The sequence below is a fragment of the Styela clava genome, chromosome 3 (genome assembly GCF_964204865.1).
Source record: "Styela clava chromosome 3, kaStyClav1.hap1.2, whole genome shotgun sequence".
In the NCBI taxonomy this organism is placed as follows: Eukaryota; Metazoa; Chordata; class Ascidiacea; order Stolidobranchia; family Styelidae; genus Styela; species Styela clava.
This window is the reverse complement of record NC_135252.1, coordinates 1821561-1883305: the sequence shown is the minus strand read 5'-3', so window position 1 is coordinate 1883305 and position 61745 is coordinate 1821561. Positions and strand designations below refer to the sequence as shown.

Below are 61745 nucleotides of genomic sequence, written 5' to 3'. Positions count from 1 at the left end.
TGGATAACTTCGACAGCGAAGTAAGTGGCTGTTCCTAGCTGGCATTGTTAGGAGCAAAAGGCACGAGTAAGCGTCGTAGCCTATTACGTCATTATACAAAATAAAATTTGGCTTGCCCTCAAAATTTTGGTCTGGGTTTGCTCTCTAGACGAAATCCACAGGTTTTATCAATTCAGAGAACAATTCGAATATCAATTCTATACCATCCATTAATATATACTTTGACGTATTGGGGGTGGTTTTGAAGTAAAGTTCACTTGTCGATTTACCAGCATGAATCAATACCAATATAGTGGGAACTGAATTGGGTCTTTAGCAGTTGTAATCAATATTGTAAATTCACTCAGCAGAAGCCATCTCCTGGGGCTATATAGAAATTTTCTTTGTTTGATTCAGGTAACACCTCATTTTTAAAGATTTTGCTATTCCAGAAGGGCCACCTCTGCAAAAAAAACTTCGTAAAAACAAATGTAGGCAATTTAGCTTGCATGATATCTGGCAGAAATGTTCCTTACTTCACACGTCAACAATGTCAGCAATAATTTAAATAAAAATACCCTTTTTCCCGTTCCCATTTTCATGCGCTTTGGATTGATTCAAGCAGTTTACCTGTGTTTTTTTTTATCAAGTCTGTGCTATGTTCGTTTCACTCGTTCATAATGTCCAACTGGCCCGAATAAATTCTTTGAAAATGATCATATTTAAACCAATACTCGTATATATATAAATACATATATTATTTCAGCAGGAAATATAAATTGATACCTTTTAAAGGTTTTCAAAGTTTAAAAGTTGGCGAGATTCTACACGACATATGCGGCACGATATATTCAACATTAATTTAACTTGATAGATTTCTTGTTTCGTGGGAGATCGATTATGGGTATTGATCGTAGACTACTAACGTAAATTGCCCATAATGTACGAAAATGTCGCTTAATATGCATTAATGTATTAAAAATTCATAACAGAGACACTTCAATTCACTCCTTCCGCAAATATTGTTATTTTATATTTCATTTTATAAGTTTCTTTCGCCTAGCCAGAAGCGTTTGCTCTCTGAAGTCAGAGTAAACGACGATATGGAGCACTTGCACAAAACATTGTGTGCTGTGATAAATGATTGAAAAGTTTTGTTGGGGTTTGCGCTATTTGTATTTTAAAATTAGAATATTAAATAAATTGTCTTAGCGAAGTCGTAAAACATGAGCAAAATTGCAGTAATTCATTTCCCGGAGATGGAATGTTGATTAGGATTATGTTTGTCTCGAGAAGGAATGTTGCCGCAGGCCGAAAATTGTGGTGTTATTAATTTAAGAACTGCCACTAAGTTGTAAAGTATTTTTGGCCATAGATGTATCGTGCAAGAAATCCACGCCCAGCTGAAAACTGGAACAAAGATCATGCTTGAATAAACTTTGAATGTTTAAAAAAAATGATATCGTAGTTGTGGTTTTACTTAGCACTTTGGGAAGTACAAAGTGAATGATATCTTACTTAGGCGGTAAAAATTAAGGTCATACACGGAACGGAACCATACTTTTCTCTTCACTTTTCATGTAAAATATTATTACGCAGCCACACAAACTATATTCAAACGTATCGTCGTCTGTCACACGGGACGGCGTCGATTTTCAAGTAATTTGTTATCTGCGGAATGCGTCCGCAAAAGTAGGCCTGTATTACTTGATTGTAACCGTTGGCGTTGTGGCACGAGTAGTTGTATGTTTTCACACGAAGCATTTGCTATCCAATTGTATGTAGTAGGCTCACGAAGTATTGATTAATAAAACTCTCGGGATTACGCGTCTTAAGACCGGACCAGAATTTTAACTGGCATTTTCCCGATAATGTCACCGCGCTTTAACCTTACGCAAAGTGTTTTAATTGAAACCTTTTAATGACATTGCTCTCAACGATCTTGTTGTCGTTTATTAGACAGTTGGCACCGTAAAGCGAATCGGCAAGTTTGGTGCGGACATTAGGTTAATACAAAAATAGTACGAGTCATATTTATTAGTGCTGTAGTGGGATAGCGAGAAGGGATAGCAACGTAGTACGTAGTTAAACAGGCAAGCCATTCCTGTATTTGTGAGATGGTTGACTTATACTACCGTACTGGTACTAGGCTACGGTACCCGCAGTATGGCAGTATAGTGAGTATGGAATGTCAGAATGTTTAATCGGTAATTTTCACAGGCCAACTGCCAGACTGCTGAAATGCCCAAGCAGTTCTTCTCGTCAGCAAGTGCTGAAGAGCACATTGCAGTATTGAACTGTTAAATGCCTGAGATCTGGATATTGTCGACTTGTGCAGTTGTATTTTGGAACATATTCTAGATTTAATGTAACTAACTGATATATCCAGATATCTGAGGTGGTTGGGATAAACGTAATATTCACCCTTCTCATTTTCTTATTCAAGTAGGCTACGGTATAGCAATATATACGCTTACTTCTGTCTCTATATTTATTTTTTAGATATTTCCATTGGATTTATTGCATGTATTCATATGGTGGATTTCATTTGTAAATATTTTATCATACTGTCACACTGCAGCACTGCATCAACTTTGGAATTTTGTACAGATCTAAAGTTATCCAATCTTTATAACTGGTATGTTAACTTATTATAATGTAGTAATGCAAGAATGTTCGATAGATAATGGCCTTCCTGTAGCTGTAGATTGGATGACTCAATACAGAAATGATTTAAATATGAACCTGCCTCTACCTGGCAGTGTGATATTTTTATACAATCCAGACTAAGTCAATTTATAAATGACATGAATCATATTTGCCCCAATTTGAAAAATGATCCATGCCTCTGTACATGGTGGAATAATCAAAGAGTATAGCTAGACATAAAATGAATGGAATTTGACAGGCGTGTTCCTACAGTAATAGCCTACAGTCTGACATCTGTTTGCATACCATTTTTTACAGAGGATCTATATCTGTAAATTGTGCTTTGAAATTTATTTCATTTCTACTGTTTCAGTGTACAATGTCAGATTCGGAAGAATCCAGTATTCTTGACAATTTGCAAAAGTAAGCATATTTTCAAGTAACGTTCTTAGTCTTTTCAATGTACATATATGAAGTTATTTTTCAATTTCATGATTTCTGTCAGTAACAAACAAGTTGTTAATAAGAGCTATAACGTCTCTTATTCCCCAACTCAGAATTTGTTCGAACATTTTCCAAAATTTGTGATCAATTCTAGAACTAGAGAGCTGTGGAGCAATAAAGCTGAGGGTGGATCTCTCGAGTTCCTCAAGCCAAAGTCAACGACTAATAAATCAATGAAAGCATCTTCACAATCTGTGGAAAATCATGTGAATGGACATGAACCCTCTGAGGAAGACATAGTTCGTTTCGAAGATAAGGTGATTGCGTTTGTATTGTACTACTTGAGTGTATCGATTTGCAAAAATACTTTCAGGAAAGAATAATGTCATTCACTTTACCGTGTTTCGTATTCTACTTATGTGGTTACTATGATAATTTTTCATACGTTTTTGCAACATAGGTCTAATGATGTTCATTCATCATTAGCATCAGTCCTAAATAATTAGTTTTCAATTGGATTATTGATTTAAGATACTGGTATTTTGGAGGTATTTATCTTTTATCACTGTAAATTAATATATATATATATATTTAATACAGAAATTTCAAGTTTTAGCTAAATATTAAATATTATTGTTGATATGTGATAGCTGAGGGAGGGATACTTCATAACCAAATTTCACAATCTTGCAATATTTCAGGTTGAAGATGACTTTGATTTACCAGACGTGAAATCAATGAAATCACAGTGGGAAAAAGCTGGTCCTGTTCCTACTCCAAAGAAAAATTCGAATCCTGTTAAACGTTCACAATCTTACAATCAGAATCATGACCCATCTCCTGACCTAGGTTAGTAGTATATATGAATATAGGTAGCATTTTTAAATAGCTTTTTTAATCATGAAAGTTTGTAAACTTCACTTAACATAAGAGACTTTAATTTCAATTTATCAGTATATTCAAACTGAATTGCTGATTTTACTTCCAAATTATCAGACATCAATAGTATTTCGTCTGATATGGCTGGGTTCCATTGAAATGTTCATAATCTCTGTAAACTAAGAATTGACTGTGTTAATTTAGTCCCAGTCAACCGAGAACCAGAAGAACCTGAAGAAGAATATGAAGTTAAGTTAGGTGCATTACGGGAAAAATTTGAAAGTGAAGCAAAGGTTAGTTGAACGAATAAATTATTAAAAAATTTGATTGTGTTGCCAGGGAAATAATTTTTTTTTCATTATTATATACTTATCTGCTTTGCCATTTTAGATTTTTGGAAGGATGATGTTCATTGTCATAAACAATCATCAATTATATACGCTCAGTGTCCTACCAGTTAAAGAAAAAATCATTGTTATTCATAGAATATTTCCTCCTATAATTTTCATTGCCTGTGTGTGTGAAAAATAAGTTAGAATTATATTTTATTTGTTGTTCTGCCTTTGTTTTGGAGCAGCGTCACTCAAACTTCAAAAGGCTTCGTCGTTGTCGTTCTTATAAAATGCAGAAAATTTGCTCAAAGTTCGAAGGCGGTCCTATGTTTACATCTAGTTTAACGTTTAAATTGGTGAGGTTGTTTAGGTGTATGTCCGTATCGATGTCCAAATCGAATAGATTTTGTTAATACTTGCCTGCTCTGTGAACACAAGTTTAAATTGCCAATTTATCCCTGGCCTATGTTTGATGTCGTGATTGTGAATAGAAGTGCCTCGGAAAAACTTTCCAGAAGCTAATCAATATTGTATGCGCTACAGTGTTTTGCAGTTTGATGCTGTATAATAATGAACAATATGCAGCATTCCATGTTATGTCGTTCCTGCATGCCTTGTTGCATAATTGTTGTTTTACATTGTGCAAAAATGGTGTGTGCTTGGATATAAAAACTGAACTTTGTTGTTTTATAATGTGTCTGAATTGTGTTGTACAGTATTTCATGATGTCATAGCAGAATAGTATTGAATATTATCTGTCTATTTTATGTCATCAGCACAAATTTTAAAACAATTGTTTATTGCTTGTTTGGATACTGTAAATGTTGATATAATGCTTTGATGATAAATGTTATCAAGAATATTGAAGTATGTCAATTTTTGGAAGGAATTATTTGTATTGATATTCTAGTAGGTTGGTTGGAGTTCTAGTTGGTATCTGTTAATCATATGTTTTGATGAATCCAATTTATTTTTCTTTCATTTATATTTGTAAATATTGCAAGCACATCAATAATAAACTGTTGAACTTAATTAAATATCCAACTTGTTGTTTAGGCTGCATCAGCAAAAATAGTTTTTCCAGATGGACCTCGAACCCATGTTTCAAAAGCTGCTGTGGATCAAAAAAAAAATATGTGAGGGTGCCATGCTATTTTCATTCTTATTTTTTATTAATGTTGCAGTTTCTGAATAATCGAATATTTGCCCTCATGATATTTATATTACTAAAAATGATACTCCTGTAGTATGTGTAACAGGTTAGGGTTGGGCCATAATTTTATTCCGATTTTCTTTATTTTAGTTCTATTACGAGTTCGGGGACTGTTTGTGTTAGCCAAGTGAATATATATACCCCATGCCCACAGGTTTCAGTCCCTATACACAACTTGATGCAAAATAGGTGAACAAAATTAGTTACTTCCATATTGTTGCACATACTTCTGGAGCGCCCTAAAAGAACATTATAAGACAAGTTAACTTGCACAAATTTTCCACATTTTTTGTGTTCTTTTTTGCAGTTGTCAGGCTTTATTTTACATGACATTACCATAATTTTATATGAATGCATGACTTATTTAAGGTTCTCTATGTTTATATTAGGCATTTGCTATTGGGAAATTATAATAATACATTAATATTTATATAAAATAATGGTGATCTTTTGCTCATATTGAAATTGCATGTAGTTTATTTTAATTAAGTTTATTCCAGCAGTTCCATATGCTGTATCCTGTTTTCCTAAAATTTCTCTTGCAGTGGCCCGCCATATCATTTGTATTCCCGCAATGCAGAATATACTTGGCAACCATATGGCCAACTCAGAAACAATTATCTCTGCTCCCTACTTGAGGATTGATTCTGGTATTTAATTTAAGTTGATGTGTTGGACTTGTAGGTTTGACCTTTGCACTGAGATGTAAATAATTCAGTTCTTTCACCCAATAAAATGATAGTATATGCTGTACTTCCCTCTGCACTGGTATCTTATTGATCATGAATTTTGCATGAGGATATATATTAGAGTATTATGTTTACCTTTTGAATATAATAATAAATTTCTCCCAGAGCAGGATTACAACCTTCTGAATTCACTCAAAGCAAACCCACTGTTGATGTGGGACAGGTCTAACGTTTTCCAAGTCCAATTGTGATTTTATTAATATATGATGACTTATAAACATGTTTGTTTTATCATGTTCCATCTCTAACTATTCATCTATCTTGTAAAATTATCATCGTTACTATTTTTGAAGTGAGAGTTTCAACTTAACAAAATCACTCTACTGTGTTCAGTTACAAGACTCGTACTTAAAATCACCTTTCACTTATTTTTCTATCAAATTCAGGAGCAAGAAGCATGTTTCCACTAAGGCTAAGACAGTTACTATCACTACCACCACTTCTAAAGCACGATCTTCTACTAAAACTACCAACAAAAGGTGCATGAAGCTTCTGTGTTCTTATCATCTTTCCATATTTTTTCACGTTTTAACACATTATGCATGCTTGCTTGATCTTTGGATGTGATGCGGTTTTCATTGTAATGCAACCAATAATAATAACATTTAATAATGTCTCTTGTCACCTTTGTTCAACAATAATATCTTTTTTTTATGATACTTTTTTATTTCTTACCTACCGTAAATGCTCGGCATTATTTGCTTGCTTCATGTAATTTATTCTTGATTTTGGTGTAAATTTTGGTGTTGTGGGATCTGTGGCTAAGTTTGTGAATCATCTGTGGTATTTTACAGTAAACTATTATGTATGTTATAAAAATCCAGGATGGAAAGAATCCATTGTTACTGCGGAAACATGTACACCAGTATTCAATTTATGATTTGGTAATGGATATTCAAACGTATGCATTTATGCATGAATCATAAGCTAAGGCTTGGTAACGTGTAGGCTTAATATTAATGATTTACATGTGTATATTCCGATACATTTGTTCAGTGATGTGTACACTTTGATGTTCGAAATGCCTAATGTTTACTAAAATCATGAAGTGGAAAATTTCATATAGCAAAATGGAAATACCTATTGCTAAAAGCATTTCTAATGCCTTCAATGATATTTTAAGCTTACCCTAATAAATACTAAGTTACCATTGCTGGCTATTGAATGTCGAATAAGTTTAATACCTTCTATTATGATTTCTTAATTTCACAGTAGGAGTATTTTCATTTAATTTTTAGTTTGTATGGTAGTATTTTCACTGGTAGTATAGGATCTGCAACTTGATACGTAATCAGCGATACGTAATCAGCTTTGTTGATTGTATACTTCTTGTAATTATAACAATATAATTGGTAATTGATACAAATAACACAATACAACAATGATATCATTGCCAATTTGATACATTTCCAGATGAAGTGGTTGATCCCCTAGTAAAATCATATTAAAAACTATTGTTAATTATCAAATTACATAGTTATTGAAAGAACACTGCTGAAACTAACTTTGAGTTGACTTTGATTAATATTCAACAAGGTTATCTGGTTTACCACGCATTGTCATGGCAAACGACTGAAGTGTGTTTATCACTTGCACCTTCAATTCGAACACTGCTATAGATAAGCATCCACTTAAGGTGCTTATGTGAGATGAAAATATTGATTACCAAAAACAAATATAATCATTTTTTAATCATTCACATGTGAAATCCTGATAATAGTGATAAATTTTGATAAAAGGATGATGAAAATGTGTTCGTATGAGGTTAGTCAGCTTTTGCTGAGCGACTTCATTGGATTTGATTTGTTTGTATTATAAGTTCTTTTATTCTAGATTCTTGCTTATGTTTGGTAAATCTCCAATGTATATGTTATATGTCTGATTTTCAGGTCATTAGTTCATCCTATTTGAATTCCATGCTTGCTTTGCTGATTTGAATAAAATTTATTGTCTGTAAAGCTCAACTAAGCAGACAATACTCTTAAGATTGGTTGTGATTGATAAGGCTGTCACATTGCATGACCACAATAATATGCTCTATTACTTTATTGATCACAATATTGCTGATTTTGTTTGAATAGCAGAGTGTTAAAACTTACTGTCGTAGCGTCCTGCAAGTATGTTTTGTGCAGTGTTGTGCAGTATAAGGATAATTTACCGTCAAAAATTAATTACAGAAGCAGATATTCATAATATAAAATCGAGTAATTTATAATTGTGCAAGCCAGCAAAGTTTGATGTTGTCTCACTTCATAGTTATTTGGAAAAGAAAGAGCTTTGGTTGGGAATATTTCATGTTTAAATTTATATTGATTGCACACAATTGTAAATTAAATTCCATAAATAAAAAGTTAGATTATATGTTTGAACTTTTTCCAAATGAATTTTAAGTTTAAGTTAAAATCTATCTCTCAGATTCGAAACTGAAATTGAAGCTCAGAGACATTATCAAACTACTAAAGAAGGACCTGTAGAAATGCCGGCTGTTGAATTATCTTCAATTAAAAATAAGTTCGAACAAAAGAAAGATGAAAGTTTGGTGATTCCAAAACGTTCACCGAGCACTAAAAAAACAAGGTAGGGGATTTCAATTGGAATATACCAAGTAAAAAAATTTTAATTATTACTATATAATTTAATATGGATTTATGGGGTTGTTTTCTGACATTCTGACATACATTGGATAATTTTTTATTCGATTCGTCTATGTTTCTGATATGTATGTATTTCTAAGACTAAGTACTTTTCAACAGGCAAACATCAGTTTCATCTGACCACTCTACAACCCCGACAGATATTGTTCGACATGATGATCCAGTAGAAGACGAATTGAATATAGAAGTCGATACTAAATCAATACGGAATATATTTGAACAGGGTGCCTCACAACAGTCCAAATCTCAATATCGAAGTCATAATGCTGTTCAAAAAAAGGTACAAATTTAATTAACACTGGTGGATGCTTAATATGCTCGCATAGATATATAAGGTGTTTCACCTTATTGTCCTTTGAACAAGGTACATTGTGTTAATTGGTTGTGGTCTTCACATATGTAACATTTAAGTACTTACTCTGTGTGAATGATATTTATTGTATGAGTACACCTGGGACCCATTTGATAAATCATACTCTGCTTGTCACATCTTCAATATGCAAGAATTAATATTCTGTTCTGCTACCATTCAAGGTTATCATTATTTGGTTTTCTAACTCTACGTTGAAACCTCTATTTTACATGGGAAAATCAAACAATGAATGAATGAATAAAGTTTTGTTTTGATGAATGTGATTTACTTATTGTAAGGTGTATTTAGTTTTCATATGCTTTTGTTGTAATGAATGGTGAAGAACCTATTATACTTCTTATAAATGAAAGTTGATTTGGTATATATAATATATAATTGAAACTGCAGATATATTTTGATTTTTACAGTTTAGATATAAACATGGGAATCAAATATTGTAAATATTCCTTTTTTATTCATCAGATTATCGGGAGAATAATATGAACATTTTTAGAAGGAAGAGCATGCTATCATTCATTGGTCCAAACATATCTTTGAATCTTGTTCCAAAATATATCATAGTTCTTCATTATCATTTGACAACATTGAAATTTTTTGATTGTTTTCATATATCTTCCAACCTTTCAGGATAATTGATAAAATTTGTTAAATTTGTGTGACAGGTTTCATCAGACTCTCATGTGGAAAGAACTCGATCTGCTTCAGATTCGGAAAGTGAGTAAAAATATTTTTTGGAAATTTACATTGCACAATTGCCAATTGAACCATTATAAATATTTGCATTTCATAATTATGCTTCTAATACCTATCATGATCCAAGAATACAATGTCATGCTAATAGCCTTCACAATCATGAGTTCAATATCAAATTATTGAAGGTTTTAATCCTTGACTTAGGTTCATAAATATATTGAGGGAGTTTTACAGTAGTAATAATTTATTTGCATTATCCCCAATTATTCATGGATTATACAGGATAATCAGATTTTAGTGTATATTGAATATTGCTTATTATATGGTGTTTGAAATAATGAAATTTTTTTCATTTGTACAAGTTAATAACATTGAACATTTCCAAGTTTTAACGCATGGCATTCGACTAATTCTCAACTGATTTTTGATGTGCTGTTAATGTTAAACTTGACCTTATTAATATACACGAGGTTGTTTTGTCAATTTTACACCATTAGATGAAATCGTGTTTTGATTTTAATCCTGTATATATGCATGTTCGATGTCATATATATCGATCTTAATTATATGTACATAAGCATTATGTTAGGATTACTGAATATCCTTATTACATAATTCGCAGTATTCAATATTTTCAAATATATGGTTGCTCTATCAATATGATGCTGACCAATTTTTTTATTGTGTGGGCTTATATTTATTACAAAAGACTTATATTTATTACAAAATAATTCATAAGTTGGCACATGAAATCAAGATTAGAATAAATCATAAAACCACAGATTGCAATCTGATTACCACATTGTGATTAGTTCTTGATATCTTGTTTTACGAAAATATCTCACACTATCCCACTGCAGTCCTGAATTTTTTAAGCTTCTGCAAATGGGAGTATTAAGTTGTTTTTCACACTCATGCAAATTGTGAACAGTCGAATAAAATAAATCACAGCATTGATGGGTAGGGTTTGCATCTTTTAACATCAATTATCTCAGTAATTGTTATCAAGAAATTCATGTATTCGTTAAATGCAACACAATTTACTATGTTTCAGGAAAGTTCTAATTTTAATTGAGATTTACTAACTAATAATTACTATCAATGGCAGCAATACATGTTTCAATTATTTCCTGTATTGGTGGAATGATTGCTCTCTCAGTTATGCAGGCATTTTGCAGTGCTTGAAATCAATCCTATTTTATTGACTACATGCACATTTCAGAAAAAAGTGAAGTTTGATTTTCTGTTTTCATTTATTCCAGTTCATGCTGGTTAGGTTACTTTGTAACTGGTGTACCATTTCCATGGCGCATGTTCAACTCCTCGTTATATTCTTTGATTGGTTTGAATTTTATCTCGGATTTCATAAGTTAATATTGTTTTTAGTAATCATATATGGACCTATTCTGAAATAAACTGGCTACATAATAAAATCGTTGCCCAAATGCTCCTTATACAACCTTCCAGAAATTTTAATTCAAAGTTCGTCTTGTTTTTTAGTATTTATTTGATCTTTTTCTTCATCAATGCTTTATCTTTTTGTCATATCACTTACTACTGAATTTAAATCACCCAAGAACATAAAAATAGTTTTCGAGTGTCAAGCTGACATATTAGAGATTATTTTCAAACATGAGATCTCTCAAGTACCCACCCTATGTGTTCAGAAATCATCACAAAACTTTTAAAAAGTTTCACATTTACCCATCAATTTCTCATATCCAAAGAAATGATATGATCATTGCCATTTAATTGTTAACATTTCCCCCTAATGTAAAGTGCAGTGGTGCTCTGATGCCAAATCATTCAATTTTTTCAAGTCTTGACATAAGGGTTTGTCAATGATATATCGGATAATTAACTTCATGAACAAGGTGTGGTATTTGGTCATAAAATTTAACAATCAATTTAATAGAGAATCAGCCTTGGCATAATTCATGTTTATATTATAATCATACAGTATGATCTAGTGGCCATTGGGCTGAGTCAATATAACAAAGACATTGTTGCTTATATTTAGTAAATTGCTTTAAGTGTTTTTATTCAAACGTTTAATGCTCATACGCATACCTTTATTCTATATCTGGGCCCCTGAAATATTGATTACTATTTTGAGGAAGTAGATGGCTAGCAATATCTGGCATATTTCTTTGTAATAGTGAAGTTTATTTATTCTTGTGTACACTGAAGCGCATTTGATAAATTGGTTGTATCAGCTACCAGTTTTGCAGCAAGTACTTTTCTCCAATTCAATAATGGAGGTCATTGTTTTATGACTTCAATGATTCTAGAATTATTAATATTTGCTTGAAGATATTAATTAACTTAGCTTTTTCAATTTTAATCTTAATGCTAGTGAAGAAAGCGGACATGAATGTATGTCTTGACTGCCAATACTTTATATCCCATGGCCCAAACATGAAACATATTTTAAACAACTTTTTATGTATGAAGAGTGAAGGAATGTCAATGAGCCCCACCTTCTCGTTAAATTTTTTCTCTCTGTCAGCCCGTGCTAGATACTATCGTTGTGTGAATTATTAACTGAATGTAAATATAGTCTGAAAGTGTTGGGCCGGCATCATTATTCAACACTTATCATCGCTATTGTGAGAATTATGACGTAACATCTTTAAATGCACTAGTTGACACATTATCATGATTATGTCCATACATCTGGTATGATAGCAGCCATTCACTCGCATGTCAGCTAAATGGACTGAACAACCGGAGAATTTGATTGGATTGGGGAGCAGTGACTTTTAAAGTTGTGATGAAATGTTTTATTCTCAATGCTGGTTATTTTTATTAGTCCATAATATGAATGAGACCTTACTTCAATAATCACTTGACAGCGGTGCAATCTCAAACTGAGTTGTGGTGTTTAAAATTACCCAATGCAGCTTTATATTAAGTATTATTTTTCTAATACAGATGTTGAAATCGTCAAATCATCGGAAGCAAGATATGATGAAATGATCGGAGAAGAATCTGTCAAAGATAGATTAGCAAGGTTTGTCAAATTATGAAAATCTACTGGACATTGATTGAACACCAGTAGTGTAATGAAATGTGCCCCAGTACTACATGGTATTTTTTTTTTATCTTGCTTGATTAACAAAGATGTAGTGATACTATGATCTTAAAAGTAATTTATAGTCATCTAATGCTTTGTAAATCACTTATATAATTAGCATGATTTCATCTATATTATGCTTTCTATATGATTTTGAACCTTCCTGCTGTCCCTGTTTTCTTGCCTTTCTGAAAATAATTATATTTCATTTTATGTAATAATTTTAAATATCTTATGCAATAGAACAATTCAAAAATTGAAACAAACGAATGATTCTTGAAGTTGACTCAAATTCGAAATTGAAACAACAATACATGAATATTCAATTCAATTAATCTACTTCTCACAGCTTAATCACTTGGTATCAGACCAGGTTACCCGTTCAAGTTGGCGATGGCTCAGCTATCAAATTCATTGTACCAGATGCATGAATTTGGGTGGTAGTTATGCGAATTGCGAACCATTCTGTGACACTCGATCAGTTAAGCAATCTTCTCACATGTAATTATCCTGATGGGACCTTAATCTGCTAACCATGCATGGTAATCAGTGGAGCAATGGAAGCATAATCTTAGTGCTTAACGAAATGTACTTATCAGCGAGTCAAAATATTTGAACTATATTTACAAGAATCTCTCATTCAAATCTGATCTTCGGATACATTTGAAATGAGCTATATTTACTAGTTAAAATTGATATATATAATTATATTTAACGGAATTTTCTAAACTTTCTCCCACATCTATACCTTATGCAAACTGCATGGTTGTACCATATATAATAAATACTTAATCATTTGCTTGAAGATATTGCTTTAATCATTTGCTTGAACACAGCAAAGAAGATTTTAGCTTCACCGTAGAAAATTTAAATTCTCTGATTATGTATTTGAAATATATCACCTTGTAAAGATATATTGTGTATATTTTACTGCAATTTTATAATTACAAACTGTAATTATGAAATCTGCTTTGCATGATGTTGATTTCTATTGTGATTTGCATGTATCACCTCAATTAATCATCTACCTCTTATCTGGTATTATCGCCAGTTTCAATTCCAGATACAAAGCAATGATGGCAGAAAGTTCAACAAAAGGACAGAAACCAGCTGTAAAGCATTCTTATAAGGTGAGGGTGGCTTTAAGTCTGTTTTTCTTCAGAACCGTATACCACCTTGTGTATAATGGAAAATAGGTTGATGTGACCTCTAATTTAGCCGATAATATGTTTTTTTTATATGTTTCATTGATTGGTTATATTCTCCTCTAAATTTAGTGGCCAATGGGAATACCAAACGCTAAATTGAGATGGTTGTGTTAATTGCAGTGCGATTGATTTCATCCGTACTAATATCACCAGATGGCGGTGTTGAGTCGCGATGTCCGGTACTTCGTCGGTACTTATATTGCTGCCACTCCTTTGTAGGTTGTGGTTAACCATTCTACTGTAATATTATATCATGAACTGCACTTGACAGACTGCTCAAGTGTAATGAGAGGTTGAATTATCGTCTAGTGGAAATTTTCAAATACAATGATATTGTTTTGTAGAAATATATCCGAAACTCCTTTGTCACTCCTTGCATTATTTTACTTGTTAGATTTCGCACAATGAACGGCGTTTGGCCGTGGTAAACTGAATGTACCATACTTTGTAACATCACCGCATTACTGTGTTTTGTCTTAGTACCTCCTCCAAATCCATGACTCTGTTTGTAGCTTTGCCGCCTTTTACGCAGTTAGTATTTGACCAAGTTCAACAGTTTCCTCAAAACACGCAAAATGGATATTGGCCAAGTATATGAAAAGTTTCTCTCGCTTGTTTCTCTCCCTTTCGGGTAAACATGCTTCGACTTTTCGCCGATTACTTGGACTATTTGACCTTCATTTACCGGCATGTTCAAATAAATAAGAATAAGCTAACTCTGAATCAATAAATAAATATGGTTTGGCAATGTCGTAAATGAAACAAAACTTAAGTCGTTAACCTAACTATGTTGAATTTGAATAACGTTTATTTATGAGCTTTCGTTAGATCGTTGAATTTGGTCCACGATTTGGTTTGTCAATTTCATTATATTGAATTTGGTCATTAACGGTTTATCACTGCTGAAGTGTGAAAAAGTTTTTCCCTAACTACGTTTGTTTGTTCAAGACATATTGTTATCAAATTAGATAAAAATGTCTACGGAATTTGTCTAAAATATCCGATGACTCAATCTTCAAATAATGTAATCTTTTAGCCCAAACATTGAATTCGATAGATTCTTGGTGTTGATATCAAGTTCTACTTAAAGCAAGCAAGTTAGAGTCTCGAGAGTTTTAAAACAAAGAAGGTACTGAAACCGCAAACTCTCAACATTTTGCAATCTATCAATATTGAGGAGTGAATAACATATAATTCAAGAAATGGAATGTTTTGGCGGCATTTGATGACTGCAGTAGATAAAAGATTACTGAATAAAAATGTGTTTAATATTAAATAACTTCAGCGTGATGTCATAAAATTTGCAATCTTCAGTTTATGCTGAAAAATGATCAGTGAGATGATAACTAATTTATGGAAATTTTGTAGGAATTGCAGGCAGTAATACAGACGAATGAAAAACTATATATTGCCTTTTTGAATTAGCAAGACATGCCTCAGTTGTTATTATAATGACGCAATTTCAGTGGTATTTGTCTTCAAAATTTTCCTATACTATTTATTTGGGTACTTTACTCTGTCAAATGGACATTGTCCGTAAAAAGTTGATTCCATAAAATTGAATTATTGAATTTATAAAATCGACCTCGTTCTGAGTCGATTTCAGCATAACCTAAAATAACAGTGAGCAGGTACTAACTATTCGTTCGTGTATAAGTTGAAATATAGAAAGTTTATGGCTCTCTTGTCTGCTGCATAAGAGACAACTACTTCTCGCGGAAGTGCGTGACCGGTATTTCATGAATTTTCATCAGTTTCTTTTTTCGTTCCAAATAGCCTTTTGCAAAAGTGTTTGGCTTTTCAAATCTGTAATTATAGTAATAAAAGCAATGTTCCCATGGCCATGGAACGTCAGTTGAATCTTATCCACGCTTGTGCGTTTTAGGTCCTTGCGATAGTGTTAAAATCATACGTTCGTTTATCAAACAATTTCTCTGCCCAACTGAACGGTGTTTTTGGATGGTCCTCACATGATATCTCCCAATATGTCAGGATCTATTTATTTGTAGGTTTAAAATTCAGCATATAACGGATAATTATATGACTGACATGTTTGATTTGCCTAAAACAACAGATGATTGGAAATTGGAGAATGAAAGCAATCATTTAAATTTCAAGCAGTAATTTTCATGTCGAAATCTCCATAATTAAATCGCCGCCTGTCCCACGGCACTTGCCGCCGGCAGGTAAGGTATAATTGGCTAGGTATGAAACGAGTGGCGCTTATGCCTTGCTGTTCCGCATTACTATATTTGGAATGAAAAAACGCACGTTTTGGCAAGACGAGAGAGAGCGCCCCTTTAAATGTTTCGAGACAATATCGTACTCGGATGACGCATTGTGTACGACTTTCTCCGACTTGATGATAATTTGTCTTTTAGCCATGTTTTGACTGGAAAATGGAGAGCTGTTTGTCGAGATAGTTTTCGATTTATTAGAAAAGGTTCAGTTTTGCAAGATAGTTAGTTATATTCGAGGTGGTTTCAGCTTTTTTTAAACTTGTTAAAAATTTTCATTGTTTTCGAATCTAATCTAATCCACTCAAAAATTTGGTGACGTACTATGTTGTTTCAATCTGGACTGGAACAATCATTTCCGTTCTTGGTGACATGCTGTACCAAGTAACTTGTATTTGCAAATGATACCAGTTTAACAATGGGCTCCTCGATCTTTTAGAATCGATTTGGACAGAAATAGTCTTATTGGTCATGTCGGCGTGGTTTAATAATCAGTTCAGTTCACAATATTTTTCATTGAGCCGACAATGTTATTTATGATGTTAAAAATTTCGTTCGCTGTGTCGGAAATTTTTATGAATCACAAGCTGAATGTATCATTGGTACCATTGAAGTTTGTACATCACATCAGTCGTGCCGTATGCTTATACAGGATTGTGTATTTGTGCTGGAACAGATACGAACTAAATTCGCGGTTACGACATGATTTCAGTTGGAAACCTTGTTAAATATGACCAGTCCTTTCGAGGTCGATTTCGGTTCGATGCGTAACCGGAAAAGGGAGAGGGAAAAGAAATAATAAACCAAACATAAAATATAATTCGGGGTTGTTGTGGTTTCTGGTCTATCGGTTGTTGCGAGTTTTGGTTTTTGGTGATTTTGTCATGTATGTTTGTTTGCCTGCTTGGCGTCGCAAGTTGGAAACCTCGGTTGATTTTTAGCTTGAAGCGTTAGGGGTAGAAATGACTGCAACAATTATGGATTATTATTTGCTTTTAAAAACCATACCATTTTAGTCTGAAAGTTAGGAAGGCGATGGTCAATTTTCTAATAGAATTATTCGGTGCTCCTGAAGTATGCGAACCAAGATGGCGGACATCGGTACGTAACATGGGTAACAGGTTAGGGTTAGGCGATAATTTTTTTCCAATTTTCCTTATTTTAGTCCTATTATCAGTTCGAAGACTAGCCAAGAGCCTCCCGTAGTATTTATACCTAAAATTATGGCCTAACCCTAACCTAGTACACATATTACATTCCGATGTCCGCCATCTTGGTTCGCATACTTCGGGAGCACCAATTATTCAATCCTCGATTCGTCTATCAATTTGAGATATGCAACGTGCTCGTTCCATCAGTAGACGTCTGTTCAAATGATTTACAACTGCTTCCAATTGCCGTCATATTTTAGTACTATTTTCTGTTTGCGAACAATATCACGCCGGATGCCGTCTTTTCGGAGCATTGATAATTCATGTGCTCTGTTGACGTCTGAAAATAGCAAATGTGCATATAAGTACATTGTCTACTTCTTTGGTTTGAGGTGAGGTTTGTATTGGGCGTGGCGCGGTGTTTTTCGACATAGACATGGTAGGTTGAGAGCATAATATGCTGGGACATGAAAATGTTTAGTGGAATTCGGACTCGTCTGATTTACCTGCTTTTAATTAGTTTACTTCAGCCTTATAATACGAAATTGGACCGTTTTTTTTATTCGGCGATCGGTATTCATTCATTTATGTGTTCTGGTTGGCCCAGCCTGCTGGAGAAATCGCCCAAATAATGTATCAGCAATTCGCATGGCTGAAATGTTAGACAGGTAATAGTTATCCAGTCTTGTATTTTCCTGTGTCACCTAGAAACAGATATTTTTTGATTTCGTTTGATATCGTCTGCATTTTGAGCTCACAGATCACAATTCCGCTGCCAGTCGTCCTATAAATACCCTTTTGACTTCTATTCCAGCCTGAATATTTTATTATGCTAACCTGTTAGCTCACAACACATGAATATTTCAACCTTCTCTATAAATATTGAACGCAATACCGGTACAAAATCGTATGAGATTGACACTTAGAAATTGCCCCAGAACGTCCGTCGCTTGTTGATGATACATACGTACGGTTTGTAATGGAAGATGCTTGTTTTAAAATAAAGCTCGACGGGTCATAGACTGAAAGAACGAACTTCAGAATGAATTCTGTCAATGAGTCGACCGTCGGGAAAATAGCATGTTATCATAAAGTAATTCACGCCTGAAATTGTAGTCACGTTGAAATGTATTGTTTTGCCGCGGCGCTATGTCATGGCGTTAATTCCAATTTGCCAGACTATTTGGCCGTTCTAGACGGTCCATTATAGACCATGGCCTGTGTATATATAATGTATTAGAGTTCCCAACAAAATAGAACAGAATAGGTTGTTTTTTGTTAAATTATGACTGTGCCTGTTAATCTGGATTTTAATCGCCTCGGATATAGTTTTATTTGGAAGGCTATTAAATTGTAAGTATGAGATATCAAATTAGTCCAGGGCCGATGTCAAAATTAAAACTTTACAACTGCAAATATATGGATTTTTAAAAGCTTAAATGTATCGTAGCGGTTTCCGTCATTTTTAGAAATTTATGCTCTTTTAAACATCAGGAATCTTGGTTAAATATGATCAATTTGAGTTACTGGTATACATGGAACAACATAATAATCATTTGAACAATGCACGACAAACATAGGTTTCCAATCCATCATGATTAGGAATTAATCTTCTCAATGCAAAAAATAAATAAAAATTTCGTTCGGTTTGGTTAGGTCTTTCTATTGTTGGTTTTTAACGTATAACCGTAATAATTTTCACTCTAAATTGTACGTCTAACATCGTTTGTATTTTTAAATAATATTAATTATCCGAACGCCGTTTTTTTTTTAATTTCTGAGATTTAGATTTATTTTTTCTTGTGATAATTCACCTAATGTCTTGCGAACTTTTTCATGATACCCCCACCAGTTCCTTTTACCTCACATTACACTCTTTAATGCTTATATTATTTTTTTTGTATGACAATACTCGAACATGTGAGATGGACCAAGCAAAAAGCAAGTGATTTTTTCTCTCATTTTCTGATTTTGTACTTTTGCTGTTCAAAATAATTCTCTTCTTACCCTACAGCAATTGTTGTAACAAAATATTTCCTTGGAACTAGGTTTTCCCAAAATCGATTGATGTAATCTAACATAGCTTAACTTTTCAGTGGTCGATAGATGACATTTTTAAAATCCAGGCTGCATATCATTCTTGCGCTTTTTGTAACCATTACTCGCGAAAGAATTGAAGTGCAGCGAGTGCAATGAACGTTTTCCCCAGACACCCGTGAAATTGGATATTTTAGAAATCAATTCCCTCCCTAATCTGTCTGTAAACTTGATATGAACCTCTTTAAAAAGCTCGTACGTTTATTAAATCGTCGTGGGGCAGCAGTTTGTTTATGCTGCATTAAAATTTAATTTTTACTTTCAATTCACCGAGGCGAAAAAAAATAACGTCGTTTACAAATTGACGAATCGGGATTTTGTGAATCGGCACATGGGAAATCAGTGACTAGAAAATATGCCAAAAATAGACTTTTCGTCTGTCAATAATCGGGTTTTTGCGTTCCATATGCGTCAGCGTCTTATTTAGGTCGGTCGAATTTCATCAATAGAACTAATCGTAGCGAGCCGATGTCCCCCGTAATCAAATTAGTAGTACCGTATTTTTTTTCGTGTGCATGATGTCGAAAGTTTATTAATTGTCGTCTGTAACCCCAGGTAATATTAACATAAACAACATCGACTTTTCCGTCTCGTAGACCAACACCCGGCATCACAGACGTGAATAATCGATACGGACTAAAAAGTCTATCAATAATTTACCGTTTAGGTGCGCTCCATCACGTGTGGTCACGTGTTAAATGCTGACTTCTAAATCAGGTCCATGCACATATGGGGTTTATAAATTTAGGAGAAAAACTGTTGCAATATTCTGCTCTTATTTATTTATGAAGTCCGGCGTCTGATTCATTTCTTTTTGAACGATTCTACATCGTTTTATTAAGTTCTTGTAAATAGCTGACATAAAGTTAGTTATTCAAGGAGTTGTTAACAGACAGAACCATAGTTGGGAGGAAAGAGTTCTTATATTTAATTGAGGGTAATTTTGTTGTATAGTGTGGGCTGTCTGCATGAAATTTCAGTTGAATTCAGATACTCTAACAATTTTATCAGGGTCTGTGAATGAATTTTCAATTGCTTTGATCTAGTATTCAATTACCAGCGTGCATATGCTACATATTCTCAAATGCAATGTGCGTTTCCAGTATTGTTATTTATTTTTTGTACCAACAATTTACTAAAATTTAATTTGTCTAAATATAAGTTGCTTGTTTTATCTAACTTTTGTAATTAATTTACCTTTCAAAATTATGTTTGGCCATTATCTTTTCAGTCAATCGGAAGGTAAACAAAATCACATCTGAATAAACATTTAGTTAAAGTACTTTTGGTACAGTTTATCAAATTTGAATCATTTAAGATTGCTTCTGGTAGTAAAAATAAAAACACGATAGATAACAGTTCAAGATATGATAAAGTTATAAATAAATTGTTTTTGACAACTATTACTGGTGCTTGGTCACCATTGGTCATATCATTCATATGATAAGTTTTTCAAGTGAATAGTGGGAAAGTTTTTAAAATTTTGGAATAATCCAAATTCTGCAATGCCCCATGCGTTTCAAGTAAAACATATCACAGAATAAGAAACTTCTATAAGATTAGAGATCGTTGTTTAAAATGGATAAATGGATTGTGCCTATCTACTATTGTTTTGATATTGTAACAGTATTAGTATGGGTTTTAAAGATTTGTGTTGGTCCAAAATAAACTTGGGTCAGCTACACTTTTCACCATACTTTAGGTTGATTAGAAACGAGATTTATTGTTATACAAGATTCTTTAATAAGTTTTGATTGTATAATTACCACATTAGTGAATGATATAGTAAACTAGAGTTCTTGTTTTAATATTTGTTCTTTTTATTTCCTTTTGTGCCCAAAGCAAGGTTACATGCAATTAAAACTATATTTTACTTAAACTGGTGACTCAATGCTTTGTAATTTGTGTGATTAGACATTTTTTCTGACTTGCTATCAGAGTATAGCCACTAATACAGACCTTAGTGAAAGTCCATGAAACGATCTCGAACTTAAGTTCATTTTTTTACTATCTGCTTTTGTCAAAGTCTTAATCAAATAAGAATAACCAGTGAGTTTGAGTATTTTAATGATAAGGAGTTTGTTTTTAACTCCTTGCGACTAGTTTCGTATGGCATTAGATGATATTTATTTACATATTTCAGACTTTTTTACCACTGATTTCATAGGCCCGAGAATTTTGTTTCTACAACACTTATTAAATGGGTTTGAACAGACGGGCAGAAGTAAAATTATATATATACCATACACCCACAACAACCTGGGTTACATACATATAAAATATAAAAATTTTGTCTTATTTTGATTTATAGTTTATCCTTTCTATAATTTACAGAGAAGATCAACAACTAATTTAGTGATAAAAGAAAAAGTGATCAAGGAAGAAGAATCAAAGCCAACCGAAGAAACAGAAATTATTCGTTCACCTCCTGCTGGTACAAAGGAGACACCTGATTACGATTCAACCTCAATTGGCCTTCAACAGACCAGAGAATTATTTGAACAAAGGTCAAGTTCTCCTTCTGGAAGAAGCCGAAGCAGCAGATGTGAGTTATGATAGAAATATAGGACAATAGAGCTTGCTCAATAATTGGCCGTTGATAAATCCTTGATATTGTCATGTTCCGTATTTGATAAGAACTGTCGCTTCAGAATTGACATTAGATTTGATGGATGTAACTAGAGCTCGACCGATATCACTTTTTGGCACCGATAACGATATATCGGCCAACTAGTGACCGATAACCGATATCGACATACCGATATCTACAACCTGAACCCGCAGTAAATACAAATAGAAAGAAACATTCAGTTTCAGTCAAAAAATAAAGCAGTCCTACACAGTGCTTGCATCATTAATAAAAGTTTCACAGCAAATAATAAGAACACACATTAATGCACAAAAGAAAAAAGGCAGTGGCTTGCACGTAATTTACGGAATTATTTCGAGTTCGGAAGGGAAGTTACAAATTACGTAAAGTCGTAATTATTGTTCGAGCGCTTTCGCATTTGAAACGTGCTCCTTCCAAGCAGTCAATTCCGTCGATTGTAAAAAATTAAAAGTTTAACACGTAGAAGAAGTTAAGAGTTCCGGTATTCGCAGCCGTTTTGAGCCGGCATGACGCGTTGCCACCCCGTTTGAGCGTTTGGTTTCACGGTCAAAACGATATTATTATAAGCGTTATCACTGTAATACAATTAACACCGACAGACTTTTTTGTGTCCACGATTTGGTATCTTTTTTATTCGGCGCTGATAATGATAAATAGGAATGTGTGATAGTTGATTGTACTTCCGGAAGGCGTATTTTTTTTCTCTCCGTGAAACAGACATGAAACGAATTTTACCGCCGCTATAAGCGCTCAAAAGGAGAGAAGGCTAGGCTACTTTCTTTTCCCGACTCAATCACTTTAATTAATACAAATCACAGCGCATTAAAAAACAAAATAAAATTTATTAGCATTAATTTACAACGAGTTACAGGTAAGAGTTTATCGCCGGCTAAATAATTAACATTTAATCTAAATTTATCGCAAATAATGTTATAACATTTAGGCCGCGAAATGATTTGATATAAAATGAAGCTTGGTAATCGGAATATCGTCAATAATTCAGCATCAATAATTATTATAAATTGCTAACTAGGTAGCAAAGTCGGATAATGTAAAAAACGGAGCAATAACAAGTCTTCGTCGCGAGGCAAGCGCAGGTATAATTAAACGAGAGAATAAGCTTGTCGTTGATTAATAACTTAAAAACCCGAAATTTTTATTCAATACGAAAGTCGATTTTAAAAAAGGCAACTATCGTTTCCTAAATATCCGTATACCAGTGTCGGTAATGATAAAATTGATCGCATAAAATTGGGACGGTTAATTTGCGAAGGTGATAAAGAAAATCAAAGCCAACACAATAAAACAAGATAAAAATCAGAATAAATTTAATTTGAATTCACTCCTTGGTATTTGTCTTTAACATCTGTCGCCGGCGTGTAGTACTGTCGGTAATATGAAAACCAAACTTCGATGTCCCATTCGGAAAAGAAGTGGATTCAAATGGTTTTTATGATAGGTTTAAACGTGTGAAAAAATATCGCAATTACGGGGTCATTACGTAATCAATTTTTCCGTAATTACGGAATTGATTTTTGTCGATTACGTGCAAGCCTAGTGGGGACGCAAGATATTCGAAGGCGAGGATTTTGCGCCGCACGAAGAGATAAAAGAGAGAGAGAAATATAGAAGAGAACTCTCTGTTCATTGAAAGGCAAAATGAGAGAAGCCAAAAAAAGAAAACGCTCGGCCGCAGATATTTCCCGGGGAAAAATACTCATTTTTTAGAACGTGGAAAAGCGACTAACGCTGATATATATCGGCCAGATATATCGGCCGGTTGGGCCGATATGATATATCGGCAAACACGCAATATCGGCCCGATATATCGGTTGGCCGATATATCGGTCGAGCTCTAGATGTAACCCTGTAATAAATCGATTTCTCACTCCCTGAACTAGATAACAGTCAATTCAATTCAGTCAATAAGCAGAAACGCCACCTTGCAATAATTTTCTAGCATTTGGTAATGCTAGTAGATATGGTAATGCGGTAGATATGTTGCAATGTTTGTAAATTACTTCCTATTTGGTCGTGTATTCCAAGTACAGATAGTCTTTGACAAAACTCACGGCCAGCTAGTTGGATTAAGTAATGTTAAGTTTAAATGGTTTTTACAGCTTCAAGCTCCAGTCCTGGTAGACGACCACCACGCAGTAAATCTACTCCATCGCCAATACTTCGGGGAAGCAGGTCTGGTAGTGCGAGCTCAAAATCACCTTCACCAGTACGTGACGGTGCCAGAAGTTCTGCGTCAAGTTCATCTGGTCGGGAATCTCCACAGTCAGCAAAAAACAAAAGCCAAAAGAAGTTTGGGGACCCTGACGTCGTAGTTTTAGAGCATAGCGAAGTTAATTATTATTACGAAGACGGGAAGCGGTTGAGTACTAAATTAAAAGGTCCTGACAATTTAGGTGAAAACAAACAAGAAGAAGAAAACATGAGCAGTGTCGATATTGTGAAGCCTCCTCCTGCAGGAACTAAAGAAGAAGTTGATTTTGTACCATCTGTTGACATTCATTCAGTACGTGACATGTTCGAGCATCCACAGGTGGGAATAATATTACTGTGACACATTACATTGCCATGAACTCTGGCTAAATTCGTAATTTTGAAATTTGCACTACGTTCATGCGATACTCCAATACATCGATGCTCATTTTGAGACCAGCTTTTATTCCATGCATTTTGAGGCAGATCACCTAAAACCTGCTTTTATGCATTTGAATCACTTTCAAAGTTTGGTGTTATTAACTCGTCTTTATTAAATTCGTCAATAAAAATTTTGTTCGTTTTGACTTTGTGCATAATGTACTATCCAACTATCCAACCTTTGTACATAATGTACTATCCAACTATCCAACCTTTCGAATGTGAATGTTTGTTGGGGAACTTCTAATAATTAGCCAGAACTGCAATCATTGACTAACAGATATTAGCTGTGGAGAACTCTAAAAAACGATAGTTGAGATTACAGCTATAAATAAAAGCAGTAAATATTTTAATAAAATAGGTAACAAGTGGGTGAAACCAAACGAGTCGACAATGCCTCTGAGTCATTGAAAGAAGTTTAATTAAAAACATAATTACATCAGTTAATGATATTCTCATTTTTTATTAAATGCAATATATATTTGGTAAAATTGGTTTTGCATGATAAAAAATGTCAGTGAGCTTCATTGTATGTTATTTTCGTGCTTTTGAAGATCATAAAATATTCACACATAGATCACCATATCTACCAATAAAATCATATTCACAGAAATTGCACACCTATACTTACTTGCTATTGATCGGATAACTAGATTTCATCTCCCGCTGAAAGACTTTTGAAGCTGCATCGGAGTTTTGAATGCAATATGAATGCTTTAATGAAATATTCATTATTTAAAACCTACAGCTGTAACACTTGAATTGGTGCATTCATTATTGTATGATTTTGAATATTACCCTTTAGTGTGTATTACAAATATAAAATTTCTATTTTTTAAGGCTGGTGGTACATAGTAGTTCTCCGAGCTTACCATACAAATTAAAAGTATAAAATCAAGGTCAAGTTTTAAATTTATTAATTTAAAAGACTAAAACTTGTAATGCCTTCCAAGTTCCAGCACCATTGTATTCACTGGCCCCAAAACAGTTTTTTAATGTTTCTCATGTATCTAGGAAAAACGTGGTAGATCACCACCAAAGAAGACAATCATAATAGAGAAAGCAGATTCAAGACCACAGTCTCAAATGAGTCTTTCACCAGAACGTAATCCCGACATTGTGAGATCGACAACAGCTGGGTCAAGAGTTAGTTAATTACTTTTTTTCTTTTATTGATTTCAATTTATAGATTTTTAACAGGGATTATTAAAGAGTGGTAAATGCTTGTTTTCAACCATAGAACTGGCATATATCATGTAATCTTCATAACTTCAGTTGATACAAGTGATTTAATTGATTACAAACTTGACTTAATAAGCAAAGATATAGCAGTAGTTTGTTTTAAAATAACTCTCATTCCTAATATTCGAACCTATAAACTCGATTGTATATGTATTGTTTCTGAATATTTTCTGTTCTGCTGATAGGAAAAACCTATCTATGAAATGTCACTCGATCTGAAGTCAGCAAGATCCAAATTTGAATCACCAAACAGAGTAGAGGAATATGTGCCAAGAAATACAGTTCGACAGAGAGAGGAAGAGGCAAGACAACGCAGAGCGGCGGCTGCTGCAGCATCTCCAAGAACCAGTGAATCTAGCGAAGCCAGCTCTGTTTCTGATGTGGTATGATTTTCCAATTCAATCGAAAAATGCTGATTGTACTTATTCTTGACCAATGAATGTAGAAAAGTTTTGTTAGTATGTTCATTGTCAGTATTGAACAATATTGTTATAAATTTATCTGGAAGCAATTAGGATTTTTCTAACAAGCCAAATAGCTCACTTCTACATTGCAGTCAGGGAACTTAGTTTGAAGGAATGAATTCAAATCTCAAATTTGTCACTAACCATCTGGTCCATTCCAGTTTCAAGTCATTATATTGAAAATTGTGGTTTATGTGTTACTTTATACATACATTTCTATAGTAATGTATGTTTGATTTCAAAGGTTAAAACTACTGAAGCTGGTTCTAGAGAAAATCCTGATTATCAAGTCGACCTAAAATCTACAAAATCATTATTTGAAGGTGGAAGAGTACCAGTGCCAGTCACTACTAAGTAAGTCATTCATTAATGCTTCTATTCTAGATTTCATTATTTATCAGTCTGACAGTGATGAAGTGTCTTCCCAATATAGATTTGTTGGCAGCAGCGGAAATGATTACCTTTAGACACCATAAGTTTATCATGTATACTTTTCTCATGCATTACATACTTGAGATAAAACTTTCTTAAACAATATGGTTTATCATGATTATTATAAAAGGCGGGAAACTCCAAAGAAACAGGAGGTTCATGGAGAAGTTGTTCGTCCAGAGCCAGCAGGAACAAAAGAGATTGTTGAGATAAATTCATCAAAAGATATCAAGTGAGAATAATACATATAAAAAGATCATCGCACTTACAATGGTTTATTGCTGTAACATATTTCTCTACGAAAGTCAGACTTTTTGTACCAATATATTAGCAGCTTTAGACTCGGAAAATAAAATATTCAGGCAAAACTTATTCTCTCTCTATATATGTATGTGATTTATTCGGAGTGTTCCTTGATTTATTTTACATTTAAAAAATAACCGGTATGTTTAATTTTCACGGACGATGAGTATGTCATTACTTTTCAACAACTGTCAGAAGTGAGAAGCTTGATTAATAAAATAATTGATTAATAAATAAAGCTTGATACTTCCTAGATTTTCATGTGACTGAATTCAATTTGAGATTGATATGACTAACTTGTTCTAACCAAATTTTCAATTTTTCAGGACATTTAAGAAAAAATTTGAAAATACTGAAACTGTGGAAACTGAAGAATACAAACGGAAAGACCCAATTGATATTAAAGAGGAATCAAGAATGGTAATTCAAAAGGAAAAGGAAGTTAAAGAAGAAGTTCAAAAGGTAAAACTTAAGCTTATACTAAGCTTAGTTCATTAGTAATAGTAAATTGAAAGTTTTTTAGAGCAATTTTTAAATATTTGTAAAATGCAATTAAAGTGTTGAAAAATTCCTCATAACACATTTTCAGAGGCGATTAAGTCAAACTTCTGGGGAAGTGCTAGTTATGCCAGTACGGCCTCCAAGAAATGTCTCAAAAACAACCAAAACTGAAATTACTACAATACATTTGTGTATTCGACCTGTTAAACAGAAAAAGGTGTGGATTATGGTATTTGGCTGCGCTTATGACTCGAACAAACTGCCTTCTTTGAAAAAATTCAATCCCAAATAAAATAACGTATTTGGACCTACATTTAATTGTATGGGATCCCAAACTTTTGATTTCTTGTCTGATTTATGTTAGCTTTGAAAAGTTTGTAATCAGTTTTCAAAGCTGAGGAAAACTTTTGTGAACTTAATATCACAAAGATTAACCTTGCTGGAAAACCTAATGCATTGTCCGCCAATACTGCTGGGAAAATGCTACTTATGCACTTTCAATTGGCCATTTGAATGCTTTTACTATAGTAGGCTATATGTTAACATTGTCCTTCAGCTATTCTCCCCAAAGTTGCAGATTGACTTAATCTGTGCTAAAAATTGATTTCTGATTTTGATTTGCATGCTTGTTGATTACCATCTCCTTGGTGATTCTATTTCTTAATTAATAAAGATCTCTGTATTCTGATTTCCAAATTTTTGATTTAAAAACAATATTACACTGGGACACTACAGTCTGATGATGAAGATGAAGCAGTTGATGAAATTGTCACAACAACAACAACAACAACAACAACCACAATGGAAAAAGCAGAAAGCAGTAGCGAATCAGAAACCGAACCAACTGACACAGAAGGAGAAGCGATATTAGAACATGATGACGATTCAGGTAATGAAGAATCTCGTGAAGTGATCAGTGAAACTATCGAAGAACGAGGTGAATCGGTTTCTTCTGAAGAGCTTGTCGAAAAAGAAGAGGAAGAAGAAAAAAGTGAAGTTGAGGTTTCGGACCAGCAAGAACTTGAAGAGACAAAGGAGGAGGTTTACCATGAAGAAAGTGAAAATGAAGAAAAGGTTTGATAATAATTCATTTCTTTATCTTTAAAAAACAATTTATTCTTGAAGGTTCCCATTATGGTGTTCTTCATTAATAATGATGTGAGCAACAATACTTCTTTAATTCTTTCTTGATTGCTTAGCAAGTGCAGAAACGGTTTCAATCAACCAGAAAGTTATTTTTCTGGAATCAATTATGTTTGATTTTGCATGTCTGCTTCAAATCTAATTTGTGCCAGAAATATCTTCAATAGTGTGAATGCATTCTCAAATGCTGATCATATGTTTGTTCTATTTAGCATGGAATCTTGAGATGATTCTACAAATCAAAATAAATCCGAATCGTATTCTATAAAGAAGTTCCCGTAGTATAATTATAAATAACAGAATTCCTATGCTAAAAAACAGTACCTGCATAGGAACATGACATATTCGCTCATACTATATTTTAAGTTCATGGTGTAGGGGCGTAGAGACAATCACATTTTATGTAAGTTTGTTCTCATTAGGTATAGATGCATTACCGTAGTTTATTTCCAATGCATGGAAGACTCATCATGTGCGTTTTTCTCTATTCACAATATTCTATTTTCAGTCCCTGGTATTAGATCTTCTATTAAAAAACTTGTATTCTAGGAAAGTATTTGTTATTCAGACTACTGATCCAGTTAGGAATAAAATATTATAAAAAGATGGTTTTTAGATATTGTAGGTTAAAGCTTAATCGCCCAGGAGAGAAAGTCTTGCGATTGTTAGTCAGTTTCTTTCAACTTTATAACTTTAGTCTTCGACATGCTTGATGAAGCTTTTGTATGATTCATTGCCTTCTTACAAATTTCCAACAATAGTTGTAAAAATTCAAACACAGTCAAGACGCTGATCCCCATCCAAAAGCCCAGCTGTCCGCCCAAGTCACCTGATAAAGCAGATGCCAAAAGTTACAATCACGGGATTAGCAGATGAAAACAATCTATATTTATGTTCTTTAGTCATACTTTGATGACATCCGACATGTGCTAGCGTTTCCTGGGCAATGCCCTACGCAGGGATAACTGGGATGGGGCATCAATATTTCTGTTTGTCTATTGATATCCAATCTACATCATCTTTTCTGAGCATACTTTATACTTACTTAGAAATGCAGTGAATGTAGTTGCTTCACTTTCGTCTTGTTTCGTAATACTCATTCGATCGAAGAAGACGTTGACTCCAACGATGTTTTTCAATATATATTCTGTGAATCCCTCTTCATTGGTCAAATCTACCCAATCCTGTTGTAAAAAAAATTTTCGTTAGGTCAATTTTTTCCCTTAGCTCGGTCAAAACTCGCTAATGCAATTGCTCGAAATCGGGCTGGAAATTAACGAAATTGTCTTCTGTTTGAATATAAACTCCAGTAGCTATATATATTCATTTCGTTTTTTTGCGTAGGGCGTTGGTAGTAACTTGAATTAAAATGTCAGATTTGAAGACGAACGGAATTGCTATTGGAGTGCGATGTTCTGACATTAGTTTAAGACTTTAAATGAATTCGGAATGCGTAACTTTCCAGGTAAAAATAGTGGTATGAAAGTGACATGCTTCATGTACAGATTTCTCGCAACAGATGATTCAAACGTTACATTATCATAACATTATCATTCTTTTCATAAAGTAACAAAATTGTCCTCACCGAAGTTTGTAGATCAGCGTATGAAATCGTTGTCATGTAGTCAGTAGTTTTGCACGCAGGCTGGCAATTGCACTTTTCGACAGTGAGCTTTCGTTGCAGAATGGCTGAAAAGGAACATATGTGAAATGTCATACCATAATTGTTTTTAAACGAGTGTGAAATGGAAATTCATACATGTTGTTCCGCAATGGCATTGGAAACTGAGGTAAATCAAATCGCCAATTTGCTTGTATTTGCGTAATGCAACGCTAATCAGTTTCGCCCTATGAATTCTGGACATTAAAGTACTAGTTTGTAAGAACGATCAGAGTTTTACCTGCTTTTGCTATGCATTCTGTTGTTTCTTGAGGGTCGCAAACAATTTTCTTATCCATGCCAACGTCATACATTCCGCATCCACAAGAACCTATAGTTGGATACGAGAGTCATTGAAAGTAAAAATTTGAGTACTCGTTGTTTCGTTATGAAAATTACGTGGTAATTTTTTCCGAATCTCACTAAACATAGGCCATTTCCCATTTAGGATTTTTTAACGATAATTGAATTCAGCAAAATAATAAATTCTATTGAAATATAAATGAAATGCCCAAAACGTCGACCCATTTTGTTCGTCTCCTCGAAATAGGGATCCACCTATTCCACCACAACCTCATGGCATCAAATATAAAGCTCTAGGCGCAAATTAACGTCTTTTGGTATTTTTCAAATTTAAATGATATAGCTTTTGTATTGCATGAAACTACAAAACGTATTGGTAACGCTGAAATAGCAGTATAAGTAATGGCAAGTCATCTAATTTAAACCAGTGCGTTTCCTCCAACATTCGTTGAAACAATTAGATACGCTGTATGTGTCAAAATAGTTCAAGTTTTCTGATTCTGGTCTGCATTCTCCCCAAGGCTTTTTCATCAGATTTATCTGAAATGGAAAGTATGAGACTGATCCCAAGGATAATGCCTCTCTTAAAACATCAATTGTACACCGCATCAATTTTTAATCCAGGTTCAAGTTTACCCAGATTTTGAAATAGTCTGAAACTAAAAGACACCAAATTTATCCATATGCAGCGATATTACTACATACGCTACAAAAATACAATTATTACATAGAAACGTGCACGTAGTTTTGGTCTTCTTCCCTTCTCGCGCGTTTAGCTTTTATTTCAAATTGGGAGATACCATTAAGTTGTGCTGGTTGCGACCTGTAAACCCACCTCGCTTTGATGTGCAGAGATAAATGCGCGCTTTCCACCCGATACAGCCAGCCCCAACTCCTTGACTTGTGGTTCCTCGTATTGTGGATGAACTTGAACTCTTATTCCTATCACATGGCTCGATTTCTCGTACGATAAGAAGTATTGGTCCTGCGAATGCATGGTCGTTTAACGAAAGTCATAAAGTCTGAAAATATCATTTGATGCTGATAAAGTACCTCTTGAATGTCAAGGCCAATAGACAACCCGCTTCTACTTCCCGGTTTCCAAGTCGGAATGGAAGTCTGAAACGTCCAACATTTTCCCATGTTTGTCAAGCGGCTTGTGAAATTTGCCTGTTGTATAAGAAATGCAATTGACCACAAAAAGTGACTTTGTGTGTTATTCATTGCTATGGATTTGTAAAAAATACCTATTTATATATACCCACAATTGTGCAGTTCCGCGGACCATATGTACACCATTTCAGAGTCTTGTCGTCTAATTGCCAGCCTTTAATATTCATATAATCAAGCACAGAATTGTTGTAATTGCCGAAGAACTGAAATATTTCATTTACTTTATTTTTCATTTGAGACTTCCCGCTTTTACTGTTTTACGTGTTAGAATAAAATGCGTTGCAATATATTATAGAATATCAGGCGGTGTAAAATTGATAATGGTTAGTAGTAGGTAGTACCTTGAATCCATCGGTGTAATAGTCCTCGCCGTTATAGTAATTGCTATTATAGTCATTGTCGTTATAGTCATCGCCGTCAAAACCATCGCCACTAGTTGTTATGGGTATGTAGCCTATTTTAGCCTTTAACAGCAGTGTGGCTGCCTGGTACTCGTAGTCTTCTGTTACGCTAAACAATCTGCGATTTGAAATAACATGGTTGTTATCACCATCACATGATCTCAGATATATTTGGAATTGAGACATAATCCAGAACTAAGGTTGGTGTCATTTGCGCTGTTGTGGCGTATACCAGGAGTTATCACCACGGTCACTTGTTTTAATCTACCACTCCGCTCTTTTGTTTCGTTTTTGCGTACTATTTTGGGTACTGCCGTAGTATGTGAACCAAGATGGCGGACACCGGAACGTAGTATGTGTACTAGGTTAGGGTTAGGCCATAATTTCAGGTACAAATACTGCGGGAATCACTTGGCTAGTCTCCGAACTCGTAATAGAACTAACATAAGGAAAATTGAAATAAAATTATGGCCTAACCGTAACCTTGTACACACACTACGTTCCGGCGTCCGCCATCTTAGTTCACATACTACGGGAGGACCCTATTTTGTACATACAAGGAATCTCCTCGGAATAGCGAATAATCAATTGCTCCAAACAGTATATGTCTAAAATTAAAAATCCAAACGTCTACTTACGAGTTGAAATTGCAGACCGTGACTGATGGAAATTGTAAGTTAGAAACATGTTTTTCTGATATAACTGTTGTTGTCTTGAACATGGCGTATTGCATCACACGTGTAACAAGCTGGTAAAATAATTTTAAAATTATAGAGAACGGCGATGCAATGCAGGCAGTTTAAAATATTACCTGACTGCTGAGCGTGGCAACCACAGCGATCACCAACAAGATCCAAATGTATCGATGTACCCTGTTCTTTCGGGAAAATATCTGCGCGATTCCATGACACGTTGTACGTTCTGAAAATTCCTTCAATTTGTGCTCGACATCCGACTTCATTTTTGCGACCCCTTATTTAGCATTAAATTCTTTGACTTGTTTGCAGCCTCTACGACAGTGCATTCACTAAGAATATATCAAGATACTCGGAAAGAAACCCTATATATAATTATGAATCACCGAAAGTTATTATTGTATTTCAATAATTCCGTGTCACGTGAACGAGTTTGCCAGAAATAGTAAGCTTTGAATTTCACGAGCACCTTTCATTGTGTATTCTTAGATTGAAAACAACCATTTTAACAGTTAAAATTAATTATTAATAACCACGCGTTTATAAAGGGCACTATGGATTAAAAAAGATTCGTTGATTTGATCGTTTATCGTGTAATAATCGGTTATTTTAAATCATCACATGATCTGCATTTTTTGAACTAGATCAAACAAGACATTACGAGTATTTTTATAAATGATTATTTTCACCTGTTGATATGCTAGCACGTAATATGCTCGATTGTCAGTTCTTCGTATAATTCTCCATAACACCGAGAAAATACTAAACGCTCAGTTTCTCACTGGATTAAATTGTCAGACGTTGTCTAATTTATGTTGGTAACAGTTGGCATATTTGTTGTCCTTAACTAATCTACCTTTTTGTAGTTCTTTACTAAATAATCCGGCCGATGTGGCCAGCCGTCTTTAATATCGTATGCCACAATATAGTCTATTATCTTCTCACCATTGTTTTGTCTCCCACTCCCCTTGGTGTTCTACATTCAAAGTACAATTTACAGTGAAAAAATTGTTGTAACAGACAAATTTGTGGTTCGGGAATGCCAAAATAATAATAGCGATAACATTTACCATGAATGAATTTACCGCGTTACTGCTAATCTCTCTAAAATTCTACATGAATATTGTAAGATAAATCATGTAGATTCCATTTCAATTGTATTCTTATCTATTTCAAATAACAGTTTCATTTTACCCAGTAATGTACATTGCCTAGACCAGGGATGCCGAACCTTTTCCGACGAATGGGTCAAAAATTATATTTTAATCACGGAACAGAAGAGTGTGGGTCACAAATATATTATCAATGTTAGTATTAATAAGAAACTTGCTGCTGCATCCTATCTTTCAAATCTTATAAGCTTCGGTTGGTGTTGTGTAGTTTTGGGCTTTATTTATGCAGCACTTCTACCAGAGACTACTGGACTGTTTATGACACTCGATTTTATGAAATTCTTGTTCAAAAACACGCATATGAATTACCCAAAAACGTTTAGAATGATGCGGCAAAGTATTTTGCGCGCCATAGAGTTTGAAGGTAATTCCACTCTGATAAGAGTTAAATTTTTCGATTGGCTTTCAACCACATTAAGGTATACTTTCACACTGCCCCATTGTTATTTCAGATTTCTAGGTCCTCATTTTGGGACTAACAAATTTTGTTTTCTCCACGACATTGTAGGCGAGAAACTAATGAACGCGGAGTAGCATCTAGTTTTTGTATACCCTGAACTAAACAGTCTGCACTCTGCAGTACCTTTTTGGTTCATGTGAACGAACGCTGTAACAAGACGTTGCGAGAAATGAACAGATCAAGTTGATTGTTTTGTCATAAACCATATCACAGCCAATAGCTGCTTATAGGTATACATGTGTGAACACGTGCGTCCAAGATTGGGTGTTCCGAAAATTACCATACCGATCCGGAAATTTGAATTTGAGCGTTCGCAGGTCTGGCTGCCCAACTGACGTTACATTATGTAGTCTACTTACTGTTAACTTTGTTTGAAGCCGGTTTTATCAATTTTTATCACTTACAAGTTAGTATGTTTTTATTTCATTCGTGCCTTCGCGGGTCACCGAAAAAACGCGGTGGGTCACTTTGTGACCCGCGAGTCAGTGGTTCGCCATCCCTGGCCTAGACTGAGTATTTTAAACATTATCTTGACTGAAGCCTAGTCTTGTGTCACTCTTATTTGTTGTACTCTGAGCTGCGTTAGATGTCTGCGATCCTTTCTTCCTTCTTAGTTTTGTTGCTATGCTTTCATAGCAATACATGAGAAGAAATTGTATGAATTCGAATAAAGTCACAATACTGATGCCGATCCACAAACCCAACTGTCCTCCGAGGTCGCCTGGATAAGTGGATAGAAATTCGAATCAAAAAGTTAAATAAATTTTGTTAATATTTTATATGTATTTGTAGATGTTTTGTAGTTGTAGATATTTTGGAATTCCAACCACGAACTCACTTAGAAGTCCTGTCCTGGTCACGGCCTTGCTTTCTTCCTGTATTGTATAACTCATTCTTTCAAAATACACGTTAATACCTGCAAGATCCGAAACTTGTCCCTCGTTTACATCATCTTCTACCGCCTGTCGAAACATATTGTTATTTGGGCATCAGATACAGAAAATCCCCTCGGAAGTGAGTTCATTTCACCTCAATTCTAGGATTTGAACATCGCGCTGCTCAATTTTACAGTATACATTCTGTTATTAATTTCCCAATTTTATCCACGCGTTCAAAAACATAATCACTTTTAATTTACCTTATTGGGAAGCTTGGCATATGATATTGATGACGAATACACCGTACTGTGGCATGGTGGCTGACATTCACAATTTGTAGGTGTAAGATAACTCCGAGCAAAATCTGTTTTGAAAATGAAAATAAAACCATAAATGGCTACTTATGTATAAGTCTGTCGGTGTTATTGGGGTATTTCGCGCCTCGCACAAAATACCTATAGTAAGATAAAAAGTGCAGTGAATGTGTGAGGTATGAATTTTTACGTGAAGTTAGCAGCTGGCACATTTCATCATCATGCGTTCACAAACACGAGGTTAGGGCCTGACTGTACGCCTTCCGAGACGTCGAAATCATTTTGAGTCAAGACCGAAAAGTAATCGCTTACCCTTAATAGTAGTAAACACTTTATTCATTAAACCTTGAGACAACTGAAGAAAACGAAACAATTGTATGTTATTATGACTTACAACTGATGTTCACGAGACAATCTACTGTTTCTCTGGGTGTGCATTCTTGCGTTAACGATGGATTCTCAGAGTAATACATTTTACATTCGCAGTATTCTGAAGAACATAAATTACGTATGACCAACCGTTTTGCTGGGAGAAAAGCAGGCATGAAAAATGAGATGCGAAAGTTGAATGATCACTACAAGTTGTTATACTCTAAGTCTAGAACAGGGGTCGGCAAACTGCGGCTCGCAAACTAATTTTTTTGCGGCCCTCGAACGTCCCGACTTCAAATGCATAATACAAAAATTGATTATAAATTTATTGTTTTCTCGACTTGGATTTGCGCCGTAACAAATGCAGCTGATGGCGCTTTTTTGTTGCGTCAGTTGTATGTCGTTTACTTATGTTGGTTGTTAAGACCAAGAATGTCAGGTAACGGAGGGAAGTTCGCGTTGGGGGTCGAACATTCCGAAGTGCTTGGTCGGAAAAGAATTTTACTTTCTAGCGCATTTCAAAACCAGTTTGCTTGATATGCCGGCATCGAAATTATTAAGGGATTCAATGTTAAGCGTCATTACAGAACGTGTCACTGCGAATACGCAATTCGTCCCCGACGCCCCACGTTGCGATAGTGAAAAACGGAGTAATGTGCACGTCCGACAGCACATTGCTGTGATCAGCTTTATCTGTAATGTATTACACGTAGAATAAGTTTCGTACTCGCTTGTCAGATTGTCATTTGGACGACGTAATGCGGGGCAACAATGTTGTCATTTGATTTCAACGCTTTGACCATGACACAGAGAAAAACATCAAGTAAATAAAAATAACGTATTGTTTGATAATATATTGAAAAAGGCAACATAAACGTCTCACTGTAGCACAGGAGGTGCGATTGCGCCATAATTTGAAGTTTAATGTGGTGATTGTTCGCAGGCAGAAATTAATGCGGCCCGCACGCTACCGGAAATGTGTATATTCGTCCCGCGAGTACATTTAGATTGCCGACCATTGCTCTAGTCTAGAAGTATCATAGGCCCAAGTGCTGAGCTCAGTTAAAAGCAAATACCTTCGAGTTCATTTTGGAAACATTCTTTGAAGCAGTTTGGTCTGCTGTAGGTGTCATAAAAATGCAACTCTTCGTTGTCTGGTTGGCATCCACCCCACGGTTCATACATTATCTTTTCCTATAAATACGAATACATTGGGTTAACCCGACGTATTGATACAGACTGAACAGGATGACAGGTTCACCCAGCTATACCATTTGTTTCTTACCTCCTTTTTAGTTACAGAAATGAATCCCATGTAACCGACAGGCACTGCTAACCCGAGTTCATCCACTTCCGGTACGTCGTGAGGCGAATGTATTTGAACTTTGACACCGGCTTCCCAATTTCCCCACCCCACATTTTCTGAATATTCATCCTGTAATGAGCGTTGTTAAGAATTGGTACGTTGGGTTATATTGTTTGACGTCAATCTCAGCCAAAGAGGGTCAACACAAGTGAACAACTCGTGTTTGTAATACAACAACTCAAACCATCTTACTTGATGTATATTGAAAACCATTGATATTCCATGATGAGTGCCAGCTCGCCTTGTTGCTGGAGGATTTTTATATGTCCAACATTTTCCTATTTCTGTTATACTGTATGTGAAATTATGCTGCAAATACGAAAAATATGCTAAACAGAATTTTAGAAATATATGTTGTTAGCCGGTCCTTAACAGGTATTTCGACACTTTATGAATTGTTTTCATCTTGGACATTATCATGTTTGTAGCAAAGCTTGGCATCGATCTCATACATTCTTTTAGCATCGAACAACGATTTCTTCAGAATAATTTTCTAGTATAATTCGAAACTTTGAAGGACCAATACACTGGTTGTCGAATGACAACCTTTTGTCTTGTTCATATTGCTTCTACATATATTGGAAAGTAGGAAGTTTATGTCATCGTAGATATACCAAATGTATATATACTGACCGGTAAACATTCATCATCTTCGGTAAAACAGTAAACTAGAGTATCTTCGTCCATTTGCCATCCTTTTTCAATGGCAAACTCTCTTATTGAACCGTTGTAGACCGTGTCGAAGTACTACGTGAGGTAACAAACTTGTTATATGTTTAATAGAAAGTGTAACCAAAGTATACAATGCGGCAATCCAGGAAAAGGTAGATTTTTGGCAAGTTTTGTATTCTGGATTTAATACTACCTTTTGCAAGATGTCCATAAATTAATGACAGAGACTCTATACGTACTATGTATATATTAGTTCCGAAGTAGAGATGTACCGATATACCGGGTATCGGGAATATCAGCCATTTTGTTATATCGGCGATTGTATCGGTCTCGACTTTAATTAGACCGATCTTGACTGTTTTAAAAATTAAGTTTGTATACGGATGGTGATGACTGTAATTTGTTTTTGCAGTGGAGAGATCATGTTCGCGGTATTCGCTGCCTTAATGTTAACTCTTCACAATTACAGAATATACTATAACCGCAGTTAATAGGTTATGCAGATCGAACGCGGCTTTTTTTGCACCTGTGTATTATCTGCATATGAATCACTATTATCAATTTCCCATGTTTTGGAATACCTGTTCTTAATGCTTAACATTAACATTATTATTAACATTATCATTATTTCATAATGTTAACTGTAAATATTGAAATATTGGCGGTATCGGTGCATCTCTATTCCGAATGTGGGTTATACATGTATTTTATCTTTACGTTTACTCATCATCTCAACCCTTGTTTAACGAGGTGTTAATGATGATATGAAGGAGAGCAAAGTTGAAAGAATGTACACTTGAGATTTGCGACCTTAATTTTCTCGAAATCAATAGGAGTGCCACTCGCTTTTGCTTTGGCTAATTCGTCAATAGCATCACGTTCTTCTCCTTCTTCGATGTTAAAAAAGCTGTAAAATAGTGTGCAAGTATGAGTTTAGGAACATTCGAGCTCATAAGCGTGTCGTTGCGACCTGTATATGTCTCTCACTTGGGAAAGACAGTTACATATTAAAACAAAAATAAGTAAAGACGGTGCTTACTTGTTAAAGTTACATATTGTGATGGCGGGGAAATCCATTTTTTCGACGTATTTTTCCGAAAATGTTGTGGTCGTTTTGTTCTGATTGTATTCCATAATTCTGATCGTGAGCTGGATTATTTCAAAAAAGAATTTGTCAGATTTGGATTTCTGTGGATATCTGATCCTATAATACAGTATATAGTATAGTGTATAAGACTACCTTCAACTGCGGACAAATGAGGCGTTATTCTGTCAAGCTTTGTTAACTCCGCAGTTCCACGTGAATGACTTATATTGCTCAACAGACGGTGCATCCGTGAAATCGGGAGGCAATTTTATATTTCCGAATTTTCATGAAAAATTTCATTATTTGACTTGGAAAGTTCTGATAAAATTGACTGACGGAAATATGAATACCCACCCTAATACGTGCCTGCTTATGCAGTTAGATCATTGAAAATATTCCTTATTTAGATTTCACCATGTCGGCATATAGGTTGAGCTTTTAGGAATAATACACCATTTTTTAAATGGGGTCTAATGAAAGTATGGAAGCGGTCGCATTTCTAAATTTATTCAACAATTCTTCAGAAATTTTGAGTTGGCTGCATGAATTAAATAACACAACAATTAGTTCCGTGTTGTTTTCATCCTCAATTGGTTTGTATCCCTTATTCGGCTTTGAATAGGCTAATTGATTACCGAAGTCTACCGATTCGGAAACATTGAAGTACCGGTCTAAAGTGTAACTGTTATTGATAAAATGCGCCATACAGCCTTGTAACCGCTATTTGTTGCGTCTCTATTTTGCGTTCACAGTTGTCAGTTTCCGAGTGTACATTGCTCGACAAGAATTAAAATTTTCTTTGTCATACCTTTAGACCCGTTAAGTTCATCGTCCAACTTCTGCATTCAAAACTAAAATACACATATTTCTGTCGGGTTTAAATGTTCAATCTAGTGTGTCCAAACAGTACAATGTTGAACTTACCATTGCCACCAATATCGCGAACACGTCCAGTGTCGTCAAACCCCAGAATATTCGTTGATATTTGTTTGTACTGACGTACATTTGAGGTAATCCATGACATGATGTGTTCTGTGAAAAACTTTTTCTAATTTTCCCCAATGTCATTTTCCCCATGATTTATTGTTTAAGTAATGTAATTATCAACGAACTGGAATTTTTAAAGTTACATTATAATGCATTATAATATATTTATTCATTAAACGTTACAACAAGTATCATGAACGCTGTTTGCGATAAAAGGCGAAAACTTTTCCCGCGCTTTGTTTCTATTTTTCCCAAATTAGACATTTTTGCAAATAGTTTAGCTGTTTGCATTTTTAATCATGCTTGTCCTTGTCCTTCCATATAAGAATTATAACCACGGCATTGACTATTATGATGCTCGCATTAATTTTCGTATTTTTTTTTAATAAAATGCACTGAATGAAATACAGCTAAACTTCTAACTGAAACCTATTCGTGTCTAGTGCAAATCTGCTATACTGTATAACAGTGGTTCTCAATCTTCTACTGACCGCGTAACATTTTACTATTATTTAGCCCAGCCGCGTACCACCGAAGTTTGAAACCCTCATTTGTATTAAAAATAATCAACCATGTGCCGCTTACAGGCACGGATAGCTCAGTTTAGACTAGTCGGATTATTGATTACAGCAACTAAATTAAAGCTACTTTGAAGACATAATGACTATTAGGATATTTAATTCACAACTAGTTTTTGAAACACAGCTGAAAACTGACAAATAACACGCAAAACTACAAAAACGAGGCAATGTTTACTGATTGGTACTGGTTACGGAAATAAACAAGGAAATTGATGCCCGGGGAAACATTTATAAAGGCCGTTCAGGGTTGAGCTAATACATACAGTATGGAAGACAAAGCGTTGTCGGCACATTTTGGCCAACTCAAAAAGTTAATTGTTGCAATAATTCAAGCTGCACGCGTAACACTTGATCAGCTTCCGTGTACCACCACAGATTGAGAACCACGGCTGTGTACGGACTTATGAAGAATTTTTTCTCTTTCTGATGAAGTCACGCGTTTCTTCTTTACGCTGCACTGCGCAAAACATGATGAGTACCACATGTTGACATCCGTTCAACATAATCTCTAATTACTGCTGATCAAATTTAGAGACCTATTCCAAAATCTTCCCTTTTATAAATTTTAGGATGGTTGACATTGAACCGCGTATTGAACGATTAACTCTTTCTGTGCGGTTCATATAAAGTGCCATTATTGTAAGTTTAATAAATCTCAGTTACTTGCCGTACCAACGATTTGTCGTAAGTTAACGAAGTCAAGTAACGCGTCTGAATTTTGGAAATGTTGTGGCGGTTTGCTCGATTATTGCTCATCGTTTGTAAATTTTAGTGAAATTTAATACGTATCAGCTAAAGAATCCAAATCTCGCAATTTCCGTATATTCTGATCAATAAATGTGTATAAGAAGAAGGTCAAACGGCGTTTCTGTTACTCGTTTTTTCGTTCCGTAATTGTTCTTCGCTGTTACTCTTGTTTCTTTTGATAACGAAAAAATTGAGATTTAAATTAGTTTCAACCTGACGAAATGTCATATTGATGCTCGGTGATAGTTTGCTTATTTGAAGGTTATCGTGCGACCCGAATAGTTAAACGCAATAACTTGATTCAGTCTGATGAAAGTTATGAACTTTGGCGACTGGAACTATCATGCTGGTCATTAAACCAATTTTTAAAGTAAGCCTCCATGCACGATATTTTCGGGTTTGCAATTTCTCAAATGCTCCCCAAAGTGACAATGGATTAGTAAACTTTCAAATTTGTCAGAATAATAAACTCGAATATAGGGTGCCAAGGAAATGTCCAGGACGGGACGTCAATTAAGTTGGAGTTGTGAGCATGGTTTTTTAATTGACAAAAGCGCTTCTCTGCAAAAACCTCTGACCTGATCTCAGCGAAGACACATTCTCGATATTTGCGTTCGCCGCGCGGCAGTGATACGTGACATTTCTAGCGCTTTTAGAATACTAGTTTACGCAATGGTTGCTTCCCTATGTTGTATTCACAATTCACGCTTGATCGACCACACAACTGTTAAAGTGGAGTGCGAAGTTTGACTTACATGTTCAAATTATTCGGGTCAGATGACATCTGCTATTGAGCAGATGTATCTCACCTTTTCTGTAGAAGGGAAAAAAGGCTTGTTTGACATGTTGTAGGGAAGAATATATTCATAGGTTCAATCAGTAGGATGAGTTGTGAATGGGCTTTAACGGCACATGCTATTGTCATGCTAGTATGCTTTGTGCAGCTTCCATAATTTCCGTAGATATTCGTTATATTATAGATAATTTAGCTTTAGTGATGAACAATACAAGTCATTACTTTTATCTGCAGTTTTAATGTTTAATGTGAACCTTTATCTTTCCAGGATTATCATAAACTATCTTCTTATAACTATTGTTCTGTATCTTTTTCTGTTCTCTTCTTCTTTCTCTCTGTTATTTTCTATCAACTTTTCAATTCTCACTTAGGATCCTGCAATCTACAAGGTATTTCACATCACCTTTTGTTAGCTATTGAAGCATTTCACAATATTTCCGCTATGAAATCACATAATTAGATTTTTATTGCTGTAAAGGGATGGGTGTGGTTATTTGGCAAATTATATTTTAAAGTTTAATGATATTCTGATTATTTATCACTAAAACTAATTCGATCGTCTTGGTTTTGATGTTCAAAACTACGCATATCATTACTATTTCATCTGTTTTGGTAATCTGTAAGATATCTTTTCAGCTAGTTGTTAGAATTCACCATCAGATCTTATTGCATATATGTGAATTCACCATTCCTAAGGTATAAATTAGATCGAGATGAGCTATATTTTATAGATTATAAATTTCAAAATTACTATAAAACCTGCATCTTTTGACAGAAGAAATGTAACAAATTCTAACAAACATACATTTGAATTGGATGCGATGGTGATATTGTAATGTTGTACTCATTTTTCAGGTCCCAGTAGCAGCAGCAGTGATACCTGTGAGAGTGGCAATCACAGAGGATCTGTCAACAAAGACAGCTGAAGGTAAGCTTCTACTTTGTTCAGTTCAAGTATTTATCTCCAAAATATGGCTATACTAGTAATTGTCACACCCAGCGTTGTATAGGACGCAAATTTGATTTCTAAAAATGTGATCAAACCAACCAATATTCAGTTGCAACTGGGATATTTCAGGGATATTTGATTCATTTGGCATTCAAAATTTACTTTAACATTCATGATAATCGATATTCCTTCTAGTTGTTATCATTTCCGCTAGATCTTATGTGTGATCTCATATGCCAAATTTTTGATGACTCTTTTCTACACCAATATAAAGTATCTTAAGTTATTCAGTTAACTTTAAAATTTTAGAACCTGAATCACAGCAAGAGTATGAAACTTACACAAAAGTGATTGACTATCAAGAGGAAGTGCAGCAACAACCGGTATTATTATTATGAAATTAATTATTTTTAAGATATGTCTCTTAATTTATACTACTACTAGCTAGTATGGGAACGTGGTGTTGAGAACTAGCAATTTTTTTTTGTAGCGCTTTGTCAAATATCATACTTTGCTCAGAATACAATGGGCCATCGACATTTCTTTTTTTGAATAAATGACTGAGAGTGTGGTATTTAATGGTCTTAGATTAACAGCAAAGATGTTACATATATTTTTCTTCTAAAATATTTAACAGGGAATTCCTTACAATCAATGGAATAGCCTTATTGCAAAAATCATAAATTACATATTTAGTGCTTTCGGAGTTTGCATGATTAAAGTTCTCCCTTTTCTTCTCTTTCAGATTCTTGCTCTGTTCTTTCACTATATTCTTCCTCTTCATTTCATCACTTTTCATTCGCTTTCATCTTTCTTTTTGTCATGGATTCTGGGAACACTTTTGTTTCTTCCTTGGTTGTTAATTTTGCTCCAAAAAACAAAGCAGGTAGCAATAACAAAAACTTGAAAGCCCAAAGTTCCGCGACAGAAGATCCACTAGGTGCTGATAGTATTGTAACTGATACAAGTAAAATGAAGCGACCAACTGTCGTCTCCAGTGATCCTCATCATTCTGAAAAACTTGTGAAGAATTCCGAGCTATGCGGTGTGCAAAGAAAACTAAAAAGTGGCACGATACTGCAGTCCAAGTCTAGCTATAAGTCATTGGAGGAGTTTCACAATGCTAGTGAACAACATAATCACCTTGAAACCAGTATTCACCGTAGCAACATGGAAACTGAAAGTTTTCGAAAAATTGATTCGTTTGATGAAAGCATAGTTCAGCAACTGCCAACATCATCATCTAATCAAGAGCAGTATTCAAAGCAAATATCATTACAGGATCAGAAGTTTTTAGAGCAGCATGTAACCCCAAACCAATTTTCCAGTCAAAATATTGCTGAACATGTTGATTGTTACAGTACACAAAAAATGACTAGTAGAACTTTCAATACTGACGAATCATCTACTGCGATTTGTCAAATGGATGAAAAATCAGCAACATCAAGTACCTCGAGAGAATCTTACTCACAACGTGTTTCTGCTAAAAACATGCAAGAACATATTATTGTGGAAGAAACCCAAACTGCACAACTACCACATACAGCAGTTCATGAATCAATTTCAAATAAAAATATGTCGATAGAAACTTCAGAATATCTTGAGGATAAGCTGAGTGTGAAGCAGAAAAGTCCTAATGAAAAGCCTCTTTGCAGCAAAGACATTATGACTGAAAATTTGACGACTTCACAATATGCTGATCATCTCCACGAAGAAAAGCATTGCAAGCTTTCTTCCGATACCACTGGGAATGAGACCTACATATTCCAGAAGTTACAGCATGAAAAGGAAATGCTCAAAGCTTCTTATATAAATATCGATGAAGAATATCGCCAATCACCTCATGATTTTGTAGAACAGACAAGAGATGAGCAGCTTCCGTGCAATGTTGAACAGCTGCTTCCTTTATCATCTTCATCTCCTGTTGTTTCAGCACCTAATGACGCACACTCTGACATTTTCAATACCGATAATAAACAGATAGTAGATGATGATATAGCTGCTAACGATAACAATGTTTCTTCCACTGTTGTCAGCCTATTCAAAGGTCATGTGAAACTCAAATCTAAAGCATTTCAGGGAATTGAACGAAACAACCGAAAAATTCTTTCTTGGGAGAAAGTAATTGACAATTCAGAAAATTTTGACAGGATTGCGTGTGTATCTGACGAATCTACACATGTGGCGCGACATGAGTCGCAGATAATTGGTGATGATGTTGTTTCTGTGGATGGACATGTTAAAGTGAAGCAGAATTTATTCGAAACCCTTCCTGTTGGTGTTTTATATGAGCATGGACAAACACACAGCTCTCAGATTGTAACAAGAGGAAGACGGAAATCGAATCTAGGTGAAGTTATGACCGAGTTTAATACAAAACCACTGAGTGAGATTAATGAAAAGGGAATTGATGCTCCACTGAAAGACGAGGTCGACTTTGATGTTTCTGAAATGGTGAAGTCATTTAAGAGTCATGAGAAGAATGAATGGCAAGATGCAAAGAAATATGAATTGCATGGATCTCAGAGGGTTGATGAAGATATTCCACTCGATAACAAACTTGTTAAAGAAAATGCGGAGAAATTTGAACAGAGTAATTTTCACAATGAAACCGGTTATTACTCATCCCAAGCCATGACAGAAGATGAAAAAATTGCTTCTGTTGGTTTGTTTGGTTCAATGAAAGGACAATTTGAAACTCGGCCTCTTGATTTTATAGGACTTGATGACAGAACAGAAGTTCATCAGTCACAGGTCATCGATGACATTGACACCTGCAGACCAAGATCTGGAGAACCTGAAGATTTTGTTCTGTCAGAACCTCACTCTTCTCAACAAACAAACTATCATGAAGATTTAATGAATGGCTTGACACAAGTTCGTCAAAAACGTCGTGATTATTACGATCGCTGTAATTCACCAGCCAGGTGCATGAGCAGAGAGTTGTTGGAAGATTCAGAGGTTCTTAATTCACCTACTATGTCTGGAATTGTAAAAAATACAGCAATAATGTATTTAGAAGATGGCTCTTCTAATCATGCAAAAAGACAGCAAGTACATTTCAGTAGAGATGCTCTTGTAAAACCACTGAGAAATAAATTTGAAACCAATACAATATCACAACTTGGTGAAAGATCAGATCTTCATCCATCTCAGCAAATTGACAGCGTTAATGGACTTTCAGAAGAAACTCAACGACAACATTCATGTGAATCTGTTGAACGTCCTGGTCTTCATACATCACAGATTATCGATCCAACAGAGTATTCTGCAATAAAATCCAACGTTGGGGCAAAAACATTTGCTTTCACAATGGCACCACTTGCACCACAAGCAGATAGTTCAACAACTGATTCTGAATTGAAAAACATTCAAGCAGATTACAACATTGGACAAAAAAGAGAAGCATTTGAATCTTGTCACGTATCTAATCCTATCACATTACACCCATCACAAATCGTTGGACATGATATTTGCATAATTTCAAATAAATCAAAAAACATTTCCTCTGGTACAAAAGAAAATGAAGTTCTCTGTGAATCTGATGATGCAACCACAAACTTACCACCAGAGAGCTGTTATAATGCCAAGAAATATAAGCGTGTAAATTCAAGAGCATCCGAGAGTTCTGTAAAATCTGAAATTGATGAAAAAGATTTTGAACTTCTGTTAAACTATACTCCAGTTGTGAAACAAGAACTTCCGTCAATGGTAACAGTGATGACTAAAGGTGTGCCAACTGAACTTATTGAATCTGGCCATCCAATTCTTACAGAATATGTCTTAGATGACAGAAGAAAAAGAATTTCAGTCGGTTCGCGGAGCTCTACTCCTGTTTCTAAGCCATCTACAAGTTCAAGACCACGTCTGAACACCAGTGCTTTACGCACGCACTCACTTGATAGGGTGAACTTATCTCACCTCTGTTCTGAAACTCCCACTCCTGATGATAAGTGTGTTCAAGATTTGAAACAATTACCTCCAAAGGATTTTGTTTTTCAAGACGACACATATGCAATGGTAATTCCACAATCTCCTCTGACAAACAGCCCTCCGTTGCCTTCGTATCCTGAGGGCTCTTCCCTGGTATCCAATGAAGATTTTGTACAACAACCTTTCCCTCCACCACCTGCATTTGATGATGAAGAATTCCAAAATGCTCAGAGTAAAAGTAGAAATATGACTAATTATCAGGAATTGGTTTATGATACTGCAAGAGAAAGCCTTGACATGGATGGTAATTGCCCAGATTTTGTGGAAGAATATATCTACGACACTGCAATAGAGAGTGGATGTGACACTTCGGATTGCCCTGATTTTGTTGAAGCAAACCCTCGAGCAACATGTTCATACCCTGACTTTGTTATTGGTCATGATGATGGTGCAACAATCGAGAATGCTGCAAATAAGAACAACATAATTCTCGCTTCTGATGCTGAGCTTTCGTTCTGGACAGTCGATCAAGAAAATTTTTTGAAGGAAAAATTCAGCAAACACAGCAGTCGCCAACTAACATCATCGGCTGATTCTATCAATGCATTTCTTCACATACGAGATGATCATTTGAATCGCAAAATATCTGCAGTTACTGTAGATTCTTATCACGAAAGTGATGATCAGTGGGATCATGCATAATATCTTGCAGCTTCATTATTTTCCCTTCTTTTTCTACTTTTTCATTTTCATGCATGTTTTTTATATTTTCTTTCCACAATTTTTATCCATGCCTAACAAGTTTTAACAGGCATGAATGAACCAATGGCCTGTTGTGGATGTTTACCCGACCCTTGACCCCAAAAAAAATCTCGCTATACTTTACTATCGCAAAATTTTGGATAATTATTTCAATATTATTTGGATAAATATGTTTTGGAGAATTGACACCAACTGATTTACGTTCTCAAAACCATTATTTTTCTTAAAATGTACAACAATGTGACGCTTACATGTACTAATAGCTCATTTTAGCCTGGTCTATCGCAGCTTTTCCGGGACTAATTTTTGATTCTTGCATCTAGACTAAAGCCTATCGGTAGACATAATGACAATTGAAATACTTTACATATACAACTACCTAATTTTTTGAAACACGACTAAAAACTGACAAATAACTCGTACCTGCAAAAACGAAGCAATGTTTACAACCATGCTTGAATATTTGTCTGAGCAAACAAAGTGTCTGAGCAGAAGAGCTGATTGGTTATTGTTACAGAAATAAACAAGGAAATTAATGCTGGGGAAACATCCATTGCCCAATAATATGATGATGTGCACAAAGCAATGCTTTTAATATTTGAGCAATTGATGGACTAAGACTTGTAAATTGAAACCAGTCATTATGTCTTGGAGATGGCAATAGAAGGGCCCCCATGAGAGTTGAACATTATGGGATCCCCATAAGGAATTGCTGTGTTTTACACTTTTTTTTCAAACTTATTTTATCCTACATACGCTAACACAATGTTTTTATTAGGCAAATGATTTGTATATTAGTAGTACATGGAATTCAAATGTCTCTCCCACACAGAAAGTTTAGTGTATTATTATTGCCACACATGAAAATACTTCCTTTTGCATCATTATTCTATTCTGGTAGGTGTACAAGAATATATATACATTGCAACTTGCAATTTACCTTCTTGAACTGAACAGACTATTATTAGTTATGTGTTTAAAATGAGGAGAAATATTTTGAAATAACTTGTAAGTGTGGATGCAAAGACTCTTTATCACACTGTAGAAAACACATTTTTCCTAATAAAAAAATATTCTGTTAACATTCGGTTTATTCAATGTGTGGAGAAGTAAATTAGCTTTGCTACATTTTGTTACCGCTGAAATAAAAGCATATTAAATTTATTGCCAAAAGTGTCATTGCAATTGTTGTCTCATGTGGTACATAGGAAAGAAACAGTGAATTGGTAGAAAGCAAGTGGCCTGATGGTATGTAATCCTGATACTAAGTTTTAAAGAGGACCTCTGTCCAATTTTGGATGTTCTATACTATAATCAATATTTAAAAATAAAACATCATGTCAAAGAGTAAACTTACATTTATGAATACTGACATTAGACCTGACATATTGTTTGTGAAAATAGAATCTTTTCTGTAGATACCTAGTACTTTACAATAATACGTTTATAAATATCGGGATAATTATACCAGGACTGTTCAGTTTTTTTAAATATTCTTTCGAAAAAATATTTCCAAAAACGATGACAATAGAGGTTTAAAATGGTGCTCATTATATTATTGAGTATAAGTACATCATTTTTGATTTTTCATTTAAACTGGGAGCCCTATTGTAACTTTGGGAATCACAAGAATCTTATTTTTGTTTCCATAATTCGGCCTTACATGATAAATATCTTCCACTTAAATCAATCTTTTTTTATATCAAAACAGCAAGAAATTTCTTCTTCGGAATCTGAGAATGAGAAAGGTGATTACGAAACGGTACAAGTGAAGCAAGAACAAAATGGCTTGGAGGAATATCAATCTGAGAGTCCCCTGTTGATTGAAGCTTCAGCAGAAAATGGTTTGAAAGAAAATGAAGAAACATCTGTTGAAAAAAAGGTTGATCTTACTAACGATAGCAATGTTGGAAATCATTTGGATGATTCTTCATCTTCAGATGAGCAAAAAGGAATCAGTTTAAGCAGTAGCAACTTGGATGACTCTCAGCAGCAATTGTCTCTTTCCTCCTCCAGTCAACAAGAAGCTGGGGACATTACAGGTAATGCAAATGACGATTTGTCTGATGTCTTGCAAACTGATGTTTCATTGCCTCAAAATTCAACCGAAAAAATAAATGACCCTTTTGTAGGTTTTGATAATGTTGTAGGGCCACCACAGTTATCGCCTTCAGATAATCAACCTGATTCTTTCGCTGATTTCGGTAACATATCTCAGTCTAATAATATGAGTGGTTCGTTTGATCTGATCAATCCTGATCCTGCCCCTCGCAAGAAAACCGTGGTTAGTGATGTTAAATCCACAGAGAACTCGAATGTAGAAACAAGTGAAGATGAGGAAGATTACGACAGACCCCATTTTAATTACCCTTATGAGGATGATGAAAATGCTACAGTCACAGATGTAGTTTCTCAGAATACAAATAATTCTAATAATATTGTTAGTGATTTTGATATGTTTGGTTTATCAGGCGATGCCTCTGTTAACTCTAAACCTTCTGCAGGGCAAGATTTGCTTGGGGCATTCAATACAACTCCGAGTACCAATAGCGAACTGCTTTTGGCAGATTTCGGTCCTCCAATAGCGTCAACGACACCAGCCCAAAACAATATACCTGCTTCTGATCCGTTTGATATTTTTTCATCTCCTGCTCCTACACAGCAGTCTGTTACATCAGAGAAGGATCCATTTGATCTTTTTGCATAAGTTCTGAAATCAAATTAAAACCAATGATTCTTCTGAAGCCATACTCCTGATTATAAATCATAATATATTCTTCTGCGTGCACACAAATAATTTTATGAATGAGTTACTATTTTAATTTATTTCTTTCAATTTAGTCTTATTTAATTCATGCCCCTGTTTCCCAAAAATTCTGTTTTAATTTGAGTTATTTTAATTATTATTTACGCAGCTCTTATCTGTTAGTCATTTCACGAATCTATCTATCAATCACACATGCCCCCATTATTGAACAAATTATTTCCACAGCAGTATATTTATCTCATAACGATGTTTCACATTTCTTGCCATATACAGCTGAGGAGGAAGTTGATTACTTGCAATAGTTGTCAATGCGGTAGCTTTTTCTGTGTAGAATCACCAACACTTTCCCCGAAGTGGACATCACTCTACATCTTTTCACTTTTCCGTGTAAAATTGCGTCCGACCAACATGCCAATTCTGAAGATGATGCAGCTACATTTGTTCAGTAATTTTCAATCTGTATAAAAAGAAATATATATATCATGGCATGATGTGTCTGCATTGCTTTTTAAGCTCAAATCGCATGTTACCTTTCGTGATGTGTTCTAATATTTGCGGTGTTGTGTTTGAGTGTAATCTTTCACTAACTTTCTGCTTTCCAACTTGTCACTTCACCTTCTTGGTCTCACCAAACATCAACCAGGAGGAACAAGACTAACAAACCTGACTGCAAATAACAACTCATTTTCAGCTTGTTTGTCTAACTATTCCATGACCAAATTGCGCCTCTCTTGTTATTGCATGATATGATATTTACCAACTGTTTTGATGTGATGGAATCTAGTATTTCATGAAGCTAACACGGTGTTGAACGCCATAATCCCGTTCTGCTGACCTCCAACAAGTGCATTCTTAATGTTAGAAATCATATGCTTTGTCGGAGTCACCACACATTACATCCCTGATTTATATTACATGGAACACTGCTACAGTTGATGCTGATCCTTCGGTTATTGGAATGAATCGGTGTCGTTTCTTTGCATTTGCTAATAATATTTTTGAATCGATTTAGTTTAATGTAGTCTTTCCCAAATATCCAAAATGTAAGATCACCTGTGTCTCCCAGGTTGGTGATATGGGATCTGATCAGGTTCCAATAAACAACGCAGATTATTAGGCTATGTTGTATTTAATCATGAACAAACTAACAAATTTAAAGTTTTGATTTCAGCATCTTGTCTTATGATTTTCCTCATATCTAATCTAATATCCCAACAAAAAGTATTGCATGTTGTTTGAAGTGCTACAGCTACACTTATTATATTAGCTGATGCATTTTATTCATTTGATTTGTATGTGAATTTTAACTGTTATTGCTGCTTAATGCATTCACTTGTATTGAATCTAGGGATTTATTTTTCAAGAAGCAGGTATTATAAAAAACTTGTGAAAATTGGGATCAAGATTTTGTGTTTGTTTTTTGTTGTGGTGTATACAAGTTGTGTCATTGCTGCTATACACAGTTCTGATAAGATAAATGGTACCTTATTATAAAGCAAACATTACAAAAAAATATTCCATTCATTTACATGATGAGCAGCTGTCGCAAAATTATACGGTTATTTTAGAATGTGATTAGTTGAATTTATGTACTATATACCCTGCCCGATACGAATATTACACAGCATAATGCGCTGTTAAAATATTGCTAGAACATATCATCTATTACTTATGCCGAATGCTTTAGTGATTCATTTTTTTATAATTGTTTTATTATGATACTTTTCGTGGACCCACTACTCATCTGTAAATAAATTCATTGTTTTTGATTATAAAATGAATATAAGGGTAATTCTAATAATTCGATTACAAGTGAAATGATTTTCTATCATGGCATATTGAAAATACTCTTCTTAAGTTCTCTATAGATTTGATGATAATGATGTATCAAAGAAATTATACAATGTTTATGTACGCGAACATGTGTGTGTGTGTTTATTAGAGTTAAGTTCGCCATGCTGAATACAGGGATGCGAAACATTGGTAAATACAGTGATTAGGAATTATAGATGTCAGTTCACTCTGCTTCAATCAAGACGTATTTGGCTATGTGGTCCGGTGGCAACGGAACAATCTAGTCCTGCCATCTCGCGATTCTGTTTGGTCAGCAAAATGGCTGGGCAAAATATTCTATTTGCGTGAAGCGTGCCAACACCCTTTTGTAAGTTCAGAAACGTCAAATCGGACGTTATTATAATTTGAGGAGTTTTCATTTAATACGAAAATAACGCATTCACGTGAGAATAGTGAAAGCATGAGAAAGTCAACTATCGTCTTCAGGGGGTAACCAGGATTTCAGGGTGTTCGAAATCGGAAATTCCTCAACTGCAACTGTTCAAGATAATATAATAATTTTCTGGTGCGCGAAATATTCAATTTATGACAGATATGACAATGACTTTTTATATTGAATTGTGTAACTGTAATTAGTGGTTGCGTTCCGTTATTTTCAGTTGAAAATAGGAGTCACTCATTTAATTGCTTTTAATGCAGTGGTTTCCAACCTTTTTGGTGAAGCAGAACTTTCAATGAATCATTCCAAAGGTCTGCTTGGGCATAATGCCCAAGCACCTATGCTTTGGTTTCATTGTCTGAATTGTATAAACTATAAATATATACAGAAGCAAATCTAAAAATGGCAAAACAAAATGAACTTTGATATATATATATGGCAAATTGAATAATAGTGGAAAACCTATTCGATTATATCTAAACAATATATATTTATTATCCGTCGGAGTGCAGAACCCCTGGGCTATACCGGCGGACCATGAAACAGCTTCACCGTCCCGCGTAATAACGAGTTTTCCACACAGTTCCTACCAAGAAAAAAATTATTCACGTCTTCCTGGCAGAAGACTTACATACATTTGTTGCCGATGCTAAGAAATATAAAAACCAAACTTCGATGTCCGCTTTTGGGTACTCATGAAAAAAGAGAACGGGCAGTAATATGGCTTACCAACATTGGGATGTCTGTCGAGATGACCGTACATTTGAACCAATGTGTATATCCGCGGGTTCAATCTATATGCGGGTGCTAAAACCCATGGGTTAGGTTAGTATGGGTTCAAATATCCGTATAACAATTTTTTTTCTGTAGGTGCAATAGTATGCAGATGCAATCGTCGTGGGTTCAAATGTAATGGAACCGTCTGTCGGCCAAAAGGACCAAATGAAGCAGTATGAACGTCGCGTTGTTATCACCTTTACAGTCTTATGATGTTCATGACCTCCGATGTTCATGACTGTACATAAAAAATATTCGAAAAAAAATCATCCCTTGTCAGCAGTAGTTCACAGTAATGCATTTTTTGATGTGTGGATGGACTCCTCGCCGTTGCATTGGGAAATGTAAAAGTGGAATTTGCTATTTAGAGAAATAATCGTGCTGAGAGACACGGAACTGCTCTACTTATTATATTTATAAAATAAACCTAGTGCACTAACAATCTTGATATTGTGCAATCCGAAAACCAGTAGGCTACGCCCAATATGGAATACCTAAATTTCAATACTGGGATTGAACAGGGCCTCTCGAGGCAACATCATATATGGGGCTATGGCTAGGGTACAATATGGCGTATACTGAACTGTGTATGCAGATAAGCACGTCGAAACCAAGATAAATGAAAAATTATCATATATATAGGAATAAAATACTGCGTAGGTACATCAAAAATCAGATACAATGATTGACTTTTAGAAATATATCCTATGGATAATAGTAGCCTACGACTTTTGTACATACGTTGTAAGTGAACTTTGGATGAGGAAAGGTATATATATATAGAATTTTTAACCCCGAAAATTAATATTTTTTTTTTAAATTATGCACTATTAACTTTTATTACTTCTCATAAAAGAATAACAATTCTAAACAAATATATATAGGTGAAATCAGTTTACAAAATTAATTGCAAGTATTATATATATATATACATCTATTTGCTGCATTTCGGTCACATGTTATTTTTTGCTGCAGTTGGGCTACTCGTTTTCTGTGGCATATGGTGAGCCACTCACAGCGTTATTTTTAGCGGTTTTCAATAAAAAATGGTATGACAAAATTTCACGCAAGTAATACAGTTCGTTTTAAATATAGTGGAGTTGGTGCCCAATCGTCGTCGCCCAATTCCGAGGGACTACGTTATTTAGCCTATTTGCGGGAATGAGGAACATCATTGGATATGGTCGACACCGCGAGCTGGCTATTTATTCATAGTCCATCATTAAAAACGTTCACGCTTCCCCTAAATGCTTTGCTTGTAAGCCACTGCCCACCTGTTGAATATATTTGTAAACATATAGTCTGCAAAACGCTCTGCCCGGAAACAGAGCTCAATGACCTGTAAACATTGAAATCACTCGAGTGTGACTAGATTGACGGGTACTCGCATCCGAGACCCCAAAACCCGATTTTGCAAAAAATAAACCTCTTCCTTTGGCCTGATCACTTTTGTGGGTTTTGTCGTGACAGACCTTCTTGCCAAGTTTGGCACGGATTAGTTCCCTGTAAAATGTTCGTTTGTTCCCGAAACCCCGAATATACTTTCGTATCAAGTTTCGTCGTGCGTAACGACATCTGACTCCGACTGCGCTTTCGAAATGAAGTGCTCTCGGTTGCCTGATCACAAATTAGTTTCTCGTGTAACAGACGATATTAGACCATGCACATTAAAATATGAGACTACTCATTTAATTATTTTTATACTCGTAATAGATGACACACATGGAAAAATAATAAACTGACAGTATACATACTGAAAAGTATTGTTCAGGAATTGTTCAGAACTAAAATCTCATCGTCTACAAAATTATAATTTGCGAAGTAATTGCAATTTCAAAAATAGAATAGACTATTTTATTGAGATCAAAGTGTAACCTGAAAAGAGATCTAATAGCGATATTTTGAAAGTTGTTCAAAGTGGAGTTTTGAATACCACATGACAAAATTTCCATAATTTCATAAATTGGATTATCTGTTAAATGACTTATTGCTGAAAGTTACGAAGTCGTGAGTTAAACTTCAAACACATATAAATGAGCGGATTTTCAGTCAAACTTAATTTTTTTTTGCATTAGTCGATGTGAGAATTTTATAATTATATCTTAAGAGAGTGGTTTCAATTACCTATATGACCTCGGACCCCAAAATGGAAAATTTGTTCTAGTGCATTTGGATTAAAATTTTTAGTATATTCGGATATATTTCAACATAAGAAAGCTAAAAATGTTATCATCAATAAAATTCGAAAAAATTGGATTTTAAATTTATTTTTTTATCGTTTTTTTCGGCCATCACTTTTGATATATTTGATGAAAACCAATGATGTCAATACCAATCACTTGGTATTTCGGAGACGCATTAAATTCGCAAATAAATGGGGTTAGAAAACTAATTATCGCATATCGAAGTTACTATAGGGTTTCATCGATTATCTCAATTTTGTGCGTTCGATGTCGTTTTTTGTTGTATTCAAATGTATCTGTCTATAATAAGTGCATTACACGTGCTTTACATCACTTTTAGGCAAAAGAACTAGAAAATATCGATTCATGATGTTGAGGGTCTCGAAATCGCCATAATTATTAAGTTGTTTTGCGATAATTTATTGTATTAACAATTGAAAGTATTTATATGAGCAAGTTAAAACTACACGTTGTATTTTGGTACCTCCCACCATTAAATCGAACCATCACCTGAATAATTACCCGTTCTTTGAAATAAAATATATTCTTTCAAATATAGTTACCATTTCCAGAAAACTTTTACCATTACCAGAAACTTTTCCTAATAAATGCAATATTTCGTGTTCTGATGACCGTAAGTTGCATAATTATATATTTAAAACGGGAGAACAGAGGGAATGGGGGTGGAAAACGAAATAACTCGGCATCGTCAGGAGCAATTCAGACTTTCCGTACATAGACGTGTCCTAATTCCTGCGTTGCCACAAGTCTCAGCAACAAATTGTACCCCATTTGTTTAATTAGGAATGCTGTCGCTAAAAGAATGAGCTTTTAAATATGCCATAGTTCCAGTTCGTTAGAAAAATTTCAAGAGCTATGTAGATCTTTTTAATCTGAATTTCAATTTCAGGCAATATATATATCTGAGTGGGATGCGTCCAAATTAGTCCACAGTGTATAGGCCATTAACTGATTTGCTCATTTAATAGTCGGAAAATAGTTACGCCAGTTAATGTAATTAATATTATGTGTTTACAACAATGCGGAAAAATTCTAGTAAAAGTACACAGTAATCAAGAATAAATATCACGATGACCGCTATATATCACGCACCACACTTTTTCTAGTATTTCGTTGTCAGCGATTCAAAGTCCAGAAACGCTATGAAGGTATTTCGAACAATTTTTACAAAATGAATAAAAATAACCTATATTCATTTGCCAAAATGGGCATGGTTTCAGAATCCAGTTTCATTTTTAAGATAAGGGAAAATCAATATGTAGATCAAAAATTGGTGCGCGTGTTTCGTGCCGAAATTTTAAAGAATTTAAAAACCAATTGAAAGATGCATTATCAGAAACTTAGAAAGGAGGGGCGATATTACATATTAGAAAATAACTTGAGTATCTTTAAGAGAGAATGTAAGAGTAAATTTATTTCTCATTCACTTTTAGTTTCACACCAATCGCTTATTCACTTCCTCATAAAGCATAAGGTACATGTATAGGTACATAAATTTTGAGTTTGAGAATTAGATACAGATGTTAAAAAAAGACATTCTTTGTCGATCACCAACATATTTTACCAGGCTCGCACCGATTTCGATTGTAGTTTTGTTGGCATACTCAGAATCAACACTCACTTAGAGGCCAGTTTACAATGCTATATCACTTATATTCATGAATGGTAATAGATAAACTTTTATAGTGCACAAGAGGGGTTTGGCTGATAAATAACTTTCCAATCATACCAACGGTTTGTGGATATTCGGCCAATATGTCTTTTTTCCGATATTTGCTGAACAACTTCTTTTTTCAGATCAACCATATGATTTTTCTTGCGATATTTACTAGTTTTATCCTCACCGAATTCTTCATTCTCCAAATACCATCTTTCCTTCCACAGGTTTTTGAATGACTCCGAATTATCTTATATACTGTACAATGAAGCACATATTTCTTCAATCATTTATTGAACCGCTTTAACGTCTTTCATTTATTAAACCCTCAAAATGGAAACAAAGCGCTTTGTTTTTTGTCTGTTTCCTCGTTAGCATCGTAATTCACCACATCTGCGATTAGGAAAACCACGCTAACGTTATTTGATCTAAAATGCATCTTCAGCAAAAAAATGATTTTGTTGATTTGGTTTGGGAAAATATAATAATGTACCGGTATGAATGTTTGGCGCTCCAGAAATATGTGAACCAAGATGGCGGACACCGGTACGTAGTATGTGTACCAGGTAAGGATTAGGCCATAATTGTATTCTAATTTTCCTTAGTTCTATTACAAGGTCGGGGAATACCCAAGTGAGTCCCGTAGTATTTGTTCCTGAAATTATGGCCTAACCCTAACGTTGTACACATAGAATGTTCCGGTGTCCGCCATCTTGGTTCACATACTTCTGGAGTACTGAATGTTTTCATATTCATTTATCGATATAGATAGGTACCAGTTTATGGGACGACGTCGCCGCTTTTTGTTAGCTTTCAAGCAAAATATAAATAAAGTCGGCAATAGTCAAGCATGTTGTTAAGAATATGGAACATGTTGCCAAATCAAAAATTGTTATCATATGTATTATTAGTTAATTTTCTGATTGAGCAATGCTAGAATGTACAGAATTGGTTGGTTTGAAAAACTTAATCTTTAATGCTCAAAACAAAAACTAATCGGGTGTCTATGAAACTAATGAATATTTGACATTATGATAGTTGTTCAATAAATTATATTCACCTTCAAGTAACGAATTGAACTTTGGCAACTTCATTCACAAGTTGTGGCAAACAGTGATTCATATCCAGGAGTTCAAATAAAACTATTCTCATGCAACTTACTAAATATTAGCTGGCAGAACAAAACAATATAATAAAGTTTTTTATATATGGTCCATTGAATTGATATATCAGCAAAACCCTGAAAAGAAACTCTATAAACACTCCTAATAATATCACGAAAAGACTCTATTCTGTCACTCTGGAGAGGATTATTATGTTTGCTCCATATATTCTCATGGCTGCCATAATTAGATAGTGAGATACTTTGCACACTTGAAGTGATATCCCCATCAATTCGATTAATTATGGGAAATCCTTACCAAGTACGGTAAGGCGATCAAGATCCGACTGAATTTATCCTTTATTTGAATCGATAACTAAAACCGACTTCTCATCGCTCCTGACTAAGCAGATACATACTATATATGACGTAATAGGTCCAGTCTGCAAGTTTGCACATTTAGGGTGAAATTTACCATAACAGTACTCCAAGTTCCAGATATGTTTCCAGCGAATTATTGGAATACAATACGATAGCTAAACAATTTTCCTGTTAATCCTCAAAATCTTGTCAAAAGATAACCGGGTCTAAAAAGAGAAATCGTGATATATATTTGTAGCCCCAACTTAGCAAAAACAACTACAAGATAGATAGCTGGGCCTAGAAACTGTCGACAAGGAACCAGAATCACAAAAATTTTCACACTTTCTGCTCATAAAGAAAATAAAGTCCAATCTATTTGTGCGACAGCAAAATGTAGCCCAAATATTACCGTCGCCCAAGTACAGCGAAAATAACCCCGTGTTGTCGATCAAATCAATAAAATAGGAATACATATATATAAATTGCATATTTGCTATTTCACCACCGACCGTTATGAATATTTTCGATGTGTGCATTGGTTTCAACATAATTTTGGTAATTTAGAATACTGAGTCACCACGTGCTATTTTTGTCAGGTTTTGGCGTGCTCGTTTCAAACTAGTTCCATAAGAGGAGAAGGCTGAAGTATTAATCGCAGTGCATTTTATGGATTTTCTCAAAATCGCAATAATATATGTAAAGTTCGACTGGTTTCTATTATAGTAGCACAAGATACTATTTACCTCTGGAAATAGGAAATCTGATAACAATGATTAACGTATTGCAAACCATGTCGAGTCAATCAGTACATTTGTGATCATGACCATTCCAATAAATTGTATTCGAAATTCAAGTAATGTGAAAATTGTGGTAAAGTGTACGAATTATATCAAGAAAGGCTAAAACATCATCAATTTACAACTTTACTCGAAGAATATAAATCAGTACATAGCCATATTTTTTTTTATTCAGTTGGTAATCTTGGGGATAATACAGGGCTTGGCATTCAGTTCCCGAGATAAATATAGCGAAGAGTTAATTTACGTCTGCTACTCGTGTATGATAATTAGGGTGCTCGCCGCACATGAAGTTTGTGCATTCCTTCTATATGCAATCAGAGCAAAGTGTGTGTGTTTGTATAAGCAAATTTACTGAAAGCAAAGTTACGCGCATCACTCAAAAATATAGAACAATGATCTCTGAGCAAAGTTGCAAGAGACAAATGAAGTTGAGCGAACTTCTGATACATTTTTGGCCTTTTTAGCAAGGTTTCTAGTGCTTTTTGACGGTTTTTTATTGTTTTTACACGTTTTAACAAGATAATCACGGCGTAGAAATAAGAATTGTAATTGGTTAGGACTGCAACACGAAATAAAAACTTCATCACAAAACTTAGATTTTGAAATGTTTGTTTGTCGAATACGAAATTTACCGCAATTGTAAAATTCGAATTATTCTTTTGCTGAATATGAAAATATTTATAAAACTTTGAACTCTAAACCTTTGTTTACCGAACATGAGATATTAACTTCACAGCTGTTTGCAAGTTCACTAAATGTTTCGTTTCTGCACTTTTTTCAGTCCTATACATCGTTCAAAAGAATATGAGACAAAATAAGCATATGGTTTGCCTTGAAGTGGTGGGAGTGACGGTGTCGTAGCAATTGTGTTCATTAGACAGTGGGTAAAAATTTATAATTGAGTACGCTGTGAACAATCAAATGGCGATAAACAAGAGAGTTATGCTCAAATTTATGAGCACATAGCGCAACATAGTGGCAAAATTGTGATGACGTCATATCACACGAAGAAACGAATCCCATACAGTACACCGGGATACTTGAAATAAAAAAAAGTAATAGCGTTCTAGCGAAAAGTTTAGTTTCAAATTGATTAGTCCAGTAATCAAAGAGTTTTTTTCTGTTACAAAGAACAAGTACAACAACAACATAATAACAAAGCGATCGTTATGTCCACTAACGTGTCCAATAATGCAGAATGCAGCCAGCCTTGCACAATACATACGACGGCAAAATAAATGACATGAAAGAGGAAACACTTAAAAGTTAGATATCAACCCTAGCGGTCTAGATTCACATTGGATGGATCGTTTACAACGTAACGATTTGTATATGTGACGAATGAGAATGTAGTTATGATCAGTCTCCGCGGTCATTTTCTCACGGTGTTTCGTATTTCCACTCAGAACGAGGCTTCACGGAAACTGTAACTCTTACGTAAAAATCTGAAAC

General features: G+C 34.7%; 3 protein-coding genes across 11 annotated transcripts; 1 reads left to right on the top strand and 2 right to left on the bottom strand.

The window, feature by feature from the left end:
- The first annotated feature begins 2484 nt into the window (after window positions 1-2484).
- LOC120342213 (uncharacterized) lies at window positions 2485-53077 on the top strand. 9 transcript variants are annotated; one of them, XM_078110630.1, is made up of 25 exons: window positions 2485-2617; window positions 3002-3051; window positions 3227-3389; window positions 3774-3921; window positions 4156-4244; window positions 4529-4639; window positions 5340-5419; window positions 6632-6724; window positions 8661-8822; window positions 8999-9179; window positions 9935-9986; window positions 12900-12978; window positions 14093-14171; window positions 22069-22279; window positions 24466-24896; window positions 26012-26143; window positions 26425-26622; window positions 26948-27057; window positions 27266-27367; window positions 27765-27900; window positions 28028-28156; window positions 43602-43674; window positions 44005-44078; window positions 50102-50432; window positions 51431-53077. In XM_078110630.1, the coding sequence occupies exons 2-25, from the start codon at window positions 3008-3010 to the stop codon at window positions 51457-51459; spliced, it is 3237 nt and encodes a 1078-aa protein (XP_077966756.1). In that variant the 5' UTR covers window positions 2485-2617; window positions 3002-3007; the 3' UTR covers window positions 51460-53077. The 9 variants fall into 9 exon arrangements, with proteins under 9 accessions (XP_077966756.1, XP_039266888.2, XP_039266890.2 ...); XM_039410950.2 differs by lacking the exon at window positions 28028-28156 and adding an exon at window positions 28675-29013 and having other exon boundaries at window positions 2488-2617; window positions 14105-14171; XM_039410949.2 differs by lacking the exon at window positions 28028-28156 and adding an exon at window positions 28675-29013 and having other exon boundaries at window positions 2488-2617.
- Window positions 29402-34148, bottom strand: LOC120342214 (acid-sensing ion channel 1C-like). Its single transcript, XM_039410957.2, has 11 exons — window positions 33431-34148; window positions 33258-33367; window positions 32560-32737; window positions 32311-32421; window positions 32099-32215; window positions 31881-32030; window positions 31471-31585; window positions 30984-31073; window positions 30668-30771; window positions 30128-30266; window positions 29402-29911 (listed from the first exon to the last, which is right to left on the bottom strand). Exons 1-11 carry the CDS (start codon window positions 33578-33580, stop codon window positions 29748-29750), a joined length of 1428 nt encoding a protein of 475 aa, XP_039266891.2. The 5' UTR covers window positions 33581-34148; the 3' UTR covers window positions 29402-29747.
- Window positions 34335-40742, bottom strand: LOC120342215 (bile acid-sensitive ion channel-like). The gene is made up of 11 exons (XM_078110631.1): window positions 40560-40742; window positions 39588-39697; window positions 39359-39455; window positions 38510-38623; window positions 38069-38185; window positions 37796-37945; window positions 37587-37704; window positions 36533-36628; window positions 36085-36188; window positions 35785-35908; window positions 34335-35667 (listed from the first exon to the last, which is right to left on the bottom strand). The coding sequence occupies exons 1-11, from the start codon at window positions 40710-40712 to the stop codon at window positions 35465-35467; spliced, it is 1386 nt and encodes a 461-aa protein (XP_077966757.1). The 5' UTR covers window positions 40713-40742; the 3' UTR covers window positions 34335-35464.
- Window positions 53078-61745: the final 8668 nt, after the last annotated feature.

Excerpts from the sequence above, each read along its gene's own strand:
- LOC120342214 (XM_039410957.2), bottom strand. The coding sequence starts at position 33,580 with ATGAAGTCGGATGTCGAGCACAAATTGAAGGAATTTTCAGAACGTACA. Across the intron at positions 33,368-33,430 it reads TTGCCACGCTCAGCAGTCAG|CTTGTTACACGTGTGATGCA; the intron begins GTAATATTTTAA and ends TTATTTTACCAG. Across the intron at positions 32,738-33,257 it reads ACGGTCTGCAATTTCAACTC|ATTGTTTAGCGTAACAGAAG; the intron begins GTAAGTAGACGT and ends TTCAAATCGCAG.
- LOC120342215 (XM_078110631.1), bottom strand. The coding sequence starts at position 40,712 with ATGGGGAAAATGACATTGGGGAAAATTAGAAAAAGTTTTTCACAGAAC. Across the intron at positions 38,186-38,509 it reads AAGATGATGAATGTTTACCG|CATAATTTCACATACAGTAT; the intron begins GTCAGTATATAT and ends TCGTATTTGCAG. Across the intron at positions 37,705-37,795 it reads TTTCTGTAACTAAAAAGGAG|GAAAAGATAATGTATGAACC; the intron begins GTAAGAAACAAA and ends TCGTATTTATAG.
- LOC120342213 (XM_039410948.2), top strand. The coding sequence starts at position 44,518 with ATGGATTCTGGGAACACTTTTGTTTCTTCCTTGGTTGTTAATTTTGCT.